This window comes from Sceloporus undulatus, chromosome 4 (assembly GCF_019175285.1).
Source record: "Sceloporus undulatus isolate JIND9_A2432 ecotype Alabama chromosome 4, SceUnd_v1.1, whole genome shotgun sequence".
NCBI lineage: Eukaryota > Metazoa > Chordata > Lepidosauria > Squamata > Phrynosomatidae > Sceloporus > Sceloporus undulatus.
Window position 1 is genome coordinate 182,201,774 of NC_056525.1, and position 72,089 is coordinate 182,273,862.

A 72,089-nucleotide genomic window follows, 5' to 3' on the forward strand; every position below is an offset into this window, starting at 1 on the left:
ATTCAGCAACCGCACAGTCCCTAACCCTAGCATGTACTGATGGCACTATAATGGCGCAACAGATGCATAGCCATTGGCGCACTCGCGACGTAACTATGCCACGGTTTGGGGGGCTGTGCCATCCCTCCGGAGTAAAAACAGACAGTGGCAAGCCGACATTTTTCAATACTGTACTGCACCTATAACATTATTACTGGTTTTAATCTTGTCATGGGCTGTCTTGAATTTCATATAGAAGAATATAAATGGACAAATGCATAACCTAAAACATATATACATGCCAGTCTTTGAATAGCTCTTATTTGTATACTAGCTCAAAGGTAAAGCTATACTATAATAATTTTTTTCTTAGTTTTTAAAAATATGAAAGTCAGACCAACATCAGCTGAGAGATCAAAACTGTATGTGTGTGGTGAGAGAAGAAAGGATTTCTTGATAGATTAGTTTATACCCTGAGTGGATTGCCACTTGCTAGCTTCTTCTTCTTCTTCTTCTTCTTCTTCTTCTGGAACAGATTATCAATCATACACTACAGTTGGCACCATGGATTTTGAGAAGCTTTAATGATACATTGCTTCCAAACTTCTAAACTCACTGCTTTTTAACGAGAAAAGAGGACAGAGTCAAAGAAACCAGAGTCTTTGCCTTTCTGAGGTGGATTCTATCACAACTGCACAGCATGCTGTGTTATTAAAATGATTAATTGCTAAGGTTTCACAATAGTATTTCCTCCTTTCCAGAGCTGTTGTATCAGATGAAACCCATAGGATGGTAGGCAATGAAGGGTGAAATATCTCACACACATGATTTGGTTTGCAGCATGGTGAGTTTAGGTTTTTAAAACGTCAAGAATACCTAAAGGAACAGGAACAGAAACAGATAGATTGTATTACATGTCTCATTCTAGGATTCATGGATGCATAGCTATAAAATAGTTATAACACTGTGCACACACAACCTGTTTTTATGACTAATGTAATCAAATCTCACTGTACACATAAGGATTGATTTCAGAGCCTTTAGAAGTAAAGGACAGTTAATGAGAAGCACTGTAAACTTCAGCTGAAACTCCAAGTAAAGCCTACCACCCTGCCTTTGGTTCAGTAAGAGACAATGGTTTTGCTCAGTTATACCTGGGAAATGTCCTTTCCGGGCCCTCTTTTATGTAACTCAAATCTCTGGTAGCCTGAATGCTCCAAACATACCTGAACTGGAAGAGTCAGCACCATTTTTTTCTTTTTCCTTTGTACTCTTGACATGTGAATCTTTGCTTGCCTTTAGATGTTCTTTTGAATAAGGTGATATGGGAAGTGTTTGAATGGGGCAAGATATATCTATATCTATATCTATCTATCTATCTATCTATCTATACACACACATACATATACACATACACACACACACACATAAACATTCCTAGAAATAAGCACTATGGAATCCAGTAGGGCTTACATCTGAATAGACCTGTATAAGATTGCATCATATACCATCAATGCTATACACACTTTACTTGGAATTAATTTAAATAACGAGGCAGCAAATTAGAGGGGATAGAGGCAACACATATGAGGGCTGAGATAACTACACAGGTATGTACCTAATCCCATGGGCATACAGGTGGGTATCAGAATGACGGAAAACAGAGACAAGCTATTTGATTATATTAACATCTGTGTGTATGGTAGAAACAACAACAACAAAAGCTCCTGCAGCTGTGTGCTCTGCCTCTTGTGAACAGACATAAACAAGCGGTAGGAACACCTCCTTGTACTGATATGACTACATGATGTGGGTCCCATGTGGTTTTCCAAACTGATTTCAGTTTGGATTAAAAGAGATTGTGTCTGTGGCAGTAAAGGGGTCAATCTGGGGCAGAATACTATGCAGTGGAGCTGGGATACAGTCCTTGTATAGAGTCAGCCTTAGTTGCAAACATACCCTTGTCCAGTAGGACAAGGATTGTACTATATGGCCATAAAAATGTTCAGAAAGTATGAGCCTTTCTTGCATGTTTAGGATATGACATTTAATTATTTGTTATTGCATACAGATATGATAGGCCTATACTTTGTCTAGAATTCAAGTGCATCATTTCAGTGTGCTAGGAAAGCAGAATCAAGCAGGATCAATATAAAAGAGGGACTATACTTCTATAGACTTTCCGAATGGTCTAATCTGCACTGCAAAATAATGCAGTTTGATACCATTTTAACTGCCATGGCTCAATGCTATGGAATCCTGGGATTTGCAGTTTTGTGAGAAAGTTCTAGTGCACAACAGATTACAAACCTTAGGACACCATAGGATGGAGCCATGACAGTTAAAGCAGTGCCAAACTGCATTAATTCTGCAGTGTGGCAGTAGCCGATAACTGTTGCCCAGTCCTGCCTTGAGTGAGAGCAGAGAATTTATTTGGCTCCATACTGAAGGCCTAGTTGTTATATAGGTGAGGCAACTGGGCTGTAGCTCATAGGATTACAGTTGTCCCCCCCAGTTCATGGACTTGGAGTCTGGGGTCTCAACTGTTTGTGGATGGCAAGCAGGGAGGGACAAAATGGTGTATGTGATTAAGGTGTGTGTGCAGCAGTGCACATGAGTGTGCACTGCTATTGAAATTAATGGTGAATCCAATATTGGCAATTTTCCAGATTTGCAGGGGGGGATCTGGAATGGAGGGACAACTGTACTTGCTTTTCTACATGAAATTTCTTTTGCTTTCTCTCTCCATAGAAAACTAACCCATGAAATAAAAGACAAGCTGCTGAACTTGCCTGTACAACTGATCATGCAATGCTGGTACAGATTGGTCTTCTATTAATACTGAGTAGGATTCAGCTGCACAGTAATTATTAAAATGTATCTTTATTTACATTTCTGTATATTTAGTTTGATTCCTGCTGTAAACACTCAGGGCCATGAGAATTCTTAGAAAAAAGCCTTTACAAGAATGATTATTTTAGAATGTCTCATAAAGCAGAGTGGAGTGGTAGGGTTTACTGCTTTTGGGCCTTTTAAATCACTGAGTGCTAATGTGCAGAGAGTCATCATTCAATGATAATTGGTCCCTGGATGTGATTTTGTTTTGTCACAGCCTTGGGAGCACTGCACAGTCATCTCTTGTTTGATTGTGTGGCTGTAACTATTTTAGTAGGAAGCACAAATTCTGCATGTATATATATTGCTACAGGTTGACTCTCTCCTATCTGAAATGCATGGGACCAGATGTGTTTTGGATTTTAGATTCGTCCCCCTAGATTTTGGAATATTTGCATATACATAAAGAAATATCTTGTAGACGGGACCCAATTTCTTAATACTGAATTCATTTATGTTTCATGTACATGATATAGACATATTCTGAAGGTTATTTTATAATATTTTTAATAATTTTATGCATGAAAAAAAGTTTGTGTACATCGAACCAACATAAAGCAAAGGTGTCACTATCTCAGCCACTTATGTGAACAATTTTGGATTTTGGAGTATTTCTGATTTTAGAATTCTTGATAAGGGATACTCAAACATGTCTGTATATACATTCAGATAAGCAAAGAATATTGTGATTGGTCTCACAACAATGGCATACTTGTTTAATAGCTCAGTTTTACTAATCTTACTACATTATTATTGTCAAGAATGTCCACTCCATGGGTGATAACTAATGGGTACTTATAATATTTTTGATGTGTGACTTCAGCTGTGATCAGCACATAGTGATCATAGAATCATTGAGTTGGGAGAGACTGCAAGGACCATCCAGTCCAACCCTCCTGCCATGCCGGAATACACAATCAAAGCACTCCTGAAAGGTGACCATTCAGCCTCTGTTTAAAAACCTCCAAAGAAGGAGACTCCACCACACTTTGAGGCAGCTCTTAGGAAGTTCCCCTTAATGTTTAGGAAATTATTATCCTGTGGTTTGAATCCATTGCTTCAGGTCCTAGTCTCTTGAGCAGCAGAAAACAAGGTTGCTTCATCCTCAATATGACATCCCTTCAAATATTTAAACATGACTATTATGTCATTTCTCAAGCTTCTCTTCCTCAGGCTAAACATTTCCAGCTCCCTAAATCGTTCTTCATAAGGCATGGTTTTCAGATATTTTACCATTTTGGTCAACCTCCATCAAAGCGAATCCCATGCTTGAAAAGCCACGGGACAAGCACAGGTTACATAAAGGTGCAGATGGACTGCAGAAGGGTGAATGCGGTAAAACCTGCCTTTAAAGTTAAACACACATTTATCTCATCAGGAAAATCATGGGATAAACCCCTTGCAATAATCTCCATATTCTATATTGTTTTAATAGTCTTGCTTTTGACTGCTTTTCATTCTTTTGATGGTTTTAATTATATTGTTAACTTTTGTATATTGTTATTTTTTAGCTGTATCTGTTTTAATTTTTGTTAAGCTACCTTCAAACCTGGTCTGGGAAAAAGGCAGGATATAAATAAATATAACAATAACAACATCTTCTTCTGTAGTCATTTTGGTGCTAGTCAGGCTCGGGGTTTTTTAGGGCATGTATAGTTGCTGGATATCTTGATATTTGGATTCCTGATTCAACCTATCTTTTTTGATTGATTATGAGCCATGTTGCTGTTGTTATCCACCCTCAAGTTGATATCGACCCATGGCGACCCTGTGGATGAGACATCTCCAAGATTTCCTGTCCTCCACTGCTGTGCTCATTTCTGCAAATTCATATCCATGACTTCTTTTATACAGTTCATCCATCTAGCATGTGGCCTTCCTCTCTTTCTGCTTTCCAAGCATTATTATTTTCTCCATTGAGTCATACTTTCTCATGATATAGAATCATAGAATCATAGAATCGTAGAGTTAGAAGAGACCACTAGGGCCATCCAGTCCAACCCCATTCTGCCATGCAGGAAATCCAAATCAAAGCATCCCTGACAGATGGCCATCCAGCCTCTGTTTAAAGACCTCCAAGGAAGGAGACTCTATCACCCTCCGAGGGAGTGCATTCCACTGTCGAACAGCCCTTACTGTCAGGAAGTTCCTCCTAATGTTCAGGTGGAATCTCTTTTCCTGCAGCTTGCATCCATTGTTCCGGGTCCTGTTCTCTGGAGCAGCAGAAAACAAGCTTGCTCCCTCTTCAAGATGACATCCTTTCAAATATTTAAACAGGGCTATCATATCACCTCTTAACCTTCTTTTCTCCAGGCTAAACATCCCCAGCTCCCTAAGTCGTTCCTCATAGGGCATGGTTTCCAGACCTTTCACCATTTTTGTCGCCCTCCTTTGGACACGCTCCAGTTTCTCAATGTCCTTTCTGAATTGTGGTGCCCAGAACTGGACACAATATTCTAGGTGGGGCCTGACCAGAGCAGAATACAGTGGCACTATTACTTCTCTTCATCTAGAATACTTCTATTGATGCAGCCTAAAATAACATTGGCCTTTTTAGCTGCCGCATCACACTATTCACTCATGTTCAACTTGTGGTCTACTTGGACTCCTAGATCCCTTTCACACGTAGTTTCATTCAGCCAGGTGTCACCCATCCTATATCTGTGCATTTTATTTTTCCGCCCTAAGTGCAATACCTTATATTTCTCATTGTTGAATTTCATTTTGTTAGCTTTGGCCCAGCTTTCTAGCCAAAGTACAACTGCCTTAGTCCAGTTGTCCTGGCTTACAGACAGATTTCTGGTTTGATCTGTTCAAGAACCATGAGGTAGGAGTAATTTTTGAAGTGAAGGAGCTTGTTGTGACTGTATATCCAAACATCAGCAGTACAGAGTGTAATACCCAATTTATTAGGATGGGCATGTCTGTAATCTTATGCATTGTCATGTGGGACTAATTGAACTCAGTGGTGCTCATTTTCGGCTGCACAAGTCCAGTCTGGAAAAAAAACATTTAGGTTTAACTGGAAATCTTTAGCCAAATGAAATAGCTCTTAATTAGAAATGTAAACAATCTTGCAATGAAATTACACCTTTTAAACTACTAGAGTGACTAGGAGCCCCACCTAAAGAGAAGGAAAGAAGATGTCTTCAGTGTCTGCTAGAGTATTTGAATTCCTACATGAAAATATATGACAAAAGTAGTATACATTGAAAGCCTCATCATCACCTCATTTACTTGCCAGAGGAATGAAAAAAATATATATTACTTTGGCACAACAACATATGATGTCAGAGTCTGAACAATGTCCTGGAACTGTACTTTGTTTTACCCTCTCTCCATTATACTACTGGTCAAAATCTACCCTTGACTGAGAGAATCCTGAAGAAGCTCATCCTAATATAAAATAGGTCCATCCTGCCATCTTCTTACACAGCAAAACATTCAATAACAACAAAATCACTGCCTTGTGAAGGAAGACTGGGACCACGAAAAAAATCATGTGAACAAGATATGCAAGATATGTGTGCAAGATATGAGGAAGTCTATTCCGTACCTTTATGAACACCTTTAATCAGATTTGCAAGAGATTGACTTTAGTTGGAACTTCGGGGAAGAATGTGTCAATAGATTGTCCCCAGCTTCCTTTAATATCATTATCATAGTCCAGTGCAGTCATAGGGCTGGACTGGTGACCTTTTGTCAATGAATCCTGTAAGAAACTTCCCTTAATAAGTTTAATTGTAAATTTGCATCCATATGCAATGGGTCTCTCAATCATGATTATCCAGGTATTTCCAGCTGCAAATAAGTGTTGAGATTGTGGAAACAGACAGTGAAAAACTAAAGTAAAATATCCCCCCAAACAGGAAAATAAAACAGAACCGAAATGCAAATAACCCCCTGTAGGGGTTGCCTAGTAGGAGTTGTCCATATACTATTTTTTGTAACCCCCCCCCCCCCCCCAATTTACTGTGTCAGTGGGAGCGGCTGTTTCTTCCTACCCTTAAAAATATTCTCTGGCTGATAGGTGAAATGTCAGGGATAATTGGACAAAATGGTGTCGCAAATTCCAGCCAAAGGAAATATATCTCTTCTTAATTACCTTAGTTGTTTTCCAGCCAGGCATTGCTTCCTGTCTCTGTATAAATAATTTGATAAAGCCAAATTAATTTAGCCAAATGTTTATCTACTTCTCCTCTGGAGGGCAAAAAGAAAACAAGATGAAATAAATAACAGATTAGAAATATCTGCTTGTGAACTTCTGGCTAAGCAGAAGGTTGTACTTACCTGTTGCATATAGTGGTTGCTTTGGACATAGGGTTCAGAGCACAGTATTTATTGTGAATTGTTTGAAAAGGTAACATAACTATAATTGCAGTTCAAGTGGATGCAGCCAGAAGAACTACATGGTTAACTGAGTTCTCCCTTTGTATTCAAGTGATATGAGGTAGGTTTGAAAACATTTCATGCATTTTGAAGATTGTTACTGTCAGAGTTTAGGACTAATGTGTTACAAATAAGCATTACTACAATGCAATACTTTTTTCTTCAAAAGCAAGAAGTAAGGATGTCTCCTTGAAGAAAATAAAAGTGATTAGCTTGTAAGATGTCATATTCCGCCTCTGTAAAGTCATGTTTACTCATTACATTAACATATTTTGGGGGTAATTTCAGGTAATTTGGGGCAATTTTATTACAGTGTGCCCTTGATAACTTTAGTTCCAGGATTCCCTGTCAATAACAAATCCGTATACAAGTCCATATACAATAGCATAATAAAATGGGGTCATTTATATAAAATGGCAAAATCAAGGTTTGCTTTTGGGATTTTCAAGCTGTGGATGGTCAAATCCATGGATGTAGATTTTGTGGATACAGTGGGGTGACTGTATTATTATTTTTGTTTTGTTTAAAAAAGAGTTGTAAAAATACGTAAAAGGTGTATGTTCTGGAACATGCTATGTAGTGCAGTACACCAAAAAGCAAAACAAAACATCGCCCCAGGGTAACAAGTAATGCAGACAAATTCCTTTTAAAAGCAACAAGCAATGAACAGCTTTTACAAGTAACATTCCAAGGTTGGGCCGCTGTATGCATGTGCATTTAGTACAGCTCAGACTGTTGTGAAAGACTGTGTTTCCTGGCTTCACATGACCTCTGTCTCTCCATTTTGGGCTTTTATGTATTCTGTGAAAACATATGAAAAGAGACATTGTCTGAGTCACCAACCCAAAAGAAAAGCAGTTGTGGAGGCTGCCAATGGGGCGGAAAGAAAATTACAGTTATAAGCCTGATCTGTTCGTTGCAATGCACATGTGCCCCTTGAAGGTAGGAACTGTCTATTCATTTTTTTAATGACAGGCAAGTCTCAACCCTCTCCAGCTGAGTAAGTTAATCTTGTGGTGATTATCAATATATGAAGCAAGCTATAGTAGGAGTAGCACAACAGGGATGACTCTTCAAAAAACTGCAACTTGTTCCTACCTTTCAATTTGATTTGACTATGCCACAAAACACAGCTTCTGTTCCAATCAATCTTATAATTGTGATAACCTTTCTACAATTCATTCCTCATTGTTATGCATGTTTACAATGTATACTGTATTACCAATACATATTATAAATATATATTGTAAGTATTTATAAATATATACTTACAATATATAACTTGTATAATTAGCTCTAGGTTACCTTTAGCTCTTAGTAAAATGCTTAGTAATAGGCCCAATATGGTGTAGTGGTTTGAGTGTTGTATTAGAACACTAGGAGGCCAAGGTTCAAATCCCTGTTCACTCATGGAAACCAACCTGGTGACTTTGGGCAAGTCACACTCAGCCTCGGAGGAAGGCAAGGGCAAACCTCTGAAAAGATTCTGCCAAGAAAACCCCATGATAGAGTCACTTTAGGGTTATGATAAAGCAGAAATGACTGGAATGCACACAACAACTAACAAATCAACAAATGGTTTAAACTTTTTATTTTTTATTTTAAAAAATAACCTCCATAATCTGCCAGAAAAACAGAATAAAATGATAAGCACAGTACACCAGAAAATAATATAATAAATATTACAAACACCTGGGAAAAATTAAATGGAAAAAGGGGAAAGCCCTGCTAAAATTTGACAGTTTGCAGCCCACTAAAATTGTATGGGCTCCATGTAGATTTATACACAGAGAGAGTTACCCTTATGTACTTTCACAGAACCACTGAAAAGGTTCTTCTGCATGAACTTTCTGATTACTGTTCTGATCCTGGCAGGATGTAAAGCAAATTCCTCCACTGATGTTTCATTTCATCTCACTACCACCAAATCAAACTCCAATGAATCCTGGAAAGTTTGTGTTTTCTGGCTCACGTGGATCAAATGTAACTCCTCCTTATTTTATGGAAATTGTCAAGATTTTTTTCCCCTTCATGGTCAGGAATCACAAGAAGAAAATGAGAGGAGTTTAGTCTCACAATAGAGACTGATGTGTGTATTGCTTCTGTGATTTGTCAGATGGACAGGAAGGAAATGTTACAAACAGGGCTTATTGAACATAATGGTTCATCAAGGTAGCCAAGCATATTCAGTGTGATCAGTGACTCAGCTGTACTGCAGCAGATGAGTCATTCCCCATCATGACGACCATGAGGTTTCAAAGCCCAAACGTTCACAAAGAAAAGAGGAGGTGGTAGGAAAAGAAAGACAAATATTAACGAAGAAAAAGTAAAAGACAACATTTTGAACACAACTTGATAAAAATTCTCCCTCTCTCCCTCTTTTTCTTGTTCAAAATTATTGTCTCATTATATATTTCTTGTGTAATTTTGTTTGGGTTACAATGAAGTGGTATGGGGTTGTTGTGGGTTTGGAATTTTTGTCCTTGTGATAAAGTCAGTATTATAGATTATCATTCCTCTATATCAGGAGTGGGCAAACATTTCCACTCCAGATTTTTAAACTACAACTCCCACAGCCCGTGACAACTGGCCATGCTGGATGGGTCTGATGGAAGTATTAGATCATCAGGAGGACCTAAGATTTCCTGCCCCTTAATTTCAAAAGAGTCTCTCTGTCTAGGGGAGCCAGAGCTCTAAAACCATGAAACCTAAACACCTAAAAGTGTACACCTGAGGCATTATTTATTTTTTAAAAGACATTAACTTTTATGTATCTGTATTGTTTAAACCAGCAGAATTATCTTCAGTCACAACATGGCAGACCTCCCTGATCAGGTTTGCAGTCAACACCATTTTAAATTAGAGGTACTACTTCAAGGGATGGATGGAGTTATGGGCTTGTCTCTCTCCCCTGCTGTGGGGCAGCTTCACACAGCTATAGATCCGTCAGGCCCCCAGGGTTGTAGGTGTGCACCATGGCAACAAGCATGCCAACAACCATGACCTACCTCATGGTTTGACAACACCTGGTTTTGACTTTTCAATACTGCATCTATTCTGGCGGGATTTGCAGGTACGATAATCTCCTGAAAGTCAGGGGTGGATAGTTTTGGAGGATCTGTGAGACACACCTGATCCCCCTTTCCACCTCTCCAAGAGACCACAGGTCATACTCATCCATCCCCCCCCCCCCAAATTGAACTGACTGGACATTTACTTCTAATAAAAATAATAAAGTATCTATTTTTATCCCACTTCTTCCGTTTTGGGCATCGAGGCAGGGAACAAGAAGGTTTATACTTCTGGTTTTGAAAAAAAAAAGATGCTATCTCCCCTGTCCCCCTGATAGCCTAAAAATTGAGACTTCCACTGTCTGGAATATTCCAGGGGTATGTGGGGTGGGGGATAATGTTTTTCAATGATTGATAGATGCTGATGGGGGTCTGAGATCTTCCATAGTAGCCCTGGGAGGCTTCAAGCCATGAGCCACAAGATTCCTACCCATGTTGTAAAGGAATTGGCAACTTAAGACAAGTTGGATGGCTGAAATAAGGATGCTGTTATGTCAAGGAAGTAAATTTCTCTTCTCTCCTCACCCACCTCTGTGTCAATCCCTTTATGCTATCTTGGGTGTTTATCAGACGAGCTCTTAAAGAGGTACTATTCCAGTGTGACTCCTCTAGCTGCCTCCTGTTGCATGCTGGGATTGGCAGTTTTAAGGAGGGGTATTTAGAATTCTCAGGCAGAGAAGTTCAGCTCCTTAAAACTGCCAATCCCAACATGCAACAGGAGGCTGCTAGAGGAGTCACACTGGAATAGTAGCTCTTTAAGAGCATAGTGTGATAAACATCTTGGAGTTGAACGATTCATTGCTGAATCCTTATTGCTTCTTCTGTTCTTAGTGCTATGTACCTTTCTTATGTGGTATGTACAACCATTGATCCTGAAGTCAATACTAGCCTCATGGGAAGGTTAAATATTTGTTAAAGACATGAGCTATTATTTCCTGTTCTTCTTCTGTTGAGGATTTGAGCCACATAATGAGGAACATTAATACTGATTTTACAAGTTCAAGAAATGCAAATATGTACCACGTTTTAATACAACTGTTTGCAATTTTTTTAAAACTGTACAAAGGGATATAGAAGGAATAATGAGAAATATGTTCTAGATGGGCCAGAGAGATCTTTGAATCCCTATTGCTATCTAAAGAAAGCTTTTCTTTTAAATAATGCAACATACTTTCTGCAATAGCTTCTCAGCCTGCATCTGGAAATTTATTAATCATACAATAATATCAAGAGGACAGATACAAAGCCTTGAATCGTAACTGGAAGAACTGTAGGGAAGACTTTAAAAAAACCCCACAAATAGATAGATCCTGAGTTAAGTCATGATTAACTTAAGTTCCACTGATTTTGGTGGAAAATCCAACTTTTTGAGCACCAACATGATGTTGCAAATGGAAAATACCACACTTGACCTATTGTAACAGATTGCATTGCCTGGTACTGGCAAAGATACTCTACAATATTTTGGTCCTGTATTACTTTATGAATAAAGAAATAAATTCGAGTTAAAAGGGTAAATATGCCAATTCCCAGTGGAATTTAACTTGCTGAATCTATGATAATTATTACCAGTTAAAAGTTGGTCTGTGTGAATATTCATCATAAATTTCAAATTATTAGGGACAGAAGTTCCATTTTTTATTGGCAAATCTGGAGCCTTGTAATGGTGGAATGTTTCTCTTGTGATTCCCATTTACTAAAGATGCACACCTACATGTCCATTTAATTAACAAAAGAAACATCTGTTTTATATAACTTATGTATATGCTTATATTGCAGTAGCTGAAATAGAAGCCCCATACCAAACAAAATATCATTGTATTTTGGAGGGAACCTGTGATTCAAACTAATAAACTAGCCTAAAAGTAATAAATTGAAATATATAATATGGACACACCCTTCTCTGGTGAACAGAAGAACTGAATACAACTTTGTAATTTGAATACTGTAGAATAATAATTTCTGATAATCTTGTAAGATTCTGATGGCTTTGATAATCATGATATAATAATATATTCAAAACACAGTTTTGGGACTAAGCAGTTGCTCATAGATTAACCTGAAATAATCTGGAGATTCCAGAAGGTGCTTATAGTAGTTTTCAGTTCATTTCCTTATATCTTCCTTCCAAGAATTGGATCCTGCATGCATCCCTGTCCTAGCAGCACTCTTTTCTTCACTGTTCATACCCTCTAACGTTTAACCAAGGAAACAGGGGCACATGGGGCCGAGTAACCTTAGATTGTGGTTAAGATGGCTAAAATTCTCAAAGAGGGGGAACACACAAACTGGGAGAAATGGCAAATGTTAGTGACCCCAACAGATACTTGACATCACCTATGGCACACTTAGCAAAACTCGAAGTACCTAAACACTGGAGAGACTTTACTTTGGCATGATGCCATGCCCTTCTCTCAGCCATCCTTGAAGGCTGATGCAAGAAGATTTCCTTTTCAGACAGACGATCCCCCTGTGACTCTGACCAAATAGAGACAACAAACCCCTTATTACTCCAGTGCTCATACTACAGGGACATCCACCTTAGTCTTCATTTCATCTCTCTTATATAAACATCAAGGACACACCACTCAGTTTTACACTTCCTTGTTACTTTTGACACCAACCTTGATATAACATACAATGGTGCCAGTTTCTGTACAGCTATGGTTAAAATCCACCAGACAGTGACCTCTACAGTAGGCTAGTACAATCTTGCCCTGCCATGCTGGATTTTAAAAGTATATTTTAAATACTATTTTTACCTTGTGCTTTTACCTTGATTTTACCTTCGTTCATTCTGTACCCCCTTTTTAACTGTGCTGGTCTATGACCGTAATAAAGATGAACTGAATTGATATTCAGATTGGTTTGAGCTGCTCTTAATTGGGAGAAAAGCTGTATATTAAATAAATAAATATGGAACACATGGTCTAATGGAGGAGAGGGAGAGAGAGAAAATGGCTGCAGGTTAGAGTGATGCAGGAAGAGAATGGGAATGGCAAAACGAAGAAGTAGAAAGTTAGCCAACATGCAAACTAGAAATTAGTGAACATAAGCAAGCAAAGGTTGCTAACTCCAGCAGGCACAGGGGGTCTTGTGGCCATTGAGAGCCAATCCCCAAAGAGTTTCTGAGGTGGTACAGATCAGGGCTCTGGAAAAATAACCTTCTGTTCTCTTCTGCTTGTGAGGTACAGTGGGACAGAAAGCTGTAGAGAGTCCTTGGGGTCCTGCCACAACTGTTTCTCTCAATGTACCCCACAACCAGGACTGCACTGATTTCATCATTTCCCAGCACTTCAATCTGCAATCTTTTGGAAATCATTTGGTTGGTAGCACTGCCAGGCATAAGAGGTAGATGTTTGAGGCCATGTTTGATCAATTGTTTAGCACAGGGACCATGATGTGCCATTTTCATTAACTGAGCATGAAATTTGCTACTAATCACCATCTGTTTTATAGATAGCCCTTTCAGCTTGCTATGTTTAGGTCACAACAAACAATACTTCTTTTCCTGTGTGATTTGTTCCACACATTAATAGTTCTGAATCTCCATCAACTTTTCTGAGAGGTTGGAAAATGGAGTCCAAGAAAATCAGCTTTTTAAAGATGTAATCTTTAAGAAAGCCTATTACCATTTTCTTTTTCATTTTTGGTCATGCAACCATATTTTCATTTCCTATTATTACCTGCTTCTTCTGGATGTTCATGTTCCTATTTCACTGTCCTGGTTACCTTAGGGTGGTGCAGTGCTTCTTCTAGGAGATGAAATGGGTCTGGAGGTGGCTGGAGGTCACAGAGATTTCAGTGGAGGGGGCTTTTTTCCCCCCACTGAATTATATAGTCCTTCTCCAAACAAAGAGTTCATCCTTTATTTTATTTTAGTTTGTTGTATTGTGTAAGGAATGGATGCATCATTATGCTCATACCTTAACAGCTTCAGTCACTGATATTAATTTTCCCCAACTAGCACTTCCATTTTCTTAGGTGCTATTTTGGAGACATGTCACTTACCTTACTTCTTTCAAAGCAGAGAGCTCCTGATCCTTGGTAGCAAATCATGGTAAAACATGGTTTGGAAAAAATTTAAATCAGTAGGGATATTTATCTATAGATTTAAAAATATGTGTGTATGGTTTAAAAATATATTCTGAATGGGAAAAGCAATCAAGAATGAGTTGACTGAAGTAAGGATTTAAATTCCTTTCAATTTAGACATATTCACTGAAAATAAATAGAACTATAAATATAATAGAACTGTGAATAGACAGGGCTTGGGTGATTTAGTTTTGTGTGTGGTTGTGTGAAATGAAAAGCAAGACCTTCCTAATAGAATTAGAGGAAAGGTTGGAATTCAACCAGGCCCACTAGCTTTTTCAAAGAGCAAAATAATAAAAATGCCAATAAATAGAACTGTTTGATTTCCTGTGAAAATGTTTCTTAGCAGAAATATAACATCAGGAGTGAATTTGTGCTGATTAATTGTGAGACTGAAATATGTCTTGATTGGTGATTTCAGAGGGCTGAAAGGTTGTAAATTACTGAAATAAGAAGGTCTGAAAAAATGCTTTTATAACATAGTTACAACAGAGGCCACTTCTGATGCTATCTTAGCCAAGTGAGATAAAAACATGGTTCCTTCCTGTAAAGGCTAATAACTTGAATGAGCCTCTCTTGCAGTATGGCCTTGCATACCTAGGAGCTTGTTCAATTCTAACTAATATGGTTGCAAGTTAAGGATTTGAGACTATCTGAGTGAAAGAAGTTGTAACATAAGTTTTTATAGACTTGGTCTATTTACTCAGATATCTGCAAAAGTTTATGCTACAATTTCTTTCACATAGATGCAAAATTTCTATGTGATCCCTTTGCATATTGATATTTCAGACTAACATGGCTATGTCTCTGAATTCTATGTCATTTAAAGTTATGTATTAAGTACCAACCACACTCTGCTCATAGTTTGTCTTTAAAACAGAGAGATAGAGAGAAGCGGGGGTGGGGGTGGGGGGGAGAGAATGAATGGACACATTTTCCTGTTTGGAAATTAAGAAATAAACCTTGTCTAAGGGTGCTATTCCCAGATCAATTTTAAATGAGGAGATTATTCCTTCTCACTTATTTAGGGAGATGAGACAAGAGTAATTTAATCTTGTTTACTTCCTTCGTGCCAGAAGGTAGATACGGAGCAGAGCAGAGAGTAATCCCTGGCACCAAAACGGCTGAGAGGGAAAGAGGAAACCAACTAAATAAACACATGGATCCTCTTTCTAAGTTGCAGCCATAAATCAATTAAGTCTTGCAAACTCGTATCAAGATGCTATTCTACTGGTTAAGCTGGTGATTTGTACACTGCTCTTCCTCATACCAAGAGCTGAGCCCACCAATATTGAAATATTTGCAGCCTTATCTCCCACCTGGGGTTGACCCATGAAAACAGCAGATTCAGGGCTAGGCCCTGAGATCCAGCAACCATCCCAAGGTGATGTCAGAAAGGGATGTGGGATGAAATTGTATGGGCCTTGATTTTGTGGCACATATGTGCACACATGCCCTCAGGGTTCTGTTTTGTCCCCTATGCTATTTAAAATATACATGAAACCACTAGGAAAGATTGCTGGAGTTTTGGGGTTCAGCAGTACACTGATTATTCCAAGCATGGTTACTCCTTTCCATCTAATGTGCAGAAGAAATTGTTTCTGTGCGAACTTCATTTCACAAAATAAAGCAGACAGGTAGTATGCAGATTACTTAACTAAAGAAAACTTTACTGGTTACACTGAAAAATCCATAAAACACATGAATACACATATTGCCCAGGACCTGACCACCTAATTTCAAGTAAAGGGGCAGCTCAGAAGAGTTGGCACTGACCATCTTGAGGAAAGAGAGAGACAGAAAGGAAGAGAGGAAGGCATCCTTTATGTGGTTGTGGGCACACTTGGAAGGCTGTCTTGTCATGTGTTGTGGCTGCTTGGTTAGACTGATCACCATACATTGGAATTAGATGATCTGGAGAAAGTCACAAAGAGGGTAATGGCACTCAGGGACCCCTCGCTGCCTAAAGCCCCATTGTTCTAGTAGCAAATGGGTGAAGGAAATGTACAGAATCCTTCATTGTGAGGGATCTTCCAACAAGTCCTAATGATTAGTCATAACCACATGCATCAGTACATCAAACCATTAATCCTTACAAAAGCTGTTTCTGAAAAGCCTATAAAATTCTCTCTCCTAGTGGTGATAGAGCAGGGCAACTTAAAGTGCATGGTGTATAATTGTTAAAGGTTCATAAATAAAAATGAGAGAGTCATTGAGTGTGCTGACTGTCAAATAGAAAAGAGCATCCTGTGTAATTATTGAATACATTTATCCTCACAAGAAGTCATCTACTGTTTGAATTTCTTCAGTTGTGGGGAAAAAACATATGCAAGAGGCTATAATTGATCAGGCACATAAACAGAGTGTTCTCTTTTCTTCTCCCCTCTTGGTTTCAGCTAATTTTCTATTTCAAATGGAAATGAAAAGCCTTCATTTGTGCATATGCCTCTGAGTTATTTCCAGCCCAAATTAGCACTGTAAAATGCCTACACATAATCTTTTACAAGTGCTGTTCTGATGTCAGGAATAAATTATAGCACTGTAAAATCTATGTGTGTGTGTATTGGGAGTTAGGAGTCAGATAGATGCAGTATTTTAAACAGTCTCCTGGTGAAGAACAATCTAGGCTGTAGATAACAAAGTTTTGACAAGAAAACCCAGTTGGTGGTGGGGTGATCATGCATTGAAGGATTAGTTTATAAATGCTACTAGTTTTAAAAATTCCTTAGGCAGTTCGTAAGTTATTTTTTGTTTGCCTGTAGCATTTACCTTATATACTCGACTATAAGTCGACCTGGTGTATACATCGAGATCAACTTTTGGGGCCAAAACTATAGATTTTGGTATGACCTGTAGGTAAGTCAGAGTTCAGACTTCGGGAGGGAGCCCTGCCGGGGGCAGGTTGCAGGGTAATTAGCTGCCCTTCCTAGCTTTTCCCCAGTTGGAGAAGAGGAAGCCCAGCTAGGGAGAGGCTGCAGGGTTATTGATTGCCCTTCCCATACTCTTCCCAACTGGGCTTTTTCCTGGGGAGGAAGCCCAGTTAGGGAGAGGCTGTACGGTAATCAATAACCCTTCCCAGACTCTCCTCAGCTGGACTGTCCTTTGCAGAGGCAGCCTGGCTGGGGAGAGGCTCAGGTCAATCACCACACTGACCTGTGTATAAGGTTTTTTTTGGTAATTTTTTGACCTAAAATTCTCGACTTATACACAAGTATGTACAGTATACCTTTCTCTTTAACTTCAAAAGCTCCCAGAGTTGCTTATATAAGATAAGCAAACAAGAGCTAGACTATATCCACAGACATACAATCAAATACTCAGGGCACAAAAGGAAAAAAAGGATGTGGAAGGAAGAGAGTAACCAATATGGCTTTTATTCTTGAGTTATTTTGGGGGGAGAAGGACAGGAAATAGGTAAGCTACACAATAGGTCTTATGATGACAAAGGGCTGATATGGTTTGGCTTAGCTTGGGCATTATTTTATTTCCTCTTTGTTCAGAAATTGTGATATACTTCTTGAATGTAATTTTCCAAACAAAAATATTTTGTTTTCCCCATTGGAACAATTGGAAAAGATTGTGGATTAGGAAATTAAAGAGTTGAATTTAATCTATACTGCACATGCTGGAAATGGCCCAATTCTTCTTCTTCTCTTCCACATCCTCCCCACACTTTCTCCAGCCTGGAACTCAAGGTGACTGATAAATGTTTAAAAATATACAGCTAAAAAAAGTTCATATCACACAAAAATGTAAAATAGAATTAAACTATAAATAGAATTAAAAGCAGTTAAAAGTGTGACCATTAAAAAGAAAAATAACAAATTTAAGCAATGCCCTTTCTACTTTTCTACCTGAGCAATTATGAAAGGCCCTTTCTACCTGAACAATCAGTCTTTGCCTGCTGAAGCAAAAAGGTGTTCACTAGGCAATGGAAGGATAGCAAGGAAAGCACTACTCTAACTTTTCTAGGAAGGGAGTTCTAAATCCAGGGAGCAGCCACCAAGACGGTCTTTTCTCTTGCCTGTCCCAGAGCAGATGGGCAGGAAAAAGTGGCTCAGTCCTGCATTTTCTGACAAGAGATTGATACCTGCTGTTGACAGCTCATTTCCAGGGCAGGTTGAACACCCATCAGCTATCTGCACCATGCTGCATTAAGCTGTGCTGCATGGTTATTTTTATGTTGTGTCTCCATTGCACAAACACACCACATGTGCCCTCCAATTATTTCCCTCCATTCAGATGCCATTTCATTGGATGTCCACCCATACGACCAACCACATCATTGCATGTGTGATGCATTGCCTGTAAAGTGCATCAGTGCATCGGTACATCAGTGCATTGGTGTGCCCAGTGAAGCATTGGCAAAGCACAATCATAGAGATCCCCCATACATGTTCCCTTCATCCTTTTTCATTCCATGCCCTCTGTTGGACTGTCTGGTTTGTGTATTTTGTAATTACACAACTATTGCATTATTGGCAATCGCTTTTTTCCTTTGCCTCAGTCCATACTGGCACTGGGCTGTTTATATGTGAGTGCAATGATGCACATTTTCCACCTTGTGTTGGAGTATCCCAACTCCTTTTTGCTTTGTTTTTTTAGTCCCAGAGCATGGCTTTGTTTTGTTTTCTACCTGGCTTTGCCTCATGTGTAGTCTAAACAGCCAGGCTTCAAAAGAGTTAAAAGCCACTTTATTTGGCCAGTGCGGACTACCCATTAAAGAAAGCAGGACTGATCAAGTTCCTCATGGCTTAACCCAGCTATCCAAAGTTTTAAGAGATACACTGGTGCCTCGGGATACGAAATGATCGGCTTACGAAATTTCCGGGATACGAAAAAGTTGGATTGGAAAAAACTGTTTCGGGTTACGAAATATTTTTCGGGTTACGAAATTCATTTCGGCGCGAAATTCAAATGCTATAGGCTTTCCAGTGCTAATGGAAAGCCTTTTCGGGTTACGAAATTTTCGGGTTACGAAAGGAATGGCGGAACGAATTAATTTCGTAACCCGAGGTAGCAGTGTACAGACTGATATTGTTAGGGATCTTTCCACTTCTTGTCTCCACCTCCCATTTATTATATCACTTTTGTAAAAGTAAAAAGAGCTTAGTCCTGTTCCATCATTTCCCTGCTTAGCCTTCCATAGCTGAACATCCTGACAGAGCCTTCCTTTTTCTCTGCAATAAAACTTTGTTTTCTATTGCTATTGATGTCATTGATTCTTAGTTAATGTAGCAAACCACTGCACACACACACTTTCTGTCAGTGGAGTTTATCATACACAGATGGCATAGGGATGGGATCACTCCCTTGTCCTTATCCTGTTCATGACAGTAATTGTGCAAAAGCCTTTCTTAAGGTAGCGCTGATCCTGACATTATCCTGTCATTCAAGTGGCATTGTATTAACCTGAGCTCCTGTTAATGAAAAATGCTGGCCAACGATACTTCAGTGACGGGACAATGACAGAATATTGATAGGATCAGTGTGGCGTCATTTGAAAGCTTTCACATGATTGCTGTCACTCACACTTTCTGGATGGGATAATGTCTGGATAAGTACATCATCTGAAAGTCCTTCCCATGACTGTGTGGGAAGGACGGGACAGGGACCCTTATCAGATGAGTGTGGAACTGGGGGTCTTCTGCACTGGGCGGTTCGAATTCACGTTATTTCGCACAATACCATCATACCTGGGAGTCCCTCCGCATTGGCATGATTCAAATTGGCCAGTCCGCATTCGCGCGAAGTGCATTCAGTGCAGAATGTTTTGTCACACCAGTGCTCAACATGAGGATTGGCCGATTCGTATCGGCCCCCTCGCACATGCTCAGTGGTGCCCTGCATGGGTTGCGACCTTAAACGCTTCCGGGGTGAAAGGGGAGGTCACGTCATGACAGCCCGGTAAACAGCTGGAGAGCCAGCTCATGCACATTAACAATCGCGATACAACGTGCCCATTACTGTTTCCTCTCTACATTCCTGCTTGGTTTTAATGTTACCATGACCTTCCCTTGCAACAAATTAGCAATGCCCGGTTCTACGTGTGTGTGTGTGTGTGAGTGTGTGAGTATGTATTCTGGGGGGGGGGGGGGGAGCAGTTCCAGCGGCTGTCAAAGAGGCTGGATGGCCATCTAAGTAAATGGGGATGCTTTGATTAAGAGTTCCTCGTCCTCCTCCCGGCTTGGGATCCAGCCCGGGCTGCATCCCAGGCAGGGAACAGGCGCGGGGCCGCTAGAATCACGGCGATCGCCGCCGTTCCAACGTCCTCCTCCTCCTCCTCCCGGCTTGAGAGGCAGCCTAGGCTGGCTCCCAAGCCGGGAGGAGGAGGAGGAGGCTGCTGGAACCATGATTCCAGCGGCCCTCCGTGCATCTTGCCCTGCCTGGGATGCAGCCAGGGATGCCTCTCAAGCCGGGAGGAGGAGGAGGAGGCTGCTGGAACCACGATTCCAGCGGCCCCCGCGCCTCTTCCCTGCCTGGGATGCAGCCAGGGATGCCTCTCAAGCCGGGAGGAGGAGGAGGAGGCTGCTGGAACCGCCCCCCCCGCTTCCCTGGAACCGGCAAGAGGAAAGACCCACCGGAAGTAAAAATTGGAATCTGGGGGTCTTGCGATGGAATTCAGGACTGGGTAGTCACACCAGACCCATTCACACTGAGATCGAACAGAGCCCCAATCCAGGATATTGCCAATCCCCTTATCAGCGCACTGGCCAACACGCTCCAAAAAGAGGAGCCAGTACGCATTCAGTTCGGCAGCTCGCGCATTCACGTGAGTGCAGATTGGGCCATTCGAATGCTGGTATGATGGTATTGTGCGAAATAACGTGAATTCGAACCACCCAGTGCGGAAGACCCCCAGTTCTACACTCATCTGATAAGGGCTAGGGATGAGACGATGACGTCCCTTCCCCCATGTGATAATCTCCAGTGCCAAAATCCATCCTGAATGTGGATTCATAAAACACTGGCCAGCGTTTAACAGATGAGGTTATTCTACCTTCAAGAGATTTTTTTTTAAAAAAATAGCTTGCATAAGCAAAGTATTTAAGAAGTAACCCAATAGTATTCTTAAGCTTAAGTGGATTCATAGTCATTCCTTTCTGGACATACGTATACCATTCCAGAATGAATCAAATTTAGGGATGATGATTTTTGTTTCTTCAGAAAGCTGGTTAGGCAAAAGGGTGATTGGTTTACCATTGGTTTTTTTGTTGTTACACTTTTAATTGCTCTAAATCTGAGGCTATATTGCTTGCATTATTTGCCAACTGGCAACTTCATTGGCTTCAATATTGACATGTCCTGGTTCTTTGGGATATTATTTAAATGATTTAGTTGAACTGGTCTGCCCTGGTAAATGTGATACCTCTTGATATGGATAGGTGGGCATCACTCAGATTAAGGAATGGGGCAAGACTAACATGCTTCCCATGGATATTATATGTCCGTTGAGGTATCATCTCATTGTGTAATCCAAAAATGTATCTACAGAAAAATGTAGGAAATTAATATGAGGGACTTCATCATTTCATTTTTTCATTTAGGCCAATAATCAAATAAAGGCCAATAATCAATTCAATTTCCCAGTCTTGAGAATTCATTTTAAAGCATACTTTTTACTTGCAACTGGCCAGCATAGTTTGATTCAAATGCCCCTTCTTGGGCAATTTTGGCATCTACCTGTTCAACACCTATTTGACATTCTTGCCTTAGGTTCCATCCATTTAAGGATACAAAAGATGGTGCCACCTGCATTTTTTTTTATTTTGCAAACTGGAGCACTGCCATATAATCTCACATGGAATACAATTTGATTTATGCACTTTTATTGATCTAATGCTGTGGATTACATGGGAAATTTGTAGGGTTTATATGTTAGATCAAATTACAGGGCCAAATTAAATACTTTTGTGGCTTTATTATGGTCTACATAGCATTTACTTTCTGGCATAGTACAGACACCTTTACAATTACAACATCTTTTGGCATCTATATATGAGCCCTCAGTTCTGAGTGCCTCATTCACTTGAGAGCACTAATTGCATCTTCAGTGAACTGAAACCAACAAGTGAAGTTTACAAATGTTTGTTGGAAAATAATAAATTTTAAATCAATGGAGTTAGAATTGAATAGAATAAATAGATTGTTTTGTGCAAATCAACCAATGGAAAATTGCCCTTTCCCCAGTATCTCTAATTTCTTTAGACTCAAAACTACATTTGGGTCAACAGAAATTGATATTTCAGGTATACTGGACATCACTATGTCTTTTTAGAAAGAAATAGGTTATTTCAGCTAAATGTCAGTGGATTAATAGAGATACAACTTTCCTGTGACTTATGAAGTGGGCATGGCTCAAATAAATTGGCCCTATGAAACCCAAGCCTTGTGCTTGGCCTTGTGTTCTGCTATGGATGGGTAATGACATACATTGAGGTCATGATCTACTGAACCCATAACTTAAATGTATATGGATTTTAAATTTTCAGATTCCTTGCCACTGTGTGAATTATAGGTCAGTCATCTCCCTTTCTTTTTAAAATAAATTATGTCATTATTAATACTGTATGCAAGCAGACAAACATTAACCAACATTTCCAAATACTTTTACATTCAGAACCATGTGTGGATTGATTTTAGCTTGAAACTCTTCTCTCTGATAATGTATAAACAGAGAATTTTTTGTCAAATGATTGTCTTGTCAATGTTCTTCAACTCTAATTAAATTAGTCATCTTTAGCACAGAAGCCATAACTGATGTCTTGTGTATCTATTTTGTCTTTGATGGAGAGAAATACTTTCCCAGCTATTAGGAGTGCATCTTGCCGTTGCTGTTCATAAGAGTACAATTCATTATACATCTCCTGATTCCATTACCCCATTAAATAACAAAATAGTATTATTAATGGATTGGCTGCAATACGCAGAAGAGTTATACAAAAGAGATGACAAAATGAAAGACACATTCAATGAAGAGCTATATGAAGATGAACCCCAAATTCTAAAAATCAAGGTGGAAACTGCTATAAGAGAAATAGCAAAAAACAAATCACCAGGAACAGATGATATTCCAATTGAACTGCTGCAATCCACTTTAGCTAAGTCAACTCTAGTGCTAACCAACATATGTCAACACATGTGGAAAACAAAATGATAGCCAACAGATTGGAAGCAATCAATACATATCCCCAGCCACAAAAAGGGAGACACAAGAGACTGCAGCAACTATAGGACCATAGCACTGCTCTCCCACACAAGCAATGTGGCTAAATGGTCCATAAAGTGTGCAGGTTTGATAGCCCATTGTGCTTGTCTCCCATGATTTAATTGTCATTGAGGTGTCCTGCTCTTCTCCTGTCATCAAAGCGTTCATGGAGCAGTCATTTCTCCAATAATGGAAGTTCCCATTGTTGAAAAATGGCTGCTCTGTGAACACATTGATGATGGGAGAGGGGTTGGACACCTCAATGATGATTAAATCATGGGAGGCAAGCATAATTGGCTATCACACTCAAATGCTTTACAGATGATTTAGCCATGTTTCCAGGACGGTAAGGCTCTGTGTGATAATCGCCATAGACTCCAACCATACATGGAGAGAGAAATCCCAGAGGTCCAAGCAGGGTTCATTAAAGGAAGAGGCATTAGGGATTACATTGCAAATATACAATGGCTAATGGAGTGCACCAGGGAATTCCAAAAGAAAATCAGCATGTGCTTTATAGACTATAGAAAAGCCTTTGACTGCATAGATCATGAAAAGCTATGGAATGCTCTTAAGGACATGAGAGAACCAACACATCTGATAGTCCTGATGAGTAATCTGTACTCAGGACAAGAGGATACGTTCAGAACAGAACACGGAGAAACAGAATGGTTCCCAATTGGCAAAGGGGTCAGAAAAGGCTGTATCCTTTCACCCTATCTGTTCACAAGTTCAACCTAGAAAATGAAAAAAATAGAATAGTAAAAGAATTCTCCTACCTGGCATCAAACATTGATAGAAACGGGGTCTGTAGTCAGAAAATGAGAAGAAGATTAAGAATGGGGAGGGTAGCCATGAAAGAACTCAAAAAGATTCTAAAATGCAAGGATATACAACTGAGCACAAAAATTAGAATCATACAAGCCATCATATTTATGAAGCCAAGCCCTCCCTCCAGTCCATCTACCTTGGTCCAGGCCTTGGAGGTAGAGAGGAACTGCTGGACCTCTTACCCTTTCCCTCCAGCACTCCTTCTGTGTCATGTCTTTTTAGATTGTAAGCCCGAGGGCAGGGAATCGTCTAACTAAAAAGATTGTATGTACAGCGCTGTGTAAATTTACAGCGCTTCATAAATAAAGATTAATAATAATAATAATAATAATAATAATAAATCATATTCCTCATTATCATGAATAGTTGTGAGAACTGGACAGTTAAGAAAAACGATAAGAAGAAAATCAGTTCATCTGAGTCGTGATGTTGGAGAAGAGTGCTGAGGATTCCATGGGCAGCCAAAAGGACAAACACATGGGTCCTAGAGCAGATCAAGTCAGAAACCTTCCTGGAAGCCAAGATGACCAAACTGAGGCTGTCGTACTTTGGACACATCATGAGAAGGGAAGACTCATTGGAAAAGACAATAATGCTGGGAAAGGTAGAAGGTAGTAGGAAGAGAGGAAGGCCACATGGCAGATGAATGGACTCTATAAGGAGGTCACAGGTATGGAGTTGCAGGAATTAAGCAGAGTAGTGGAGAAGAGAGAGTCTTGGAGATGTCTCATCCATAGGGTCGCCATGAGTCGAGATCGACTCAGGGGCAGTTAAAATGGATTCAGTGGCAAAATAGAATGTGTCCTATTTTCCATTTCTTTCAAAGTGGAAAACCAAAATTTTCTTATTAATTGGCATGAACAAAATAAGTGGTAAAGATTTACATCTGCTTCTTGATATCTTCAAACATTATCTATAACTCAAATGGGGTAGGGTGTATAAATTGTTTGATGGCTTGGGCTAGGAAACTTGTTAAAGCAGGGTGCATTTTCAAATTTCACCTTTATAAACACTTTTTTTTTGACACCTCTTTATGTGCTGTAGCCCCATTCCATAGAATCCTGGGATTTGTAGCTTTACAAAGTTTTTAGCCTTCTCTGCCAAAGAGTGCTGGTGCCTCGTAAAACTACAAACCCTAGGATTCTGTATGATGGAGCCATTGCAGTTAAAGTGGTTTCAAACTGCATTATTTCTACAGGGTAGATGCATTCACAATAATTTTAAAAAGTGTCTAGATGCCTACAAATATAAGGAATCTGGATCTTTACCCAAGAATCTATTCTCTTACATTTATAAATAAGCATAAATATATTTTAAATTTCTTTAATAATTAAGTGTTGGACTATGGTACTGGAGACCAGGGTTTGAATCACCCCTTGGCCATGATGGGTATGTCTGCAGCAAAAGGAAGAAGAAGGAAACGGTAGGGCCACTGCGTGGAGAAGATGGCAAAATGCTAACAGGGGACAGAGAAAAAGCAGAATTACTCAACACCTTCTTTGCCTCAGTGTTCTCAGAAAAGGGAAAGGGTGCTCAACCTGAGGAGAATGGAGCAGAGAACAGAATTGGGGAATTTCAGCACAGAATAAGTAAAGAGATAGTACAGGAATACTTGGTTAATCTAAATGAATATAAGTCTCTAGGACCAGATGAACTACATCCAAGGGTATTAAAAGAACTGGCAAATGTAATATCAGAGCCATTGGCAATAATCTTTGAGAACTCCTGGAGAACAGAAGTCCCAGCAGACTGGAGGAGGGCAAATGTCCCCATCTTGAAAAAGGGGTAAAAAGAGGATCCCAACACTTATTGTCCAGTTAGTCTGACATCAATACCAGGAAAGATTCTAGAGCAGATCATTAAACAGAGAGTCTGCAAACATCTAGAAGGTAATTCCATAATCACAAAAAGTCAACATGTGTTTCAGAGAAACAAGTAATGCCAGACAAATCTAATCTCTTTTTTCCATAAAATTACCAGCTTGGTAGATGAAGGGAATGCTGTGGATATAGTACATATCTTGATTTAAGTAAGGCCTTTGACAGGGTTCCCGATGACATCCTTGCAAACAAGCTTGTAAAATGTGCGCTAGACAAGGCAACTGGATTTGTAATTGGTTGACTGGCTGAACCCAAAGGTTGCTCAACAATGGCTCCTTTTCATCCTGGAGAGAAGTGACCAGTGGGGTCCCACAGGGCTCTATCCTGGGCCCAGTACTGTTCAACATCTTTATCAATGACTTGGAGGAAAAAATTGGGGGAGTACTTATCAAATTTGCAGATGACACCAAATTAGGAGGAATAGCTAATACTCCAGAGGACAGGATCAAAATTCAAAATGACCTGAATAGACTAGGAAGCTGGGCCACAGCTAACAAAATGAACTTCAACAGGGAGAAATGTAAGGTACTGCACTTAGGGCGAAAAAATGAAATGCACAGATATAGGATGGGGGACACCTGGCTTAAGGAGACCACATGTGAAAGGGATCTAGGAGTCCAAGTTGACCACAAGTTGAACATGAGTGAACAGTGTGATGCGGCAGCTAAAAAGGCCAATGCTATTTTAGGCTGCATCAACAAAAGTATAGTGTCTAGATCAAGGAAAGTAATAGTGCCACTATATTCTGCTCTGGTCAGGCCCCACCTGGAATATTGTGTCCAATTCTGGGCACGACAATTTAAAAAGGATGTTGTGAAACTGGAGCATGTCCAAAGGAAGGCGACTAAAATGGTGAAGGGTCTGGAAACCATGTCCTATGAGGAATGACTTAGGGAGCTGGGGATGTTCAACCTGGAGAAGAGTAGGTTAAGGGGTGATATGATAGCCCTCTTTAAACACTTGAAGGGATGTCATATTGAGGAGGGAGCTAGCATTTTTTCTGCTGTATTTCTTCCATTGTTAATGGGGAGTTTAGTTCCTTTTTCTGTTCTTCCAAAAGTTGAGGAATTTGTTCATTTTTGATAAATTCCTGGATCTCTGTTTTCTTGCTTTCTGTTATCTTATCTGCGATGTATAATCTTCCAGAGTAATCTGTCGCTATTTGTTTTATTTTATCCTGCTGGTTATATTCTTTCCCTTTCCCTTTTATTTTCATTATGGTATTTATTTCCCTTTGTTTTTTGTTTTGTTTTATATGCCAGCCATTTTCCTATTTTATTAGCACGTTCGAATTGATATTGTTTTATATATTTTATTTTGCTGACTACTTGTTGAGTAATTTTTTGATTTAATTGATTCCTCAGTATTTGGAGATCCTGAAATAATTTTTTTATCTTTGGGGTTTTTCTTAAGTTCCTGCTCTTTCCTTTCTACCCTTTCCATTATTTCTTTTTCTTTCCATTTTTCTGCTTTCTTTTTCCTTGCTTCTTGTTGAATTAAATATCCTCGCATAACCGCTTTCCCTGCATCCCAAATAATATGAGTTGGACAGCATTTCATAGCTCTGATGTCACAACTGATGAGGTTCTGTCCTGTGCACTATCAAAATAAATATACTTCAAAGCAGTATAATGTCTGTGGATTTTGAGGCACAGGCAGCTGGATTTGCCTGTCTATCTCAAGCATTTATTTATTATTTATTTAATAAAATTATTTCTTAGTAGCCTTTATGCCTACTAGGGCTCCCAAAACAATGTAGACTAAAATAAATTAAACATGATTTAAAAGCAAATTAAAACCATTTAAAACCAGTGATAAAAACCAAAGGTCCTGTGGAATAATACAATTTTGGCTGCCTTCTAAAATTTCAAGAGGGAGGAAGTCAACCTGATTTCCGTTTGCTTTGCAGAAGTAACACTTGGTATGCCTTGTTGTTCCTCAATACAATGTGTTACAGATAACATTGTTATTTGTAAAGTCTGGATCTATGGATGTGATTTTGAGAATGGCACTGAAAGTACTGCGCTCCATTCCATCATGTTATGATGCAATCATCTTTCCCTCACTAGATTTGGACAGCTCCTCACAGCTGGGCTGAAGAAGCCTCAAAAGGCAAGGGTCACAAGACCATGTGGTGGGTTGTACAGATGCAAGCATCTTATTCATACCCCCAAACTTCAAAAACTGGAGTTGATCCCAAAAAACAGGACAAACCAAGATACACCATTAGTGAAACACGCTACCTGCTTTTCTACTGCCCTGTCATTCTGCTGTTGTAGCTTAACTGCCAGTATCTTCTGCCATTTGCTCACCTCAACAGCCCTCTGAGGTTATGGTTAACTGGCACTTGCAGACTCATTTCTGTCTTGGAGTGTGGCACACAGAAATTAAAGAGGAAGAGGGCATATGCATAGCAGTTAGTTGTGGCAGTTGTATTTTTAATTGAGTGAAAAGATGAAAGGACAAAAGGCCAATAAAAATGGAGGAATAAGATAATGAAGAACAAATGAAGATTGCTTTGTTTCTTTGAAACAAAACCCCAGGTTATGGCAATATGAATGGATAGATATTGGAGATGTTCAAAAGGAAGACATGGTAAGAATTGATAATGGGCTGGAAAATAACACAGGGCTGAAGACACCTATAAGATTACCTGTTGGGAAATAGGATAGATAGTGATATACTTCTGAATTGACAGAGTAGTTCTTAGGGGTGAAGGTGCTGGAAAGATAAATTCTCATATTACATTGTTAAGGTTTTGTGACATAACTTAAAAGAAAATGCCAGAGAGAGTCAGAATTTCAGACAGAGCTAAAAGGTTGAGGTTAAAACAAATGTGGAATTTTTCTCATACATTATGAGCACAGGTTCTGTAGGAAGTGTGTAAATTGAGAAAAGTAGGTTGTCAAAGTCCTTTGGGACTATTACAGAAAGCAGAATATAGAGTGAAACCAGCCAGGACAACAGCTCTCACAAGCACCACCCCAGCCAATACATTCTTGTGTATTGGTGCAGTGACTGTGACAATAGTCATCGCACCAACACATTTGAAGTGCTACAAAATGAAGAACTCTATATGGACCCATCCAGAAGTCTGGAACATGGAATTGGATCTCCCCCTAGAATGCTTTCATCGTCATGCCTAAAGTGCCCAAACACCTTATCATAAAACTTCTCACACTCCATGTCACAATTTTTTTTTGACAACCACAATTTCAAACAGGGATGTTCAAACCATTTCTGCAACATAACAGGGCATTTTTTCTTGAAAACAGGACAGAATTGACATTTATATTAAAACAATGAGATGGTCTGGAAATATGAAAAAACAGTACTGTCCCATTTAAGATGGTATGCATGGTCAGCCTAGACAGAAGAATCAAACATTACATAACTGTGCCTTTACTCAGCTTCATGTTCGCATCCCATCTGCAAAATAGGAACAATCATGTCCACCTGACTCAAGGTTGCTGTTGAGAATTCATTAGCCTATTTAGGAAAATGCTTTTCACATACAGACGATCCCCATCTTGGAAATATTTGAGCTCATAGCACAACTCCAGCTAGCATGGCCATCAGATGATGTCTATGTTGGGATCTGTAATACCAAACAATTAATTTAATTAATATTTTATCTTATTTCACACCCAGTGAAATATCACATTAATTATATTACAAGGTTTTGTAAATTCTTGTCTATGATGTGGCAAGATTTGTAAAATTGTTTTTTTAAAAATGATCAAACTGACTTTTGAGCAGGTTATTTAGCACTGAGCAGCAGAAGTGATAGTTGCTAGTCTAAACCAGAATACTAAAAATATAGAAGTCTGTGATAGTAGCTGAAATAAGTTTTTCTTCTGGAGAGTTTGCTTGTAACCCTGAGGGGCATATTTCTTCAGTCTTTCTTTTCTTTCCCATTCTTCTTTTTGAAATCTGCTATTTATTTTTCATTTTTTTTAAAAAAAATCAAGATTCTTTTACAGGATGCCTGATGCACATTCAGGTTCTCTTTAATTAAAACATGCATACATAAACCATAGTCTATTTTAGGCAAATACTGAAGCAAAAACCTCCGGCTGTTTTAAAAAAATCCACAGTATGCCAAACCTCTTAATTTTTTATGGATGTGAATGATCTGCAAAGTGGGAGGGATAATTTGCTTTTGCTTTTCCTATTAATATTTATGAGATGTCCTCATATTTTAGCTTCTTACCATTTATGCTGATAGTAATTAAGATAGTCCCTCTGATTTATATAGGCCAATTATGGCATGAAATGTCGATCTAAAAGAGTCCCCCAAATCAGAAAGCTAAAATCCAGATTATGATTTAGGATATTTTAGCAAATCCTGCCATTTTGGCATATTGGTTAGGATATTGGCCTGCCTGGTATAATAGTCTGAGCATTGGATTATATAGCTGGAGGCCAGGTTTTGAATACCTGTTTGGTCATGAAAAACCACTGGGTAACCTTAGGTAAGCAACATTTTCTCGCCTCAGCCATAAAGGAAAATCCTCTGTGAACAAATCTTACCAAGAAATTAGCACACTGGCTTTTATTCCCCTACTAGGCTTGGGATGTAAATGCATAGTTTCCGGGCACAGTACAAGGTGTTGATTATCACCTTTAAAGCCCTACATAGCTCAGGCCCAACCTATCTAAGGGGTCGCCTGCTTCCATATAATCCGCCCCATACACTCAGGTCCTCAGGGAAGAATTTATTACAGCCCTTAAAGACCAGGTTGACGGCGACCTCCCAGAGGACATTTTCTGCAGCTGCTCCCAACTTATGGAATGGCCTGCTGGACGAGATCCATCAAATTACCAATCTAGAGAGCTTTTAAAAAGCCATTAAGACGGATCTCTTCTGGCAGGCCTTCCCAGAATAAAATACTCACCCACAAATAAGACTTCCCATCTAGTGAACTCTGCCCATGATGATTATTATTTGGATTAGTTGGTTTTTAATATGTAGTTTTTAATCTTATACTGTTTAATCTTGTTTTAAGGAGGGGACATTATTATTATTATTATTATTATTATTATTATTATTATTATTATTATTAACCTTTATTTATAAAGCGCTGTAAATTTACACAACGCTGTACATGCAATCTTTTTAATTGGACGGTTCCCTGCCCTCAGGCTTACAATCTAGAAAGACACGACACAAAAGGAGAAGGGAGTGGTGGTGGGGAAGGGGCCTTTCTAGTAGGATAATACATATAAAATACATAGCAATACAGGAAATGATTCAATAAACAAACAACAAAAGAGCATCAAATAGCAAGTGACAATTATGCAATGCCTGGGAACGCTTCTCTGAACAAGATGGTCTTCAGCTCCGTTTTGAAGCTGGTTAAAGAAGTGATGGCTCTTGTTCGCGGGGGAAGAAGGTTCTAGGAGTGAGGGGCAGCGAGTGAAAAGGGGCGAATCCAAGATGGGGCAGAGGAAATCCTTGACTACCAGAACAGAGGGCCCTAGTTGGAAGGTGAGGAGAAATAACGTCTGATAAGTAAGGAGGGGCCAGCCCATGGATGTATTTTAACTTGTTGTACGCCGCTTTGATTGACTGGCAAAAAGTGGGATAGAAATAAAAAAAAATATTTATTATTATTATAGGGACTGATTCTATTGCACAGCTCCATCCCTGGGTGGTATTCATTTCATACCTGACCTGCTGTTACTACTGTTTTAATTTTTCAAATAATAATAATAATAATAATAATAATAATAATAATAATAATAAATAGTTTTTTAAAAGTATTGTTGTGGCAGTAATACTGTGGTGCATGTTGCCATGCTTTATCTAATATGTTGTTTATTTTTCTCTCATGCCATCAGCAGGAAATCATTCCTTATCAGCATCTTCTTCTTCTGCATTGGATAAGCCACCAAGAATGGCTGCATTGAGAAAAGGTACCTCTGACAAGTCACACTTGTGTGGTTTTCACAGCATATGGTTTTATCACCTATGTAGTTCACATTTGCCATACTTTATTTTGTGCTTGATTATTTGACCATAAACATGAGTTTAATTTGCAAGTTTAATTGCTGAAGCACTTATCCCTTTTAAGATTTTATTTGCCCCTCTTTCTCACATCACATTGCTCTAGGCTTTCCTGTTCCATGGCCTACAAGTCACTGGACCAAATGTTGTTTGGTCTATTCTAATGCTGCTTCTGATCAGCCAAAGCAAATCTCATAGGAATTTTTAAAAAAATGGTCAGTAGCAATAAAAAAAAAATGGGCAGAAGCAGGGATGCGGTGGCTCCAGTGGTTAAGATGCTGGCTCTGTTGATTGCAAGATTGGCAGATTGGCAGTTCGAGGCCCGGGTTGGCAGTTTGAGGCTCCTATCAATAGTCTCAGCTTCTGCTAATCGATCAGTTTGAAAGCATGCAAAATGCAAGTAGATAAATAGGTACCACTCTAGTGGGAAGGTAGACAGTGTTCTGTGCAATCATGCTGGCCACATGATCACAGAGCAGTCTCTGACAATGCTGGCTCTTTTGCTTAGTAATGGAGATAAGCACCGCCCGCTATGGTTGTCAATGGGGCATATCTTTACCTTTACCATTGCCTTTTTATATCTTATATAGATACAGGAATATCATGTGATTATGATATCATAGCTATGTGATGCAGGATCTCAGCTCTGAGATCCTGCATCACACACATACCTATGATGTCATTGCTACATTTTATCTCTCCATCTGATCCCTGAAATCCACCTTAAAAGTCAGTCAGCTATCTTGTGTGATGGAGGTTTGTGCTGCTAAGATGTTGGGCATTGCAGGGTATGACCAGTCTGTTCCCAGTAGTGAGTAATGTTTCTTGGAACAGCTGCTTGGCTTTTAGGATGAGTTTCAGGGTCATTTGCAGTAATTGAAATAGTGCCACAGTGACAAATGAGATATGAAACAGCTACAATGTCCTACGTCTAACTTAACAGCAGCAAAACTGACTAATAGGATAACATCCTCAAACATGGTCCTGAATTTAGGCTACATTCCTATATTTACTTACCTGAAAGTTGTTGTTGCTGCTGTTGTATGCCTTCAAGTCATTTTTGACTTATAGCAGCCCTAAGGTGAATCCATCATAGGGTTTTTTTGGGGTTGAGAGTATGTGACTCAGCTAAGGTCATCCAGTGGGTTCTCATGTCTGGGTGGGGAATCAAACCTTGGTCTCTAGAGTCATAATCCAACATTCTAACCACTACACCACATTGGACGATATCATATGACAGTTTTTGCAACTCCAATCTGAAGTCACTCCGGATCCAACCATGTGAATTCATGTTATAACGTGATTGATTATCACACGTGATTGCTTTCTATGGGGGGTCGTTCCGAGGCAGATTCAAAGTCAATCCAAAGTGACTCCTGATTTTTGTGAATTCGGTAACAAGCGAATTCACAAAAATTGTTTCCAAGATCAATTCGATTTCAGTCCGAATTGGTTGGTGTGGAATGCAACTATGGTTCGGTCCTGGTACACAGCCCCCCCCCCAACCCTCCAAGGTGGCAAATTTGCCATGATGCGTCGCTGCCATTTTGCTCCTTTTGCTTCCGGTACTCCCTCTGCTTCCAGTGCTGCCAAGGGGGGAAAAGTGGCAGTTTCCAATGCCGCTGGGGAAAGGGCTGAGAGCTACTGGGGAATGAATGTACTCATGTTTTAACATGGACAGAGCAGAGGGTTGGCAGTGTTTGGAACATGCCTCCCCTCTTGCACTGGTCGCTTTGCTTTGCAAGCAACATTTTTTTTTTTTTTGACAGATTGTGCAAATGCTGGTGCTTTTAGATTGATAGAATGTCTGTGAATGCTTGTGCTACATATGTGTGTATAGGAAGGAGATATGCTGGCGAAGAGGGGGAAAGTGGCTGTTTCCAATGTCGCTGAGGAAAGCTGCTTGTTTGGATGCAAAAGAGTGCTAGTTTGAGTGCCAAAACGGACTATAAAGCCGATAGAAATAGTGCTGATTTGAGTGCAAAAACGGACTATAAAGCACATAGAAAGAGTGCTAGTTTGAGTTGAAAAACGGATTATAAAGCCCATAGAAAGAGTTGTAGTTTGAGTGCCAAAACGGACTATAGTCCATGCCAAAACAGACTATAAAGCCCATAGAAAGAGTGCTAGCTTGAGTGCAAAATGGACTATAAAGCCCATAGAATGAGTGCTGGTTTGAGTGCAAAAACAGACTATAGTCCGTGCCAAAACAGACTATAAAGCCCATACAAAGAGTGCTAGTTTGAGTGTCAAAACACACTATAAAGCCCATAGAACGTGAAGCAATCATTCACATGAAGCAATCATTCATGTGAAGCTAGCATTCACGTGAAGCCAGCATTCACGTGAAACTGAACCAAGAAGTGGCCCCCCTTTTCATCCCGGAAGTGCAAAGGTTCATGATGCATTCAGAGCCCCACTGAGCATGTGCAAGAGTGCCAATTCGAATTGCTGAACCCACATGGTATGTACTGGTGTGATAATTTATTTTGCACTTACTCTGCTTTGCCTCAGGAATGACCACAATTTCGCTCTTCACGTGAGATGATTAATCACATGAATTGCCTTGGATTCGAATTAACTCTGCTTCCTCTTCCCTTCGGATTGGAGTTCCAATTTCACGTGTGATAAACTCCATTGACTCTTAGCTGGAAGTAAGGCTCTTTAAATACAGCAAGGCACATGCAGGGCTGAACTCTGATCTTTTCTGCAGCCAAATAAATGGTTTTATAGCACAGATTGAGTATTTCTGTGGAGGTATGAGCTCAAGTAAAATGTCATTTTTCTCTTTTCTTCCTTTCTTGTCCCAATGCTTTGGCTCTGCCACAGACACATAGCTATGGTGGTAGAAAACAATGATGGCATTTCCCTTCCAATTTCAGTAACTTTAAACCTTTGTCAAGCATTTAGAAATACAGTTTAGACATACAAAGAAGAGGGGCAGACAAAGATATCAAGGAGTATCAAAGATACCAAGAGAATGTAAAGACAATAAATGTAACAGTTAGAGGTATGCATAGTTTTCAGTGTCTCGTTCTTTACAATGCTAGAAATTTGGAGAGTGAAGGAAAATTTCCTTGGGGGAGCAGAATTCTTATTTGGAGGGAAAATGCCCTCATTGCTTGCCTCCCTCCTAAATTCTGGCCTCAGTTTTTGTTCACATAGAAAGACCTCACACTTCTTTCTATATATGCTCATAGGCTTTGCTGAGCTCCCTAATGAGAAATGATTCCATCAATGTGTATCAACTAATAATAATTATGTGTGTACAAATCCTTGATGAACGGATGAGAACAATATAGTATGCTCAAAATACAGTATGCTCCAATACTGTTAGAAACAAAATGCAGAGGAAGTGAGTATAGCTAGACAGATGGACAAAATGGGCTGATGGAAATGCAAGCATCCTATGCACAAATTAAACTGGATTTTTGCCCTTTGTGAGTTAAAATGATAAAAGCAACCTCAGAAACCAAAAATGTCTCTCCTGATTTTTGCTTATTCTTGAACAAGCCAAGCAAAATGTGAAGCCAGAGCTCAGCAGTGTATCTAAGAGGAATGTGTACAATGTCTTTGGGTATTGGGAATGGGCTAAGAAGCTGTCACGTGGCTTTGCTGAATCTTTCCTGCTCAGAAATATATCAATCTTGTTTTTGTTCGCTAAATCAGCAGGGAGGGGGCAGGCATACTGGCAATGGAGGTTAAAGCCTTGATATCTGCAGTTTTGAAGCGTCAGAAATGATCATGTTTCTAGCACCAGCCCAACCTGGCAGTTTAAAGCTGTTAAAAAATATTATTAAAAGCTGAGCTGGCAGTACTGCTCACCATCTGGAACTCTAAAGGCCAAGCCCCCAACCCCACACCCTGTTTATTTGAGCCTTATTACTCTTATCTTCACTAAACTTACCCAGCAGCCTGTCTGCAAATAAATAAATAAATAAATAACTAGAACATTATTTTTTTTCCAGCTGAGGCTCTACACACTACCCCAGGTAACTTGTCTGCCACGTTCAGCAATTAATTGCCAGTAATGCTGCAAGTCACGTTTTTAATACCCTGGGACTAATTCCTTACAGAGCTTGGAAACATGCCCTGTAATTTGCAAATGATCCTGGCAGTTGGCAAACCATGTGTGTGTTCGATTCAGCATCATGCGGGCATTTTATTTGGTGCCTGCTCCTGCTGTAGTTTATTTTGGAACGCTGCTTCAGTGGTGATCCTCAGATGCTTCGACCTCATTAGGGCATCCTGCAGACAGAGTGTTTTGAAGACTGTGGCTTTGGGTTCTGAAATGCTCCATTTGTGTGATCCAATTCAGTTTTGCTCATACTTTCTCTTCTCTCACCATGTTGCTATCAACAACCTCTTTATTCCTCAGCAGTTGAAATAATATGATTAGATCTGCTCCAGAGGGAATGCATTCCAGCAGTGGTTTTCAAATGTTTTACCCTTGTGACCTCCTTTACATCTACATGCGGACCTTGCCCCCCCCCCCCCCCACTTCACTTGACAGTATGTGAATACAAATATTTTGTTTGTTTAGTGTGTTACTTTCCATTCATACATTTATATATATTCTTATTTTAAATTTCATAAGGAAATAGCTCTCCTTCTCTTTCTCCTTTTCCCTCAGGCAGAAGCTCCAAGCTTTCTCTTTGCCTTTCTCTTCCCCTCCAGGATAGAAAAGGTTTGGGAAGAGGAGAAGATAGAGAAAGAGGAGGAGGGATCAGGGCCCCCAGGTCTTGTTCCCCTCTTGAGCAACTCTTGCATTTCCCTGGGCGCCCTGCCCCACAGTCTGAGAACCACTGCATTATAGCATACATAGTAATAGTGACATTGTTAATGATTGCAAAGATTAGTTCAAAAAATTCCTTGGTTGCATGCTTCTGTGGACACAAGATGTTCAAAGATATAGTAAGCAGTAGCCAATTGTGAAAAATGCTATGTCATCAAATCCTTGACTGCCTAGTTCACACATTGTATTTATCCACCTCTGTGTCTTCACTAGGATAACTGGTACTGTGGATGTACACACACACTGTTTGGAATAACCATCATTTGTCAGATGAACAATGCAACCTGGGAACAAGGTGTTCACAGATATATTAAGCATATGCAGTTACAGAAAATGCTATAGTCATCCGGTTCTTGACTGCCCAGCTCACAGGTTGTATTTGCATATCTCTGTGCCTACGTTTGGGCAATTGGTGCAGTGAATCACATCACACTCAGACACACACAAAACAATCAAGGTTGTTTAGAAGGGAAGAATAAGAGGTGAATTCATGGAAACTGTTTTGATTTTTAAAAAGATCCACAAAATTTCAGTGAATCTGGTTATTTTTACCTAGAGAGCACACTTGCTGTTTAAACATCAGTCATGAATATTCAGAAATCTCACATATATTGACAAGTACAGTATATATGGAAATAAAAAATCATTCATTTTCATAGTGTTTCTTACAGTACTGTATTGTTATGGGAAAAAAAACAGTCTGAGAACATGTAAAGTTCATTACTTGGATTTGCAGGGACGTGGAGGGTGAAGTTAGGGGTTAAAACACTGGATTTTGTCATTATCTTTTCCTCTTTTTAAGCTCTTTAATACTTCACAATCCCTGCAACGGAATGACCTTTGCTAAGAGATCTGGATATCTGCCCTTGACAGAGCCTCACAACCAGAACACTTTAATGACAGCTGAGAGATCAGCCAGGCATTGGCCAAGCCTGCAGTGAAACTCCCTTTGAACATTAAGTCAACCTCTGTGTAGCTTTGCAGAGCAAACCTGAAGTGGACTATTGAAGATTAATATGAGTGAATGTTCAGTGAGACTTTTAAAGTAAATGATGGAAACTAACATAAAACAGACTCAAAACACTGATTTTTTTCATGCAAAATCTATTTATAAAAGTCTTCACATGGAAAAGGAGAATATAGCAAAATAAAATAGAGCTCAGATGAAATTATATGTGAAAATGTATTGAGTAAATTGTTGTTTGTCCCAAGATGTGGCTTAAAGTATTTCTTTTGACTTTAGCTGTTTGCCTGGCATAGAGTTTGTCGGCAGGTTCTAGATTTAACATGTACAAATCTTTATCTGACTACACACTCATTGAAGTAGACGTTTTAGGGTTTGATCTAGTCTTAACCTAATTGTGTAACATGGACAATTGTGGTTTGCATCAGGTGGACCCACTCCTGTTGTTTGCTGTCTTTTCATAAAACCATGGGGTATGTACCCATACTCATCATGTTTCTATTGCTGGTATGACATTCACAACTACAGTATTTTGGTACAGGAGACAGAACCCTTAGTTTCTGATTTGTACACATAATTGTGTCCAATGTATCCAAATATTAGAACTCCATGAATACAGCTACCCTGTCTGTAGCAAGATTGGGATTCTTACCTGCTGAAGCTACTTTCCTCCTTCCATTTATACAGTGCCACCATTATATGTGGTGTCCTATGAGTGTACTTTTTATTCAAGAAGCCAAGTATTTCTCACATTAGGCAGACTTTTAATAACCCCTGTACCCTGGAGCTCTCCATACCAGCATCTTTCTCAAAACACATCTCCCTCATTCATATAGTATCTCTTCTAATAATGGAATATAATTTATTTCTTTTTCAGGGCCAGGTAATGGCATCACAGGTGGTCAGACAGCTGCTGTGCTTGGGATTTCAGCCAACTACATGCTTAGATGAAATTCCACCACTGATTTCCATGACAGCTTTCCCCATTTGGGGAATATGATCTACATTTTGGTCTTTGTCACATTGGTACCTTTTTACTGGGACACTGAAGTATGCCATATGTATAAATGTTAAAGGGATTCATGTTTGTTTGTTTTTTAAGCAATTCACACATGGCAGTGATAAGTCTAATAGAACATCCATCCGGGGAATTGCTTTTCTGAATTGTTTTGTTAAGGGAAGAGGCTTCTATTTCTTCTATCTTTCAGGCTAATAAAATCAAGTCCAACAAAAAATAACAAGTATCTGTTATAAAAATAATAGAAACAATTATATAATTTTGGCATGTGAATAGAGATGTAAATCTGCTCTTATTTCATTGCTGCACAGAAGAATGAATAATTTCAACATTTTCCTCCCTGCTCTGTGAGATCATGTGGGTATGGGCAGAAATTCCGAGCACCATTCATATTTTGTTACTTTGGGGAAATTAATTTGGATGGATACACAGGTTTTTTTTTCTGAACAGAAAACATGTTTGGAGCAGCAGAAGCCTTTTTTTCTCATGCTAAAAAGAAAAAAAAAAGGTGGCAGGGGAGACAGTACAGTCAGTGGATTTTGCTTCAAATACTTCTTTTTGCAGCAAGAACATGTTTTCTGTACTGCAAAGAATGTTCTTTTTCACAGAAACTACACATGGCTTGTCTGTTCAGCAAACAGTATCCGCACAAATTTACACAATTTGTGTAAATAAGGCACAGAACTAACCTTCACATATGTATCCAGCTTAACTAATATTTATTGTCTATTTGCAATTAGGATGTAGGATATTCGTCTCTCCTCACTCCCCAACAAGCTTAGTTTCATGATATGTGGAATCTGGTTGGTGACATACAGAAGCCTTCCAGAAAGAAGCATATAGCATCTCCTTGATTCAATTATTCATGTCCATGCAATCTACCCTCCTCCCCTCCCCAGTTGACACATTTATGGCAATTTAATCACTGGGAGAGTGTGGGTTTGGCCAGACAACTGCAAACTCATAGGGGATTATCACATTAGCTTCACTGTCGAGAGAGACCCGGGATGTAACGTTCTTAAGGCGGATCTTATCATATTCACCCATCATGGGGCAGTATGCAGCCCATATGCAAACCAAGCTTCTCCATGCTTGTCCCGCATCTTTTCAAGAACAGGAAAATCTTGTTCTTGAAATCTGCGAGATAAGCCTAGGTTGCATACGGGCTGCATACTGCCCAGCAATGGGTAAATGTGATAAGATCCACCTTAGGAAAGTTACACCCCCGGTCTATCCCGGCAGCAAAGTTAATGCCACAAACTTCCCATGGGCCCTCTGCAGATCCAGGACAATGGCTTCATATTTATGTGCTGGGCTACACAAATATAGCTGGCCACTGCTGGACCCATCCCTCCATGTTATGAGAGCTTAGAATTAAATCACTCATTAGTCAGATGACAACTTTTTTCTAGCAATTTCTTCTGTCTCACTAGAGCTATTAAATTAACACTGACATATTAAAAGATGTCTTTACTTTTAGTGAATTAGGTTTTAATTAGTGAATTAAAAGGGGAAGGCCTATTGTCTTCGGACATGATATGACAGTGGGAAGGGGTGAGGGGGAGAGAGAGAACTTTCTGGAGTTCATGTCAGAGCACAAGATCCAGGTTTATGAAACAAACAAACAAACAAAAAAAAAAAAAACAGGTCAATTTGGGAAAGAAGGGGAGGAAAAGAAAGATGGAAAAGAGTTTTTTTAAAAGTGTGTGCTGTAATAGAATGATAGGAGGGGAGGAGGAATAATTTGTATGCTTAGTAGGAAGCCAAGGACTTCAAACAGATAGGGCATTTTCAGAATGTCAGGCCTTTTAGGCCAGAAAGGCAGGCATCCCCTCCATTGCTATATAGTATATGCAAGAAAAAGGTCTGAAGAGGACACCGCTCTGTCATCACTGTATTTTAGTGTCTTTTTAATAGATGTTTTAGTTGTAATTTGTTTAATCCTGTTTGAAGGGGGAGAATTTGGGACATAAATTTGTAAATGTGGATTTTAACATGTTGTAGCCGTTTTGATTGTCCTGTCACAGAAAAGCAGGATATAAATAAAAGTTTTATTTTTATTTATTTATTTATTTATTATGAAATCTTTCTGTGGGTGGAGGATGGAGATGCATTTTGATTAGTTTCAATTACTCTCCTCAATTATATTCTGGATTGACTTCTATTGTATATTATTGTATATATAATTATTACATAATATTATTTGTGTTGAACTACAATCAACGCCTTTGTAATCTTGTTCACACAGTTCTATACAGTTGGATAATTTAGTGAAAACTTTGCCTCACCTACTTTCTTTGTTTCTTGGCTTCTGCTCCCTCTTCACTCCTCTTTTACTTTTTGCAATCTGACAGTTCCCAGATGTGTTAGAGCTCCATCATTCCCAGTCAACAATTATCGTTTTGTATTCCATGTGGGGAAAACATGTAGATTGAAGTAAGATAAAAAAGCCCTTTTGAAGGAGGCTGTAACCACATATACTTCTCTAAGTCAACCGTGACAACCTCCATGTTGTTCTCCGTAAAAAAAAAAAAGCAATGGTTTAATTAATGATGATGGTCAATTAAGTAGTTTTATTTGTGTTCATGATAGTGAATTGATGTTCCATTTTCTAATATTTAAGGTTATCAAATTAATTTTCAAACCTGGTATCCCAAGCTCTGATAACAACTCCATGTTCTGTTGTATTTTGTATCTTGAGCAGGCACTGAACACTCTGTACAGCGAGTCTAGTGGCTGAAAAGTGCAGAACTAGCTTTGTCAGAAGACCAGTGGAAGATGTACAAAATTAAATAGCCTTAGGTCTCCTGATGCAAAAGTTGGAGAACTGAATGGTAGGAATGAACATATTAGGAACATCACCCTGAAACGAAATCTGAAAACAATGTTGAAATTATTTTAAATTCTCTCTGGTTCTTTCCTGCCTTTTTAAAAAAATAATCCACTGAAATTACAGTAACATTTGAGTTGTATTAAATTAAATTGAGGTTCTAGTCTTGCCTTATGGAGAGTTTCTTTTAAGTCCTAGAGCTAGATCTATACTAATTTCTTTCATTTTTATATTGATGGCGCAATGTTTCATTTTTGTTTTGTTTTACAGTAATGAATTACGCTGATCTTATTTCCTACTTCTAATGGTTCTATTGCTGGACAGGGCTGACCTGGTAGTGATGTGTTGTCAGCATTGACCTGTGTGTCTGAACATGCACCCAATATGAATTTTACAGAGGAAATGGAAAAGAAAGGAAAATCTGGGTAAGTAATCCAAGGATGATTCAACCACTTTAGGGCCAGTTAAATGATATAAATGATAAACGGAAGAAATTAAATGATAAATACAGGAGGGTGTTCTGATTTGAAGAAGGAACCCAGGCAGCTAGCAAATACTTAACATAGGAGATTATCACACGAGGGATGGGGCATCATTGTCCTGTCCCTGTCCTGTCTTTCCTACTCGATTGCGCAAAGGACTTTCACACAAGATCCACACTTGACCTGGCACGGAACCATGAGTGAGAGTGATTGCACAAATCACTTTCATACTTCAGCCAGCTGAAATGTGCTTTCAGATGTCATTTGCAGTCTTTTGTATTAATGGAAGAACCCATTATTACCATGACTGCTGAAAGTGCTTTTTATTTTATTTATTTTTTAATTTTATTGATTAAAAAAACAACATACATTGTAATTCCAACAACTCTGTTGCGTATCTATTACATCTTATTATCTGTGTTCCAAAAAATTACAATCTTACATAAATAAAAAAAAAACCCTCAATGTTTTTTTTAAAAGTGCTTTTTAGCTGGCTGCAATGTAAAAGTGACTTGTGCAATCACTTTCACTTGGGTCATGGACTGGATAAGGATGGGGGAATGATTCTATCCTATCCTCCTTGTGATAATCTCCATAGTCTTTGCCTCAGAGTACCTGGGCTGAGGTGCATCCCTTCATGTCACTCAATGGGAGAGACAAGCATCGTTTCTAGATCATAACTCTTTTGTGCCATAACTTTTTATATAGGCTAGAATCCTGTTGCTGACTGTGTGTGTATCCATCCTGCATAAATAAAGCAATTTGACATTACTTTAACTTTCATGTCTCTATCCTAAAGAATTATTGGATTTGTAGTCAGTGAAGCACTAGATCTCTCTGATAGACCAGAATGAATACTCTACCAGACTACTAATCTTAGGATGCCACAGGATGGAACCAGACAGTTAAAGTGGTGTCAAGCTGCTTTACCTCTGCAGTGTGGCTACATCCTAATACCAAATCTTGCATATGCCAAGAGAAGTCTTATTAATGTCTGCCTAAGTCATTTTTCAACTGAGATGCTCCACTGGTGGTGGAATTGTAGTAATAGACATTTCTGATGGGAGAAAAAGGCTGCTGCCACACTGCAGAATTAATGCAGCTCGACACCACTTTAATCGTCATGGCTGTATCCTATGGAATCCCGAGATTTATAGTTTTTGTGGCACCAGAACTCTTTGACAAAGAAGTCTAAATATCTCACAATAATACACATCCAAGAATCCCATAGCATTGAGCTAGACCAGTGGTTTTCAACCTTTCTAATGCCATGACCCTTTAATACAGTTCCTCATGTTGTGGTGATCACCAACCATAAAATTATGATGTCTCAGTTCCTAAGATAACTGGAAATATGTGTTTTCTGATGGTCTTAGGCAACCCCTATGAAAGGGTTGTTTGACCCCCAAAGGGGTTGCAACCCACAGGTTGAAAACTGCTGAGCTAGATGGTTAAAGCAGTGTCAAACTAGATTAATTCTGCAGTGTAGATACAGCCAAATATTGCTGTGATGACTCTGAACCATCTTAGGAGCTCATAGGAAAGCTTTATCTTCCAATAGGGACAGCTTCTGCATTTTCAGCTGCACTTCCCCCGCTCTACACCTTCCTCTTCTGCCAATATGCATGTGGTAGGTAGCAACTGTGAGCTAAAATGCTGGCTTGCTATACTCACCATACTGCATATTCCAAATTTTCTGCATTGTGTCATACACTGCTGATGTCAACAGACATGACATACTCTTCCCAGGGTTTCTGAAAGCTACTTTGAGTGGGCAGTCTTAACCAGGTAACACTTCTTTGTTATAGCACATCTGAAGAAAATACATTCATTGACACAGCAAACAAAGTAGGTCATATCTCTGAGTATTGTACATATGTGTTGGATACTCATAATCTGATGTGTCATGAGAAGACGAATGTATGACATAATAGCTTCAATTGGTCAGGTGAAGGAGGGAAGCAAGGAAGCAAACAAGCAAGCTAGTTTGGAATACAGCTTTTATTTATCTGATCTGATCTGGCAGCTTTGTTAATCATGTGTATCAAGTAGAAATCATGACAACTCTGTTGTTTCAAATCTTTGTATGGAAAGGATATCACCTTGGTTTGAAACTCTTTCAATGTGTCTGTCAGAGTAGGCAAGGTAATTTCCAAGGATATTTTCAATTTATTCAGCTGTGAGTATATTCCCAATAGAGTGCAAGCTACTGTTATGTTGTCTGCATTCATAATTTCATATCAGTTCAGGACTGAAATGGCAAAAGCTACAACAAAAGTTGATCTCTTTGTTGTAATACCAACCACATCATTATTAATGATGCTGCTTAAATAAAACAAGCATGATGTTTTTCTAAAGGCATTAATATGAAGATTTTTTAGTTCTTTGGTGCTCAGAGCTATGTGGACAGTCACTACCATTATCAATGTATATTATCATTATTCCTTATTAAAATAATCATAGAATCATAGAATCATAGAGTTGAAAGAGACCAAAAGGGCCATCCAGTCCAACCCCCTGCCATGCAGGAAATCCAAATCAAAGCATCCCCGACAGATGGCCACCCAGCCTCCGTCTGAAGACCTCCAATGAGGGAGACTCCACTACACTCCGAGGAAGTGTGTTCCACTGTCGAACAGCCCTTACTGTCAGGAAGTTCCTCCTAATGTTGAGGTGGAATCTCTTTTCCTGCAGCTTGCATCCATTGCTAATAGACTATATAATAATATGATATACAGCTGGCTCTCCCTATCCACCAATTCTTTATCCACGAATTTAATCATTTATGGTTTGAAAATATTAAAAACAATATAAATTCAAAAAAAGAAAAGGTTGATTTTTTTCCAATTTATATAAAGGACACCATTTTACTGTGCTTTTATATTTAATGGGAGTTGAACATCCATAGATTTTGGTATCCACAAAGGGTCCTGGAGCAAACACCAGCAGATACCAATGGCCCACTGTACTATATTTAATATTGGTGATAGTATAAGCAGCAATCATGTAACACAAACAGTGTACATGGTGTTTCACAAAAATTGTCAAAATCCTGTTGCTGATATATGTGTTTTTAAATGTAATAAGGTTTTGTATAATATGTGTTTAAGTGTAAGCTGTTACATGAACCATTTTTTGTTGCTCCAAAGGGTAGAATTAGAACTAGTGGGTTCAAAATAGAAAAGGTACTTAGATTACACATTGAGAAGAACATTGTGACTGTCTTAGCTTCTGGACAGCAGATGATACTGCTTTTGTGCATATCTACCTTTTCAAGGATGGGCAAAGGGTATGGGGAAAATTACTTTTTTTTAAAAAAAGCAAAGTTATATTTGTTTGAGTTTGAGAACTTAGAGAGCTTGAGGACTTCCAAGATGTACCACAGGCTGCACCAGGCCCCAAATACAAAAAATGAAACAACACACACACACACACACACACACACACACACACACAATTGTATATAAAATTAGATATAAAAATTCACTCTGGCTTTTATTTTGGTGTTTGAAATTTTGGGGAACTTGGGTTATTCTTCATAAAACCTCCACTCTTGAAAAGTCAGCCAAATGAATGCAATGGGTTCAAAAAAGGCTTTGGTGACTGCACAGCCTTCACATCCCCCCCAACTCTTGTTTAAATAAATCAATTACTGTAATTCATATATTAGGGGAAAAAAACAAATCAAAATTATGTTAAAAATGTGAAAAAAACCTGCATGCACTTCTTTCAAGTAATGGGGGAGATGTCTCTTAACTATACAGTATACAGAACTATTTCAAGAATGCTGAAATTACATGAAGATAATATATTTACATTCTTGTTGGTATGTGTGTGTCTGAATGCCTATATGCTCTTCTGCATCCATTTTAAGAACTCATAGTGCTATACTACATGCACCTTTAAGCATGCACCTTTCTTGCTAATGGTGGAGACTTGTGTTTTTTAGACCAATGCTCTTTTATTAGATTGGCTGTGCATTGGACCATCAGGAAAAGAAAGAAAAGTTAATGAGGGGAAAGCGGTCATAGCAATTGCCTGGTAAATGAATCATGTTACTGCTGGGTGACTTGGCACTCCTTTTAGTTGGGCTGTCTGAGCAGATTAGTCAGTACAGGGATTTTGTCCATAGTTTGTATCAACTGGTTAGGTTGTCTTCATCTGAAACCTGTGTGTTCCTTTAGAGGCCATCAGAATATCAGAAACTAGTGGGAGTGAATGCATGTAAATATCTGGATAGATAGATTTCTCCCATTCATTTTGAAGTGAAAATATGGAGTGACAAGACAGAAGGACAACTCAATCCCTAGTAATTTGGAGCCAGACAGCACATAACACCTGCCACAAAATAATTTCCATGGGGAGTTCTCTTAGTTGTAATTTTGAATAGGGTGGCATAAGTCCTATTCAGCAGATCTGCAAATAGGAAGCCTAATTTGATTCAGAGATTTAGATCTGGATCCAATTCAGAACCAATCTAAATAATAATAATAATAATAATTTGTTTTATTTATATACCGCTATTCCAAAGATCATACCGGTGAACAGCAAGTAAGCTAATTAGCAAGTAAGCTAATTTGCCCCCAACAGTCTGGGTACTCATTTTAGCGACCTCGGAAGGATGCAAGCCTGAGTCGAGCTTGGGCCCTTTTGCTGGTCTTGAACTCGCAACCTTGTGGTTTTGAGTGAATGGCTGCAGTACAGGCATTTACCCACTGCGCCACCAGGTATTCTTATCTGGAGCCCTAATTTTAATCCGTATTTGGGGATCTGGAGTGTCAGTCCTCTCTTTTGAGTTGCACAGAGAAAACATAAACAGTTGTGGCAACTATTCCACCAGTTTGCCACCTAAATTGTGATGTGACACTTGACTTAAGTTCTCACCTCTAGTGTCACCCACACAAGATCTCTCTCTAGATGCCAGCCCTCTGGGTCTTCAACTCACCACCTCCCAGCTTGGCACCAATTACTCACTGACATCCACACACCCACTCACTGATGTGTCCCAAACCTGAAAGACTTCTCACCCTGTTGGTAGCTTTTTGAATATGTTTCTTTAAACTCTTCAGGCAACTGTGAAGTTGAAGGCTTTCATGGCCGGCATCCATAGTATTTTGTGGGGTTTTTGGGCTATGTGGCCATGTTCTAGAAGAGTTTATTCCTGGCGTTTCGCCAGCATCTGTGGCTGGCATCTTCAGAGAATGCTTCAGAGAACTGCTTGTTGAACAAACAAAAGGACTTTATTTACAGATCAGGTTGAATACAGTATCTTTCGTAGTGATGGCATTCAAGATGGATACGATGTATACATACTTTAGTAATAACATGGTTTAACAGTTTCTTTTGCTTACCTATGTAATTGCTTCTTTATAGTCTTATAAATGTTCCTTTACAGCTAAGGGGCTATATAGATTGCATCTAAAGGGTGGTCTGCAGCCGCCCCTTTCCACAGCAACCTCAGGCCGAGGCCCCAGTCTGGCCTCTGGAAGCCAGCTGTATGGTGCTCCTTTGGCGCTGCATCATCTGGATGCAGCGCCAGAGTCGTGCCACGATGCTGTGTGCTGTCTGGAATAGCATGCGGCATCTTGATGCCCTGGGGGTGGAGGACTCTGCGCCCTGACTCCACCCACAAAGTGCCGGTCTGTACAGGGCCTAAGTTTCACAGAATCTTTATCTATCTTCTGTATCTTTTAACTCTTCTGGTTATCTGTGACTCCACTGGTCACCAAGCACTATATCTTCCACAGGATATTATCACAACAATTTAATAAAGAAATTTCATCGTTCCTATCTCGGGTACCTAAGACCTTTTCCCAGCTACCCCTCACAACAGCCCCGCCTAGCCAAAGCGGCTTTTAACCCCTCAGGGTACAATAAACATCTCTCTAACTTGGGTACATAAACCCCCTTCTAATTGCACCTCATAGCAGTCTCCTTCAGTTTCCTCGGCTGCCAAACCCCTTAGAGTACAATAAAATTCTCTTAACTAACTCAAAACCTGCTCTGTCCCTCTATTTATACTCGCTCTTGGGAGCAGCCCCTGCCTTTTCTAGCTTAGCTCATCATTTTAATCTGCCTGTGTTCTCTCCACACATAGGAGTTTACCACATGGGCCCTGAAACGGGCCCATTGTGTTCTAAAACGTGTGCGTGCAGGGGCATGCATGGAACAGAATGGGGCTGAGGACGGCATTTTACCGCACACTGGAATGCCACCTTTGTTGCCGGGCATTCCAATTGCGTCCCCGTTCCGTTCCAGAGGGCACCATTTCTGAGAATGCTTTAGAACAGTTTTCAGAAATGTCCCTCCCTGGAACAGAACAGGGATGCAATTGGAACGCCCAGCAGCAAAGGCGGCATTCCAGTGTGCGGTAAAATGCCTCATCCCGTTCTGTGTGTGCCCCTGCGTGCACACATTTTAGAACGCAGGGCCCGTGTGGTAAACTCCTCAGTCTTGACAATTCATTTTACACTGCTTTTGTTCTGGCACTGGCCTGCTAAAACTTCAGTCAAATAAGTCTATTAAAGTTTAACTAAGGTTTATGATAATGGTAATAATGAGAGCATGTTTGAAGAGAGGATGCTTTTTTTTGCTTCATTCTGTTGAGTTTCAGTGATATAGTGTAAGGAAGTGGGAGGTGACATAAATATGCTTTATTATCAGCAGCCCAAATGGTGCGACTACATCAACAATCCTACTACTTCCCTGTTAAGGCATTTGGTGATCTGGATTGACACTGGAAATTTCCTCTCATGATCCCATGACTTCCCTGACCACTTCCAGAATTTCTTACCTGAACTTCAGGGTGGTGTTGGTGACTGAGAGCTGCTGCTGTCATCATCTTTGTTCTTCTTACTGTCTGTCTATGTTGAGTTTTCTTTTGCCTGAGGAGAAGACAACTTCACTTTTCCTCTTAAGCTGTGGCAGAAGACTGTTGGTGTTGGAATACTGTTAACACAATTCACTCCTGTGGTAAAGAAGACAGCACACCTGGAATTTTCTCTCACCCAGTCCAACTTTTCTGTGCTGACTCAGACTAATGGATTTCCATTGCACATCAATGTAACAACCACAACAGATAGAGACCAATTGAGAACAGGGGTGGGATAAATTTTGTTCTGTAAAGCACACAGACATTTTAAACAGTCAAATTAACAAAAAGACAAACAGAAGATTAAGCTAGACTATTCCATACGACAAAATGGAAATTAAAGAAAGGCTGAGTGTGACTAACAATCACGTCCTCCTAACTATTTCTCATATAGTTCTTTCATGATCTTCCACTATGAATACAAAATGAGGAAATAATGGAGATGGACTATATAACTTCAGTGGTCTTACATAATTCCTCCTCTTAAACACCATGATTGGAGAGGAGTGGTGAAATTCATACTCCAGATTGCACGTTATACCTGATAATAGACCATCGTGGCAGATTTCTTAGATTACCATGTCGGAGATATAATGTGTAGCTTTTTCTCCACACATTTTTGATATCCAAATGTATAGATCAGTTTGAAGTGCATTGGACCATGTTGTTTCAACTTGGAACCAAATCCTTCCAACCCATTATGCTCTGGCACTCATACAAATAGGTCCAAATCAGACCAATTCACTTATTTGGGATTCAGCTGAAGTGGCTGCAAAGCCATACTATTCACTACTCTCCAGCCATATTTTTATGTGTGGAGAAAGGCACACCAGAAACCTGACTTGTGGCTTTGCTCTTGAAATCAAATGTGCCATGGACTGTGCCTCCTCCACACCAGCTTTATCACACCTGCTGTTTCTTATTTCCAAGTGAAAAATGTTATCATTGAATACACTAATTTTTCAGGGACAGTCCCACTTCATCTTCTGTTGTTGCACTTTTCCAGCTACTTTAAAAATGTCTCAAATTTCCCTCCCCTACTCATCCTCTCCTCAGTGGCACAGTGGTTAATTGCCAGTACTGCAGCCACAAGGTGGTGAGTTCAATCCCAGAGGGCTCCAAGGTTGACTCAGCCTTCCATCCTTTCATAGGTTGGTAAAATGAGTACCCAGCTTGTTGGGGGCAATTGGCTTACAGATTGTAAACCACTTAGAGAGTGCTGAGTTCACTGATACGTGGTATAGGAATGTACATGCTATTGTTATTGTGTCCCACTTTCCTCCTTTGCATTCAGCTCATTACAACTGCTGCAAGCAAAATTCAAAGTGCAAAAGTAATTTGCACTAAATTCACTCAGCAGAAGGGAGAGGAGAGGGCAGAATCTTGACCTACCCCATAGATTCAGGTGAAAGCAAACTGCTGCAGTCCCTCCTTGTTCTTCTTCATTAAAGCAACATCAAAGTTTTCATTTTTGCCATCTTGACCACACTCTGATATTGCTTGGCTACATGTGTCCCACTTTTTATCTGTGAAATGTTGGAGAGTATATCACTGAGTATGGGCACTGACCTCCAGTGAGAAGGACTCACTAGAGAAAGATTATTTGGGAATCAAGCTGTTGAACATGTTCATGAATTAGCATGGGAGCCACAGTTTCCTTGGCCCACTAGATTTAACTTTGGGAAGCAGAGGAAATGACAGCCATCATCCTGCCTCCAGAATTCTGAAACAGAGGGAGTTCAGGAGTTATCCCTGTTCCTGATTAGCCTGACTCATTCACTACTGATGATTGCAAATAAAGTTGAGAGCTCACTTGGCAAGGTAGATGAGGTGATTAAAAAGACAGCACAACACACACACACACACACACACATGCCCTCTCCCTCTTTAGATGTGGGCTTTCATGTCAGGATATGACACAATCTCTACCTGGGGCCTTACGTTTCTATCCCCTTTGTACCAGCTAATTAAGACAAGCATAATTTGTTGGGTAATGATTTCAGAACAAACTTCTGGCTTTTATAAATGTATTCACCATAGGATCCACCAAGGAAACCACAGCTCGGGTTTAATTGTAGTCAGACAAATGGGCCCAGTATAACAGCAAGGCAAGTGTAATAACAATAAGGCTGCTTAAATGAGATTGAATGCAGCAGTGAGACTGAATTTAACCTTGCATTAGTCAGTTTTAAAAGAGCCCTGGGTAATGATGCTTATAAAAGCTTCTGGACAATAATGGACACATTGGGAAAGTTCAGAGCACCGATAGCTTTAGGGAAGTAATGTAATTCTGGCCTGTGCCTAACTGCTGCCTGTCACACATGCTAATGGCAAAAGCTTTAAGGCCACATAAATGAAATCAAGGCATATCAAGGGAATTATTCAGCAGTTTATAAAAGGGAATTTAAAGAGTATGACAAGAAGCACCAAAAGATTAAAATAGAGAGAACATATGTGTGTGTGTGCTGCATTTGCTGATCCCCCAAACACCCCTGGACTAGACACCAGGCAACTGATTTATTCTTTCTTATTTCATGATTTGACACCTAATAGCGATTACACAGCAATGTGCTGCCTGTGGTGCTTCTAATCTGCCCTCCTGCCACATTCTTTTATGATATAATGTAATTGATGGCTCATATGCAGAACAAATGCTAACCAACCAGATCAACAATATGTGCTCTTGCTTGCTTTGGAGTGGTGGTAAGATTTGGAAACATAGGTCCCTAGTGCCAACTGAAAGCAGCAATGGAGATTATACTTAATGACCCCGAAGCTGTTTTGACATGTGTCTCTCATCTATTACCTAAATGGCATGGTAAAGCCAATCGCACACTGACCTTGTTTTGAGATGTTCACAATTACTGCAGTCACTGCTGTGTGAAGTACCAAAATGGCCATTCCTGTTTCTAAAGAATAACCAGTGACGTAAATTGCCTGGGGAGATACCTGAACAAATCTAAAACTGATTTTTGTTTTTAACAAGATGATTTTTGTTATTGTTATTCTTTTGGACTACAGTCCCTGGGTTGGAAGAAACTTGCGGTATATGCGGTATCTGCCAGAAAAGTGAAATGGAAAAAAAAAGGATTGTGAAGCTGTGAAAAGTTACAAGACAGATTTTGCACGTGACTTCTATGTCTAAACCTTGCTGGTCAATGACCGAATAAATTTTATATATATATCTATGTCTAAATCATTCAGGGCACAGTCTAAGGAAACATCTATGCTTTGTAGGAATGTGTTATAGGGAACAGTGTTACTTGTAACTCACTACTTTTTATGATATCAAAGGCATAACAATGCCCTTTTTGCATTTTAACATTGTATTTTTAGTACGTTAACATGAATATGTTATGATTTTCAGTATAACCAGTAATGTTTACTTATTTCAAGAGTGGGGGGGAGGCATTGAAGAACATAGGATTGTCTGGTTATGCCCCTATAGCCAAAATTTGTTATGAATTTATTATATCATCTGTTGAGACCTCTGGAGGGCCCTGGTGGGCCTCAGCTGATGGTGTAATTGCTTTGCATCTGGCTAAGGGGACATGGCAGATGCTTCTTTGACTTCCCTTTCTGCCAGGCACAGAATGGTTGTGGCTGGATTGGGTTTTGCAGCTGCATGGTAGGTCCAGGGAATGGCAAATGGCTCAGTGTAGTATAGAACTATGGTGAACCATGCAGGATTATGTATTATTATTAATATTATTATTATTAACTTTTATTTATAAAGCGCTGTAAATTTACACAGCGCTGTACATACAATCTTTTAGTTAGATGGTTCCCTGCCCTCAGGCTTACAATCTAAAAAGACACGACACAAAAGGAGAATGGAAAGGTGGTGGGGAAGGGGATCAGGTCCAGCAGTTCTTCTCTACCTCTGAGGCCTGGACCAAGGCAGGTGGAATGGAGGAAGGGCTTGGGTTCTTAATGGATGGTCAAAAGGAGAAGGGAATGACAGTAGGGAAGGGGGAAATGATGATTTCTTATGAGAGTACTCCTGTAAACATCATAACATTAGAATCAGCCATTAAAATTTAGTCACAGTGATAACCAAATTAATATTTTTAAATATACATAGTAAATAAATATTTAATATAACATGCTAAATTCCAGTGATGCTTCATTTTTATGTAATGATAGCAAAAAGCAAGAACAAAGGTTTGATAAAAGCACATACTTTAAAAAATACAGGGTAAACAAAAGAGCATAAATCCTCATGGATGCTGTTGCTATGTTAATTACATTGGCCAGAACTGCAAATATTTTCTGGAAAGCAGTGTAGGTACCTTCCTATAACAATATCATCAACATCAAAAACACTGCAGGGAAATAATGCAATACTTGATACCCTGCAGTTTCCCTGAAACTTTGTCCACACAGAAGGGAATTCTCAATTTCAAGTGATTCCATTTTACTTGTGGGGAGTTTGTGCCAACTAATCATGGATGAATAACAAGCTTGAAACCTTAATATACAGTGACCATTCATCCATAAAAGTGAAAATGTTAAAAGGCACCCTCTGAAACAACTGTGCTCAAGAATTCAAATACCTCAGTGTCCAAATGTCGGTGGTGCCAGAAGCACATCTAATAAGGCTGATAAAATGGAGTTTGACGCATTTAAGTAGATGAAGCAGTTTGCAAGACAACACGCAGATTGCTTCAGTGCATAACAGTTCTCTATGGAAATTATCTGTGAATAGACTTGTGGTATTAACAGATCCCCCACCCCCATCATTCCAGTTATAAATAAGCATTGGGATGAAGAACAAGGAGCTTTAAATGAAATGTCAGCCAGTTCTGTCTGGGAGATTTGCCACTGAATTCTGCCAGGTTTGCCTAAGGGCCCTTTCGAGTCTCTGTATAAGATATACAAATGTGGGCTTGTAGGTTGTTAGGTTTAAACAAGCTACTTGTGTGAATTTTATTCCCTGTTGCTGTCTTATTTTCTGTTGCCTTTTGTTGATCCTGACATCAACAAAACTATGGGCACAGATGAGGCTGAGGTTTTTAAGTGTCCCCATTTAAAATTCATTCTATATTTACAAACCATGGGGGTGCTTTTCATGCTCAACCTTTTGCGTGTATCTCCAAACAAGCCATTGTGGAGGTGACCTATGTACAACAGTATCTTTTCTTTTAACAGTCATGGGTCAGTATGGTTTCCAGCTAGCTATCTCTGAGCTTTAGAAACTTACATGCCCCATGTGGTGTAGTGGTTTGAGCATTGGATTACAACCCTTGAGATCAGGCTTCGAGCCCCTGCTTGGTCACGGAAACCCACTACTGAACTTATATGAGTTACACATTCTCAATAACAGAAAATTTTATGAAATGTTCGCTTAGGGTTGCCATATGTTGGAATCAACTTGAAGATACACTACAACAAACAATTCCCCAAAAAATAGAGATTAGCAACTTTTAGGAGTTGGAGAGCCACATTTCCTTTCTTCTAACCCACCAATGACAGCTCCCTAAATATTGCCACTGTGTTGCTGATGTTTGGCAGCACAATAGTGGCATGCATTCCCCCTTAAAAGTTGCACTTCTACTTTCGCTTTAAAACAAGATTGCAGGGAGTATCTGGCATGTCTTAAAGCTGATTATTGTTTCTATAAGGCTTCTGGGAGGATATATCCTCAGCTATAAGGCATCCTCATACTTGAGTATAAAAAGATTACAGCAGCACTGGGATTTCTGGGGGACCCTGATGCATCTCAGCATTAATGTCATAATTTTATGTCTGGCTAGAGGGAGATGCTTCTGCAATCTTGCCCATATTTCTGCACAGAATGATGGGTGGTGGTGGCTTCAAAGGTTATACAGAAAGAACTGTGTGTTCTTTGGATGATTCAGAGAAAGGAAGGGAAGACCAATCCCAACAGCACTTAAAAACAACATATGCACATATAAGGGAAACATACACATCACTGTATCCCAACGGGGATGCCAGCCATTGTTTTCTTCTCAATTTGCCAACTCCCCTGCTGCTTTCATTGGAGTTTTTATTTGTATGATTGGTGGCTGTGCGTGGGTGATTGGGGCTTTGAAAGAGAGCTAAGAGAGGAAGTGGTGAGGCTAGATGTGGATGGAAAGGGAGAGACATGACTATGGGATGAAAGAGAGAGAGAGAGAGACAGAGAAAGAGGGAAAGAAAGAGACAAGTTCCAGAGAGCTTATCATAACCATAACACAGAATTGCAGATATGTTTTAAAAGGAAGGAAAAGGAGAAGCATGGAGGAAACATGACACCAGGGATGGATACAGATATTACAAAAGAAATAGGAGAGGACAAAAGCTTTGAAAGAGGTAAACAGTTAGGGAGAATGAGGGGTTTTATAAGGATCTGTTTTGCATCTTAAAAAGAGAATATTGTATAATGTTTTGTACCGTTGCAAATAGGAGAGGGGTGAGGAAAATGGCAAGTATGTTGGGCCAGGAATTGCAAACAGTATACTGTTATTTTAAATAGTTGCAGATAGATATGTCCTACTTAATACTTGTAAAAGAAATACATCTTTTCCTGCTAAGGAACTGAATCACTCTGACTATTATTAAATTCTTTCTTTGTAATGGTTAAGAAGGATTTCAGTTGCAGTAATTATTTCAAATAGAGCCCACTCAGCCTGTCAAATGGAACTTTAAAATACTATAGACCCTATTAAAATTATACAGACATGCAAGTGTGTTCCCATGCAGTGTTTTAATGGAGGAGTCTGTACAACCATGATTGTTCACAATTGTTAGACAAAATAGATTCAATAGAAAAATTAACTAGTTAACCTTTCTTTTTACAGGCATTACCACTACTGTTGTTATTCCAGATAACAAGTAAGAGACAGAGTGGCCATCACCACACACTCTTGCATGAACAATGTGGTGTATGATGGTATGAATATGAAACTACAATAAAACTTATAACCAGGAAGGGAAGATCTGCTCGTGAATCAAAACATTTTGAACCTTCTAAAGGCCATTTGAAGGCTTATTTCAAAATGTATCCAGGGATGACTTTTTCTTTCAACAGTCTCCACTTTGGTTATGATTTCCATTTTAGTGGCCAAACTTACAGATCTGTTTTTTTTAAAAATTGGCAGGGTGGCAGGACGGCACTGATAAAGAAGGCTTATCTGCTCTCTCCTTTTCTCTCTGTTTTGCTGTTCACACATGCTTAGTAAGGGATTCTGAAGGTAGGTACTGTTTATCTTGTATGTAGAAACACAGCTACATTAGGATCAGCTAGAACAGAAACCTCAGTTGCCTGAGTTTGGGGTTTGTTTGTTGCATTGTTTACTACAAACAAACTGCTTTTTCTCTTTCACTATCCTCCAAACAAAATGGTTCCCAATAAGCAAAGGAGTCAGGCAAGGTTGCACATTATCACCATACTTGTTCAACTTGTAAGCAGAAAATATCATATGAAGAGCAGGGCTAGACTCAGAAGAAAGAGAAGTGAAGATAGGGGGAAAGAACATCAATAATCTAAGATATGCAGATGACACAATACTAATAGCGGAAAACATCAATGACTTGGAAAAATTACTAAGGAAGGTCAAGGAAGAGTGGAGGACAGGGAGAGTTGACAATGTCTCATGAGTCAAAGTCAACTCAGGGGCCTCTAACAACAACAAATCCTCCAAATCCTGATCTGTTAAAAAAATAAATAAATCTCCAGCTAGTCAGAAAATGAGAAGAAAAAGCAGAGAGGGCTGGATAGATGTCAAAAAACTTTGTAAAAAGGAGTTTCACTTCCAGAGGTTTTTTTTTTCAAATGTATGCTTATAATTTTAAAAGCCTTTTAGGAAAACTGTAATATAGTGCTACTTTCACACTACCTAGTTGAGAGGATAATATTGCTGCCAAATGATGTCTGGTTTGGGGAAACAATTTACACCAGGAAAGTAGAAGACCTTTGTAGTCTTACTCTTGTTTGCAACACAGCTTGAATATGTGGATTTTTAAAATAAAATGTACATTTTATTCATACACAAAACAAATGCTGCATCTAGCTGGGCCTTAAACATAAAGGTATCCAGGGAAACAGCACATTCAGCTAGCCAGAACATTCTCATTCTCAGATTAGAACCACAGAAACTTCATCAAAATCTCCCCAAATATGCTGCCCTATAGAATATGAGTCCCAGTATTAATATTCTAGTGCTGCTTCTTTAATTAACTCTTGAGATGGTCAAATCAAGGGAGGGCTGGTGGCTCTATGGATGCTACAAAATGTTATAGGATAAAGGAAAGCAAAGTCTGAAATGCAGTGACTTCCACATGATTTGCACACCAAATAGGCACTTGAGTTTTAGAAAGATCACACAGATTTCCTTTGGCTTCTTCTTTCAGCTTTATGTGGTGCCCATTATTCTGGTTTAGAACTTGTTTTTTATCCAGATCTAATGAAAAGTCAGGAATGTGACAAATCAGCAGCAGTGTGCACACTGTTAAATTAAAGAAATAGTTTCTTCTCACACTGACTTTGATTAGAGGCTCTGGATTATTGATGTTCATGGATCAGATACAGAAAAAAGTCTTCTGGCTGAATGATGGCAGCTCCTCCCCTTACATTCAAATAAAGATGTTTTGAGAGGATGCCTCATCAACAAAGCTCCATCACTACAAAGTTTACCTCTTTTTAATTCCCTATGATGGCTAGCAATGAAAAGAACTCATGTTAATAATCTTTGCATATCCAGGGAACTTTTTGACTTTTTAAATTTAAACAGCTGATTCCTATGCCTAAACTGAGGCTAAATGCTACTCCTAATTTCATGCTTTAAGACACCAGCAACTGACGTTGTGGGAATCCAGGTTGCTAGTGGGCTCCTACACACCATTATCTGTGCTGCCTTCCTAGTTGCCTATAAATAGAGGAAAAATAACATTCACTGTTATTTGTTTCCTGGGTGAAAGATGGGTTTTCCAGCATGTGGGAATTTTGTGCAGTTTTTGCCCAGCATTTGCACTTCCCAAAGTGTTTTGAGGATTTTTTTTTTCTGCTCAGAAACACATTTTTGTGCAAAATGTAATGAGGGTTACGGACACGTTTGGTTTTTTTTTACACACACTTTCACTTACCATATACATTTCTGGAAATAGTGTTTCTTGCAAGAAAATTCTTTTTAATTGAAAAGACTGTTTGCAGAAACACAACTTTTTTTGATGCAAAACTAGTCCCCCCCCAAATGTGTGTCTAGAAGTAGTCTTTTTGTGCAAAAAGAATTTTCACAAAAAGAACACTGTTTCCAGACATAGCAATAGCATGTGCATTTCTGTACTGCTTATCAGTGAATTCAGCACTCTCTTAGCGCTTTACAATCTATAAGCTTATTGTCTGTAAAATGGCCTGTTGGAAGAGATCCGAAAGATTACTAACCTTGACAGTTTTTTAAAAACCTGTAAAGACGGATCTTTTCTGACAGGCTTTCCCTGAGTTTCCCACAGATACGGATCATGATATAGAACACCACAAAATGCCGCTCTCTCTGTTGCTTATTGTTTGGTTGTTTTGATTGTTTTAACAGTATTTTATTACTGTGTTCGCCTGGAAGGAGTGGAGGGAGAGTGGGATGTAATTTTATAATGATGTATTTTATATTGTGTTTTATTGTCGTTGTTAGGCACCTCGATCCTATGGGAGAGTTGGGATTTTTAAGTTGAAATTCCTGCTTTTATTTGTAATTAATCATCAGGACTGAGAGATGCTTTTCAACTATGCATCTGCCATGTTTGATGACTGGCCATGCCCCTGCAGTACTGGCATTTAAGCACTGCGCCACCAGAAACACACATAGATTTTTATATATGTGCAAAAATCTATTTTTGGTGTAAAATTGGTGGGGTTTGCATGAAAAAGCATCAGGAAACACATATAGCAATTTTTTTGGCTTACTAATAATCTTTTTCTTTCTTTCTTTCTTTCTTTGAATTAACCTCATTAGTTTTGCACACGTGTTTTTGGAAAGATTTCCCCTCAGTGTATTATCTCCACAAAACTCCACAATTTACAGCTACACAACCCCCCCATGTGCATTTTCAGGGTAAAATAATTTCCTAAAACATGTTGCAACATGCAAATACAGGGTGAAACTGTACAGTAATATTTATTTTCTCCCACAGTTGGCAGGAAATTATGGAAATTCTTCATGCATGGAAGGAAAATATAGTTGAAGATTTACATCTACAGTAGGGTTGGGTAATGCATAGAGTCTGGAGGCCAACTTTTCACTCTCACAATTTGCCATGGGCCACACCAGCCCTCCCTCCCCATATGAAAAACACCAGTTTTCATTTTCCATAATTGTGTTTTTAGTTTTGTATTTGGAGATTTAGGATTGTTTGTATGTGTGTTCCTAGAGACTTCCAGATTAAAAACTGTCATTTCTGGCAAATATTATTGGTTGTTATTTCTTTAGGGAGCAGGGCGGGGGGAGGTACTTTTGGAAAATGGCCTATGTGAACTGCACATATTCTAGGTTGCACTTTGCATATGGTTGGTGCCCCACACCATTAGCAATAACAAAGGTTAACAGAGGCCTGAGATTTGGAACTTGGAGGGGTATTGCCCTCTGAGTCCCACCCAATATTTAAAAACTCAAAATGCTTCCTGGGGAGAGATCTTTTTTAAAACAGGAAATTTTAGGAAGTGACCAGTAGTCACTTCCATTTTTTAAAAAAAAGTCCTGGGCCTATTGAAACCCTCCCCACCAATATGTCATTTCCCCCATCCATGTCCCTTACGGGACATGAAATTTTGAGTATTTCAATTTTGAAATCTATTTTAAAACAACAATACAGTATAATACAATAGCAAGTGTGGCAAACCTTGGAGCCAATGAGAGTGAAGATGATCCTTCCATCACTTTCATGGATTAGAGTTGGAAATTTTATCTAGGAGATATCATGATTTTTAAATAACTGTCTGCACACAGGAGGCTGAAGATATTCTGCTCTCTGAGATGAAGCAGAAAGTGGTACTCCTTTCAACAAATAAAAGACCTACAGAGAGAAGGAAGATGAACAACTGATAGGGTAGAAACAGCAAGGATAGGTTTTCTACTCTTAGTTAATATAACTAGTATAGGAGAGGGAGTTCTTTCAGAATTCAGAATTCAACAGAAAATGTGGAGACTGCGGTGCCACCTGTTTCCTGAACAGCCAGAATATCAAAAAATGTCAGCCCTGAGGAATCAAACTGGTTGGCAAGAAGGAATGAAGACCAGATGGCAGAAGTATGAATAATATTGCCGAGATTGTATTCAGTAAAGGGAAATCACCTGAGAGGAGGATAAGGAGAACCCATACATTTTTAAGCAGGATCACTTGGAGGAGACGGAGGGCAAGTGTTCTGATAGGGTGTTCTCCACAAGATAAATTGAACCTGAGCACAGAGTTCACTTTGAGAAAGATCAAGGTTCAGTAAAAATATTTCCCCCAATCCTAGTAGCACTGTCAGTCTTCAAAGACTGTAGCATAAATATTGATGAGTTCCTACCATTGCTCTTCAAAACTTTTCTTCTCTCTGCTTTATTTCAGAGAGACTAAAAAGAAAAACCCAGTAATAAAAGCCATTCTAGAAATGACTCCCCTTACTATGATTTTTGTAAAGAAAAAAAATCAGTTACAAGGGTGTGTGTGTTGTAGGGTAAAATTATTACTGTGAGAAACATTTTCAAGGCATGTTTTGATATTCAGAACATATTATATTTATATCTTGCCCTTCTACCAAGGAGCTCAGGACATTGGATGTGATTCTTACTTACATTCATGTTATGGTTACAGTAACCTTGCAGTGCAGAATAAGCTAAGAGATGATGAGATGCCTTGAGTCCCTTGATAAGAGAAAGGTATAGTATAAATTTAAGAAAGACAAACAAGTAAACTTTAGGAGGAAACTGATATGAGGATTTGAAACTGGGTCTTAGAATCCTGACCAAAAAACTATACAACTAACTACACTTTTGTGAGAGCTAGGGTACTGTTTAAAGTGCTGGACTTAGAACAGAGAGGTCCAAGTTCAAATTTCTGCGTGGACGTGAAATTTACCGTATAAACATGGGCATCACTATATCTTTATTGCATTACAACACTAGGGACTTTTTCACATGGGGACCTATGTGCTTCCATCCCGAAAATGGTTAAAGTGTTGGCATCCAGAAAAGCAAGCAAATTCGCTAATGATTATCACACACAGAGCACAACAAGGGGTTAAAAGAACATTACTTAGGCAAGAAAGTGGGTCAAAAGTGAATTTGGGTTGAATTTTGGTGCAGTGTGTGTAAATGCCACCCACTGTTTGGTTGTGTGGGCGGCCTGATGCCACTTTGGGGGTGGAGCTGGGGGGGCAGGCGGTCACCACACCCCCACTCCACCTTGATGCCAGTGTTTATTGCCAGTCTGTACAGCCCTTGGGTATTTTCCCCTGAACATCTTACAAAAATGCAAAATATGGCTACATCAAGCAAATAATGAAAGAAAGACGACATGGAACCATAGATACTTGTTGTTTTGCAGAGTTTAGCCTGCTTTGTTCCATGTCTCCTCCTTCACTCAAGTGGCTTCATTGTTTTTGATGAAGTCTCTGCAAAGAGCTCTGCAAGATAGACTTTAGCTAGACTTTCCTCCAAAAGCTAGAGTTTCCTGCAAAAGTACAACTCTGAGCCATGGAACTGGAAATTGGAATTAGAAGAGGACAAGTCAGAAATGTCAATTGTAGATTTGCTATTTGCCTCAATTGCTAAATATACTGAAAGGTAGGAATGGGCTTCTTTCTCAGAAACAATTGAACAGATTAGTGATTGCACATTTTTACCCCTAATTCTGCACCTATAAGGAGATTGTTTGGTTTTTGTTTTTAAATAAAAGCTTGGAATCTTGGACATATGGTAGTCCATTCAGGCATGGTTAGAGTCTGGGTAAAATCCAGCCATCTATGTAGCATGGCAGATGCCAGCTCCACAAGTGGGCAACTGCCTCAGGTCACAGATGTTCAGGGAGAAGCAGAGGTAGCTTTCTAGTTACTCTTCACAACCTCTCTGGCTGTCCCTCTTTGCTGGAAAAAAGAATGGTGTATGCTATGTAATCTGTCCTGGAACCTGCAACTAGGGGGATGTCTCAAACATGGTGGAGAACACTATTCTGTTGCTAAATTTAAAGAACAGCTACTATTCCAGTCAGCTACTTTATATTGATCGGGGCACCATCTTGTCCATCATCTCACACAACACAATGTCATGGACTGTATTGCCTCATTGGGAGAATAAAATAGGATGACCTCATGTACACACTGCAATGTAGAGATCTCTTCAAACAAATATACAAATGTAGTCCAACTACTTTTGCTTATTTCTGCACTCTTCAATACCCTCTCCAGCCTTTAAACATTAGGAGTACAGTGGCAAACTGAAACCCATGAAAGCTCATTCTAAAATAAATTGGTTAGTCTCAAAGGTGCTGCTAGTTTTTTCCCCTTCTACTTTTTCTTTTTAATTGTTAAACACAGTTTGTTTAAAGCAGTAGTTTGTATATTCTAGGGAGAGGTCTGCTGCACGTTTCAGATGCAGAGTTGACTTTTATGATGGACTCTTTTAGCAATTCAGTATAAGCGAAGAGGGAGCCCATGCTAAAGGGATCACCAAGAACTGTACAGTATTGTTCCTGTTAACAGCCAATGTTAATTTACATTTTACAGTGCTGTGTAAATTTACAGCGCTTTATAAATTAAGGTTAATAATAATAATAATAATAATAATAATGTAGCCCATCCTCTCTTGAAAATATATTTAGGAGAAGCAATAAAATTCACTGGAATGTCTTGAATAAATCTTCTGTGTGAAGTACAGGTTGCATTTAATTTTAGAACTCTTTATAAGTTTTGGAAGAAATTACAGAAAGGGTGTCCTTTAAATAACCTTTACTGAATTTTCCGAAGTAGAAAATAATTGACACTACCAAGTTTGTCATTTAACCAGGAGAGGCAGCAAGATAAGTAAAATTTATACAATAAAAGCTGTGGTGAACTAAAGAACAAATGCTACCTGCATAGGAAGAATGTACTTAAGATTACTGAAGTGAATACAGCCAATTTTATTTGTTTCTGTACTGTGCAAGGCTTTTGATTTTTTTTTTGTTATTATGGGAAACCAGGCAGTAATTGTCTTTTTGCACCACAACAATGAGTCATAACAACATCTGACTCATATTGTGTTGTAGTATCATAACAGTTTATTCATACTTTTCTTTTAAAGATCACAAATCAGTACTAGGGTATATGTTTTAAGGGAGCAAATAGGCACCTTCCTAATCTTTAAATATATATATTTCTAAATGTCACCGTGGCAAGTACATGTGCTGGATAAAATTGGCTAAAATAAAAATGAGAAAACCAAGGAGAGAAAAACATATCTGTGTTCAAATTTGAGAAATTTAATATAGGTGGAAAGCATCCCTTGCATGACAGTGGTTATATAAGATATTCTCTTTCTGCACAGAATAGAGGCTGTTTTTTCTGAAATATCAAAGAAAAGAGGGCAGTTAAGGTTTGATTATGAAATGACAATTAAGATGCACTAATAGCTTGCACCTGCAAGCAACAGCTTGATCAAACTGACAAATCAAGATCTATCAGAATAATGCAAAGGGTGTCCACTTGTGTGACTTTGAAATAGAAGGAGAGGACATTATAATCCATCTGGAAAGATCCCTATTGGATTTTTTTTTTTAAAAAACAGGGATTATGTTAGCTATACATAGCAAACTTTCAGAGGTGGAACAAGGAGGTAACAATATAGGAATAAACTGACACAGAACAAACAAGATGGATAAGACACTGATGTCTCCCAACAGGAGGAGGATGGAGGCTTAATACATAGTTCAAACATTTCTGTGTCCTTGATTTCATAGCTTTTAGTAATTATTTATTGGATGAATATGTCTAAGAAGGGCACTTTATGCTCATGGAGGCTGAAGTTGAGCCATTTAGTTGTTCAAGAAAAGTTGCAATTAAACTGACAAAGGGCCCAAACAGACAGGCCAAAATAAAGCTGCTTTGGGTCACTTTGGAGGTATGCTGTTTAAATGATGCATGTGCCCTAGGAGGCTAGAAGCCATGCCAAAGCCATACTCCAGTCCTAAGGACTGGAGCGCAGCTTTGGCACAGCTTCCGGCCTCTTAACATGTGTGTGTCATTTAAACATCATACCTCCAAAGTGACCCAAAGCAGCTTTGTTTTGGCCTGTCTGTTTGGGCCCAGTGAGTGTACTTTAAGGCTCGTTTTGAACACGTTAAACTATTGATGGACTGTTGTGCCAAAAGTGGTCAATGCAGTGGAAATCTGGGCCATTAGGAAAGCTCAAGAGACAAGCATCACTTGAATTGAAAATGTCAAAAATTACCCCCTCCCCAGTTCATGGAACTGGCTTCCCATCCCAATTTCATAAACAAAACAAAACAAAAACAAAACAAAACAAAAAAACCCCACCAAAAAAAACCAGTGGGTTTAAGTGAGATTGCTGACCACCTAGGATGCAAGACCATCACTTCTGGGAGGTTTTAACAAATAAATAAAAAAAAAAATTAAACATTCTGGTGTGGGATTGGGGGATGGTTACGAGGATTGCATGCACTGCAAAAATGGCCTTGGGGAGAAACATGTGGCTCATAGGTTTCACTTTGAGCATTTTGCACAAGATAATGGGTGTGGAGCCTATGTTAGAGTCAGACTTAACAGCTCTACTTTAGTATCATGGTGTCATGGACTGCCAGTGCCATAACCTAAGACAAGAAAGGAGAAGGAGAAGGCCCTGTGTGTATGTCTATGTATTCTGAATTTAAGTCTCAAAGTATGTGATTTAAGTCTTAAAATTTAAGTCTTAAAGTATGTGATGTAAGTCTTAAAGTACTCTTTAAGTCTTAAAGTTTAAGCAATTGTCTCTTAATTTCAGTGCTGGCAGGTAACTCCTGGTTAAACTGAATGACATACTGTATTCGAATACAAATAAGTCACTAAACTTTACTTAAATTTCTATTGATTTTACCTTATGCTGAACTTTTCCTGAGGGAATCTCAGTACTGAGAACTGAGATGTTAAGTAATACAATTAAGAAACAGTGTTTCTTGAAGTTACAATTAACAATGACCTTTCCATTGTTGAAAGTCACAAATACTGCCAAGAGCAGAAGGAAGGTAGGGAAAGGTGGAAGATGATCTAATGCCTTTACATTTTTTTTTTACAAAGGCCTTTTAAACTCTTGAGTGAAGTTTTGCTTTCTTTTAGCTTCCATGATGATCATTTTATCAAGTCTTAAATTTTGACTGGTATCAACTGAGGCTTGATCCATATGGTGCAGCTGTTCTCAATCTGACTGCTTAAAGCTTGGTGTACATTTAATGGAACCCTGTAAAAAAAGAAAGAAAAAGAAAGGATGGATGCCATCCAAACTGTAATAAGTGCAATTCTGTCGGGTTGCCTAAAAACATCTGGCCTAGCTGTGTTCTGCAAACACCTGGGTGAGGCATGCTTGGCTTATACAGTGAGTTGTATTTATATTGCATTGATATTATACTGCAGTTATATATTTCTATAGATTTATATTGGAGCTGTACAGTAAACTTTCATACTTTCTCTAATTTTGGAAGGATATCTAGCAAAGAAAAAACTTGGTATGAGGCACAATCAGCGAATTCTCCTTTATTATTATTATTATTATTATTATTAAGCTTTATTTATATAGCACTGTAAATTTACACAGCACTGTACATAAAATCATTTAATTAGACGGTTCCCTGCCTTCATGCTTACAATCTAAGAAGACACGACACAGAAGGAGAAGGGAATGGTTGAGGGGAAGGGGATTAGGTCCAGCATTCTTCTCCCTCTGAGGCCTGGACCATGGCAGATGGACAGATGGAGGGATCTGTATCTTAAGGATAGGACTGATGGCATTGGCCCACCCTCTCTCCCCCTCAGAGGCCAGGATGGAGTTGGATGCCTTTGGGGAGGGCGCCGTTCCTTTAAGGGAGGCCTGATGGGATTGGCCTACCTTTCTCTCCCCCTCAGAGTCCAAGATGGAGTTGGATACCTTTGGGGAGGGTGCAGTTCCTTTCTCTCCCCCTCAGAGTCCAAGATGGAGTTGGATACCTTTGGGGAGGGTGCAGTTCCTTTCTCTCCCCCTCAGAGTCCAAGATGACATAGTTACATACTGATTAGGTGGGCCTTACGTAAGATGCACACTGTGCTGCTGTAGTTACTTAGCAACTAAGGCACTGTCCCATTATCAACTTGATACTGCTGACGGAGTTATGTAACTCTTCCAATAAGTATCTTGAGAGCAAATGAAATATGTGCAAAGGCAAAGAAATGCCTCATACAAGCATAATGGCAAATAGGATACCTTTCTGGAGTGCTTTGTTCACAACTATATTGCCCCCATGGTTGTACTGTGACTTGATGCGTTGATTCTGTTGTGTTTATGCATAGAAAATTGACTCCCATCTCTGTCTTCCCAGCCCTTATTTCTTTTTAAGAATCTACCTTTCCTCCCTGTCTGTTTGGCTTTCTTATTTATCTTTCCAATAATTTTCCATGGTTAAACATGGCAACACAAGAGATATTATCATTATTAGAAAGAAAGAAAAAAAACCCCATCTCTGTGTTACACAAGGGGATTTTATACATATATATATATATATATATATATATATATATATGGTTCATCTCTATCACTAACTAAATTGCAAGTCTATTTTTTTTCTTTTGTTATACATAATGGAAATTCATAATAAACCACAGCACTCAAAGAGAAAGAAACATGGATGGTGAAGAAAATATGAGGTGATATGATAAGTCTAATCATGTTGCTGCTTATTGTACAAATCTTTGAATGAGAAATGATGACATATCACAGATGAGAAAGCTGTTGTTATTGTTGTTCAAATCATTTCTGACTTATGGTGACCTTATAATGGGGTTTCCTTGGCATGATTTGTTCATTTCCTTCCCCTGTGGCTGAGAATGTGTGACCTGCCCAAGGTCACCCAGTGGGTTTCATGTCTGAGCCAGGAATTGAATCCTGATCTCCAGAGTTGTAGTCCAACACTCAAACCACTACGCCAGAGGAAACTATTGGCCTCCAACTGTTTTTTGGAAACCAAATCCTATCTGCTCCTGCCATTGTGGCCAATGGTTGGGAGTAGAGTTTGAAAGCAAATAATCTGAATATTCCATAGGATGGAGCCATGACAGTTAAAGCATTGTCAAACTGCATTAATTCAGAAATTACTTTGAGAAATGAGAAAATAAATAGTTACTTTTTCAAAATGTTACCACAACAGTAATTAAGGGCCTGAACAGACAGGCCAAAATAAAGCTGCTTCGGGTCACTTTGGAGGTATGCTGTTTAAATGACACATGCATCTTAAGAGGCCAGAAGCTGTGCCAAAGCTGTGCAACAGTCCTTAGGACTTGAGCGTGGCTTTGGCACAGTGTCTGGTCTCTTAGGATGCATGTATCCTTTAAACAGCATACCTCCAAAGTGACCCAAAGCAGTTTTATTTTGGCCTGTCTGTTCGGGCCTTAAGTAATTGTTTTTTCCACCTTAGAACTATAACTATAATTAAATGTTTTTTCAAAAGTAACTCTCCAACCTCTGGTTAGGATTCAGCAATAATAAAATCTGGAGTCAAACAATGTGTGGAGGGTTATAAGCCCCCTTGCCTTCTCATACAGAGACAAATCACGGAGTCCCCAAATAGATGGGATTCACACTGTTGCTCTGATCCACAGGGAGTTACAAGCCTTGAGGATTTTCAGACAAATGACTCACATTGAAACCGTCTCTTGGGAAGACTCTTTTGTCTCCTTCAGTGAGTGTCTGAGTCATCCAATACCACCCCAAGGATTCGAACACCACTATCTTTTTGTCAATATGCCCCATCCTTTTCTGAATCAAATTATACTCTCCTCATGGCACATGAGGATGGTGCATTTCAGAAGTTAATTGTGTACTCTTTTCATTCATTTTAAAACTGGGTTCTCTTGATTTTGATGGGTTGTATCCATTTCCTTTCCTTCTGAAAAAAGGTCAACGTGTTTGCTATTTTAAAGGGTTATATAAAGGGAACGGTGTTTCACCATAGATGTTCTGTAGAGAAAACAAGCATTTCCTAGGTCAGTTCTTTGGCACATCTGATTGGGGTCAAGGAAGAGGAAACTTAACGTTCAGTCATGGTTGTAATGATATGTCAGAACTGATACTTTGTACTTTTATGTGATGCAAAATTGTTATGATTTTTCTCACTCAGCCACAGATATTGTCAATTCCTAAAGCCCAGTAGTTTTTTTGCTTGCTTTCCTCCCTTTCTTTCTAGGGCTGATTGCTAGATAAGAGCACTTTTTCTAGCACAAAGCAAGCACGATTCCCATAAAACAGGTAATTAGATTGATGCTTTGAAAGCACAGTGACTTAAAAGTACAAAGCTTTAGTATATTCTACTTTTATTGTAAAGTTCAACTTTTCTACATCTTATTTCACAGATTCTTTTTTGTACTTGCTATCAGTTCATCACTTTTAAACTATAATGTGAACAGCTAGCATTTCTCAATCTTTGCCTGCAACACTCTCTTCACTGCTGTCTTAAGAAAACTTTGTTAAAGGGAAAACATTAATTATTGGCTATATTATTCTTCCAAACATCTGTGTTCTCTCTCTCTCTCTCTCTCTCTCTCTCACACACACACACACACACATGCAGCCAGTTCTCAAAATTGTAATTAACTGACAAATGACATCAAGAATGGAACTCTTATTTGAGATGAGATGATTCATTTTGTTAACTTTGAAACAAATGATTCAGTATTGAGATTATTTTCCTCCACCCTCTCTGTTCATGTTGACTAAAAGGATTAATGATCACACATTGTTTTAATTACATTGGTTCATTCTCTTGCTGTTTAAAATCTTGATCTCCCTTGTTGCAGACTGTGAGATTGAATCTTAGAGTCTCACAGCCTAGTGGTCTCCTACTGAGTTTATGCCTAAACCTAGATTTGATTTAGAGCTAGCAGTTTATGTCTGTCTGTCTTATATTTTTAACTTTCCCTTGTCTAGAAGGTTGCCACATGGATCAAGGAGAGTTTTGAACTCAAAAATAGACAGTCAATGCCCCAAATAAAAAGGCTCATACATCAGGTCTATTCCAGTTGGGACTGTGGATTTAAATTTTCAGTTCTGCAGACTGATTTTGGGGAGCAATCTCAGAAATACAAAGACCTCAGGCAAGCCATAAAGTAGTTTTTTTAAACAGGTAAATGATTCAAACTGTATTAATTCATTTTAAATAATTTTATTGTTTTAATGTGCTTTTGGACTATAACATTTTCTTTATTGCTTTAATTTCTTCAGATAGTTTGGGACCTCATCATATGAATCATAGAATTTTAGTTGGGAAGGACCACAAGGGCCATCTACTCCAACCTCCTGAAATAATGGTTATTCAGACATTGTTTTTGTTAGTATGACTATGTGAATAATCTCACTCATGCACTCTGGGTTTGTTGTTTACACTATTTTTTTTAAATCAGAACCATATCTCTGTGCATCTCTGCAAACTCAGTTGCTCACACATATCAGCACTGCAAATAAAGATGGAGTTCATGAGGCAGATGTATTTGAAACATGTTCAAGGCATGCAGAGTTTTTCCTGGGTCTATTCACAATAGTTATTCACATAGCTGATAATGCAAATCTTTTAGAAAAACTTGGGCAAAATCTGGAGATTGATTATTCTGGATAAGGTGTTTTTTTTTTGGTCAGCCCCCCAAACTTACTCAGGTTCATTCAAAATGCAAGTGAATAACAAAGATTCAACCCACAATCTACCAGATTATTTTCACCACCTGAATAACCCCATAGATCCTCATCCAACATCTCTTTAAAAACTTGCAAAGATGGAAAGTCCCCCCTTCCTTTCCTCATATATACTTTCTTGGGAACAGAGGCCTACTGGAATGAACCTTCTTTATGTCCTCCCAGTGAAAGCAATATACTGTGTGAGGACAAGGGAAAGGGCCTTCTCTGCCATGGCACCCAGTTGTGGAACGTCCTTCCCACCACTCGTGATGATACTAGCTTCTTCCCTCAGCCTTTTAGGATCTAACAATGGAGATTATTGCTCTGCCTCTCCTCCCAGTGTCAGCGCGGGCTGAAACTTTTGAAAACTTTTTAAAAATGGGTGTTATTGCACATCTCCTCACCTAGTCCAGAGGCATAGGATACCCTATCTTGGCATCCTGTACTGAATCCATACTTCTCTGGCACTTTTTTTTTTAAAGAATAGGAGTTTCCTATTCTTTGCAAAGTATGGGAGAAGTATGGATGCCAAGATCAAGTATGTGATGCCTCTGCATGACATATTCCTCTGTGAAATGTTGTTGTGGGACACCTTCTCCCACCTGAATCAGCAAGAGAAAGGCTGCAAATGGTGCCCCCTGACCTGGAATGACAGAACATCACTTCTGGCTGCAGAAAACAGCCATCACCATGGTGAAGTGCTGCCCTTCAAGGTCCTGGAGAAGTTGAAAATGTCCTCTGATCCTGATGATGCTCACCTTTGTCACAGAAGCTGAGAAACCTCTCTAGATATATATCTTTTGAGGGCTCAGTGGAAAAATCCATAGTCCCAGAGGGAGGAAAACATTTTGAATAGTTTTTAATTAGGATGTTAAAAATTGTGAAAATTTTAGCTCTTGACTGTTAATAGTTTTGGTTTAGCATTACTTAAAATTATTTAAAATATATAAACTTTTAAAATAAGAGCACATTCCACAACAACTGTACATGTAGCCCCCCTCCTTTGAATGTGAACACTTGCCTTGAAGTTCTGTTGAACAAGCATTTGCAAGATAAAACAAGTACATTGGAAACCTTTAGAGCTGTGTCAAGCTGTCTGCAGATACTCCAAAATGATCAGTTTATCTCAGAACACTGATCACATCTAGCAAGGTAAAGAATTACTTTTTGAAATCTGGTCTTATACACCTTGATGGAAGGTGACCTACAAATCAGAAATTGGCATTTAAAAAAAATCTTGTCTCCACCATATTATCTGACATCAGCTTTTCTCTGTTTCTAGAAATGGTGCATACCCTCCAAGCTGTCCTGATTTAGTAGGGGCATACCAATTAATCCTCAATTCAGCTGCTTTAAAAAGTCCCAGTTTATCTATCCTTCTCTCACTTACCCCCTTGGTCCTCATCAAACTTCCATTAGTGCAAACTGGGTTCACTTTAAATGAGCATTATTGTCTTTTCCAACGAGTTATGGTATGTCCAAAGTTGAACAGTCTTAGAAGTTTATGGCACGGCCCCTAAAACGGGCCCAGTGTGTTCTAAATGTGAACGCGCGTGGGCGCGCACAGAATGGGATGGGGCCAAGAACCCCATTTTATCGCACACTGGAATGCTGCCTTTGCTGCCGGATGTTACAGTTGCGTCCCCATTCTGTCCCAGAGGGCGCCATTTCTGGGAACTGTTTTTAAGTGTCCCCAGAAATGGCGCCCTCTGGGATGGAACGGAGACGCAACTGGAACGCCCGGCAGCAAAGACGGTGCTCCAGTATGCGATAAAATGGGATTTGTGGCCCCATTCTGTTCTGTGCGCGCCCGCGCGTGTTCACATTTAGAACGCACTGGGCCCGTTTTAGGGGCCGTGTGATAAACTCCTTAGCTTATTCATCTCAATCTCTAGGGAGAGTTCAGGCCAGATTTA